We start from the raw sequence: 70,958 nt of genomic DNA, 5'->3' as shown, positions 1-70,958 counted from the left end.
GCAAAAAAAAAAAAAAAGTTTCACAAGGTAGTCTACAGACGAGATGCTACTTTAATTTCTCGTTACCTTTCCGCATCGCACATAAATATCCCTCAAGCTCCTAATTACCTAGCATGTTTTATTCAAAAGACAGGCATGAGCGCCAATGCAGACTAATCGGTCGCCGCGAGTGCCTAACCAGTTGACGACCATGGCTTGCATGACGTCATAGTGGCTATGTATTTGCGGACTAGAAAGACGGCGGAAGTCATCACGTCAGCATATAGCCCAGAACCTTATACGTTGACATCACGCTGGAGTTGGGGCTCACATGAGGCATTGGGAGAAGTGGAGCGGTGGTGGAGGAGAGCTCCACGCTGTTCTCTTTCCGCCCACAAGCAGGACGGCCAGCCTAACAACTCATCTATATATCACTGCGATGTTAGCCTCATCCCAAGGCTATGAAAGTCTGCCGCTCCACAGCAGACCCAACTGAGAAAGAGATTTCAAGCCGTACATATGCTATAAGGAAACGAGAAAGCCTTCTCTGCCTATTCAAAACAGAGATGTATACCTTAGCTGTCCGAACCTGCTTTTAAACTAATAATACAACACTGGCAGAAGTGCAACAGCGTGAAAAAAATTCAGTAGGCGAAAACGACAACATTGTTTGCAAAAGTATGCAATAAATTCACCGGGCCCGCACCTTGCCAGCAGCGCCACCCCAGTCGCTGGGAAGCGACGACTTGAGGCGCAGGTGGCTGGAACAGAGATGAAAGAAGACGTGGGACGGAAATAAGCAAATTCAATAATCTGCTTAGACGCAAAGCTTCATCCATGAGTGTGTGCCAGAGAGGCTAAGAAATCGCGTACACTTCCGAGGGTCGCGCATGGTTTTACCATCGAAAGTGAACTGGCCTCAAACTGAGCAATAAAACCAACCAGTTCCAAGAACTTGAAAGGTCTGTGAAAAGCTATTTACTAAGGCTAGAAAACGCTCACGAGCAATAAATATCCCATCAATCGGCTCCATAACGCAAAAATATTTAAGCTACCTTAATTAGCACCGAGCATATGAGCGGTCGAAAATGATGCTCCTCTCTCCCCTCAACTCAACCTTCGCCGGCGCGCAACAAAAAAAAATAAGAAAATAAAGTCGCGACGGCGCCCCACCACGCCCCTTCCCACCCGCGTAACTTGGGAGCATCCAATGGGCGGGTGCGCCGAGCAAGCCACAATGACGTCACAGGGGAGGTTTGCGCACAGTGCCCGTCCGCCTGGCGGCTGAGGCCGCGAATAACCAATGTATATTTGCCAGTCCTTAGTCGCGGAGGTTCCAGCCCCCGTTCCTCAGGCCTGCGTGCCAGGAGCGGGGAGTAGGGGGCCTCTTAAATCGGTGGAAATTAAAGTTTTAATCAATCAATCAATTGCGCACAGTGCGGGCGAAAATGTGCCACCCAAATCAGTTGCGAGCAGTACTTTTTAAAATTTATCTGTAAATTATAGGTTCCACGTAACACTTTCAAATTTGACTCGAACACTCACAAAGCACACCCTTTGTCAAAAGTTTAGAGCCCAGGTAGGTCTACTTCTGAACCATACTATGTGGCTCGTAATGTATTCCCAGGTTTCCATACTTGCTGAAGGCGAGAAGAGTTTTCGCCCTACCCTCTACAATGGTTAGGACTTCCACGATTGTTAAAGAAGTCATAATATACGGCTTATAAAAGCAAACCCTCTGGACTCTAAACTTTTGACAAAGGCTGTACATCTGTATAGATTTCTTGCATTATCATACAACCGCAAGTAGCATTTCAGGAGCCCTTTAAACCTACTCATCATGCCAAGAAAATTTAGGATTTGACACATCGTTATTCAAGCGGGGATTCAAAAAGAAAAACCGGTGTAAGAACATATCGCTTCACAGTTCAACCATTGTCACTCTTGACATATCGCAAATGCCTGGTTGTTACGTTGCAGACAGCCAGCATGAAATACATCGCACCCCGACCAATACTGCCCACAAATATTACCCCACTTCAAAAGACCGTTGGAGACGCTTTTTCCTCGGTGGTTTCGTAGTACTAAAAGACCAGGTGTTAGCGAGAAATTGTGTTATTTCGAAAGGCGTCGCCACTTGGCAGCGTGATCATTACAACAGATGTTTCTACTGGCCGGTCTCGCAACCTTGCCCTCACCTTGAAGGAAGGAGACGCTGGAAAATTTTCGCCGTCCTGCCACTGAGCTGTAGCGCCATGTCTGATCCGCAGGGCTCCTCCTCTCCTTCGTCCTCTCTTTTTTCGGTACATCGAAACAAGGCGCGCTTCGACGCGTGGTGATGGTGACATTTACGGAACACGCCACGCGGCACTGTTAACAAGAAAGACACGGGAGGCATTTAGTGGCTTACCTTTGTATATGTCTAAAATGCGACGACGTGAGCAGGAAATTTGTGTTTGGCGTTTTTTGGCCAGATGCCTTTGCGCCACAAAAGTATCATCATCACCAACCTCACATGAATCGTGGATGTATGTTTAGTGTGCCTTATAAATTATCGAACAGCAGTGAACCTGAGAGTTCATTACACTATATATCGCAAGATGGGAGTGCTACTCTCATGGTGCAACGGCATTTTTGCTTGTATACTGCTCAACGCATTTGGAGGACCATATTTTCATTCATTTTTGGTCGCTCCTTAAGAAAACAGGACCATCACAACGAAGAGTCGAAACATGAAAATAAGCCATTTCGCTGCAAAACTAATTGCTTGAAGAATCCCTTAAAAACTGAAACAGCGGAAGTGCACCATACTTTTAAAACGGGAACGGCGTAAAAAGAGAATAGCCAGCATTCATTTTTGGTCGCTCCTTAAGAAAACAGGACCATCACAACGAAGAGTCGAAACATGAAAATAAGCCATTTCGCTGCAAAACTAATTGCTTGAAGAATCCCTTAAATACTGAAACAGCGGAAGTGCAGCATACTTTTCAAACGTGAACGGCGTAAAAAGAGAATAGCCAGACAGCACTCTCTTTTAGAGGCAAGGCACGCTGCCCAAGTACCATGGACGTTTTCGATAACTGAATACATCGTGGGGATAAACTAAGTTGGTGAAGTCAGCAATTCAGAGAGGGTTGAAACCTTGGTTAAAACATTATTAACTCAAGAACTTCTAATGTGTTGACGAGGAAATATGTTGCCAACCATCAATATTCAGCATTTTTAGTGAGTGAAACCTGCCCAGAGCTTGGACAGCATACCCTGCCCCTAAAATACAGTGCGCGATAGAACAGTTCTCTTTTTGCTCCCTTCTAGGGTGTTTTGTGTTTTCGTAAATCTTCCTTTTTCCCGCGCCACTAACATTCAAAGGGGTGTCACATGACATGATTCTTTTTCTTGAAATATTGAGGCAAGTACTGTCGACGACACAGTGATAGAATCATATATTTTCTGAGAGGAAACAGGAAGGGTCGGGCGCAAATTCTGGTGCGTGCATCGAATGAGCCTTCTCCAAAGAACAATTTGTATGTATTTCGGTATTTTCGATATTCTGGATGAAACGGTGATTGTGTATTTATCACTGGTGATTTTAATTAAATTATTACATATCAAATGAAGGTTTTGGCTACTAAACCAATTCTAAACCAAGACAATCTCATTTTTACACATGCTGTTTGTTATTTTATACCTCCTCTCCCAGCAAACATTCCTAAAAAAATCCTCAAAATCGAGTACTGAAAATTAAAATATATATTTCAGGAACACATTCTCAGCCACAGAGGGCGTCAGGTATTAGCGAGATTTAAAATAGAGGGAGCCTATCGGTTAAGGGGAAAGGGAACAGAGGTGCGTAAGTGCGCATGCCCAAAGTGAAAGCCGCACCCCACGACCTTTCAGCGCTATATTTCGCGCATGCGCATTAGTACGATAGGGTTCTTCTGTTTTAAAATTCGGTAATTGTGCAAGTCCGAGGTATACATATCCTTACTAACCGGATTAACTAATCATTTCATTAACAAAATCTTGTGGCTGCTGCAAATGGCCAGTTCGTAGCCAACGACAAGACGAAGCCATATCAGCCATATCAGCCATATAGACATGCGTCAACGCCATCTTTTCACACAGGTCCAGAAGCAAAGCTATATATTCTAGAGCACTATAGCAAAGCTGCCCTGCCGTTCACAGCAGGGTCTCCCATCCTTTTCGGCGAAGACGGCAGTTCAAAATGACTGTCGGAATGTCGGGGAGATTTTGAGATTTCTCGATTGCAAAAGCGTCTTTTGCAGATGGTAGAAAGAGCCACATAATCAATACTAACACAGTAATGCTTGGATGGAGTTGTGTAATGTCTTTTTAAGTGTGCACGAAGCTTCGCCCGTACGGAAATACAGCCCTTTGTTAACGAGTTTCTTGTTGTCCGAATATGGCTAACCGCAATACGAAATTACAAGCTGAAGAATTTGTATTCCTCCGGTTTGTTTAATGCAGTATTAAGCAACGAAAGGAATATTTCATTTACTGCTTCAACCGGTTGGTAGATTACTGTTAGCAGCCACTGTACTCAAATTGTGTCCTGTTTGGCCCAGCTACAGCACTCCTGTCCAGTTTTCCTTCTCCGCCTCATTCCTCAAACGTTATCATCCTCCGAGCGTGCGAGCCTCCAATGGGTTACCAGCGTACCTCCACTGCTTTACGATTCCTCCGAGTGGCATGTGGAGCATCCCGCCTCGTCATATCGTGGTGGAAGTCGGGGGAAATCGGAAGCACGAACACAATGCTGATAATAAAGTGTGGGGTGCGCCAGCCGTTTATCTAATGGAGAAAACATATGGGTATTTGTGCGTCGAAACTAGGCACGATAACTCTTCCTTGCAGGGCAGTTATACTCCAGGGGATTACCGTAGTAACTACCTTACGGCTACTACATATGATAAGAACGGTAACACTAGCGCGCTTAACACCTGGGGCCAAATCACAAAACCATGTCACAAACTGACCAATCAGTCTCGCACTTCTACTAGTTGACATTACCGAAAAGCCTTGTAATCCCGATTTGTTACTTCTGGAAGCAGTTGGAGTGCAGCCTTATCACTTTGCCTGTGCAGCAAGGAACGATACCATGGTCTTTGTTTATTTACGCTCGGTTTCGCTGAGACTCTGCTTTATCATTTTCTTTGTCGCACAATCTCGAAAGATTCTAACCACTCGCGTCTGTTTCTACAATGCTCTAGGTTGTACTATATTCAGATACAGGTTAAGAAAAAAGTGGCATTCAGGTATAAAAGGACCCCCCTCCAACGAATAGCTGCCGAGCTATACCATGACGTCACGGCCGACCGCCTTGCACCTACGAGTAGAGCTTGAAACATGGTTTCTTCGAGTGAGTCCGTGCTGGCAAATAGTTCCTAAATGCTTCGTGAATTCCAGCAAAAGTACATACCTTTACTCAATTCGATCGATAGTCGTTCGCTCATCGGAGTACAACAGGTGAAACGACGAATTCTGATGGTGAATTTCAGCACTGTCGAGTTTTCACAAAACCGCTTCGTTGTCCTGCGGTTCACTGCATCTCTTTTCCGCAATGGAGCCCTACGAGGTGACATGGCCACCATAGACATGGCGACACCTATCAGCGCATGCACCGACGGACGGATGCGACAACCAGAAGCGGCCATTTGGTAAAAGTCCGCGGGCCCGTGAGCGCGAAAGAACACGTGTTTCTGTTGTTTTTTTTTTTTTTTCTTTTGCCGTGTGTGCCACGACGCCACACATTTGGAGCGATGCCACGATGCCATTGGCTGGAGGGGGATACTGTGAGGACTGCTTCACGCCATTTTCTTGCCCTGTTTCCAACTACAGTTACATTTTCTGGCTTGTCTGGATCTGGATGTCTCTTCGCAGACTTTAAATTGAACACTGGCGAGTGCAACGGGCATTCATACTTCGAAGACCGACGAATTATTTAGTTCTTTTGCGGACGAAGTCTGCCAAACAAAGAGTTTATTTCGGTGAAATCCCAAATTCTTCGATTGCTGCCCACGGCCTCTTCAATACCCCATGACACCTGGTGGAGATGTTGCCATTTGTGTCCCGTACGTCTCCTAAAAGCCTGTTCCCGTCATCCTGGGAGACTAGCCTACAGGCCGCCGGACAAGTCGCAGACTTCAAGGACTGCCGCCTGAACACGGGTTACTACCAGACCCCACTCAACCCAGGGAAGACTCCTCAAAAACAATGGCCCAGACAGAACCAAGTATCTGTCCCGCTTATCTTCCAGCAGCCCCGACAGCCGCCAATTTTCAATGGAGAATATCCCTAGTACTGGCTGGATGAATACGAACGGGTTGCTGCATTCCTCCCTAACGATCACAGAAACAGACCTCCTCGAACCTCTGTTGCTGCAAGAAACAGCGGTGCCCGCGCAATTCATGCACGCTATGACAGGCACGATCGACGACGATCAGAATTTCCCTCCCGGCTAATTCGAGCAACCTCCCTTTACCTGGAGGTCGAGGTGTGGGCGCGAGGAGGAAAGTGTTCGGTTCTTATATATCTTTCTTTCTTAGCTTCCTTTTTTTTTTTTTTTTTTTTTTTGTACATCGCCTTTGAATTCTCTACCGCAGCACCGTCGCCGCCCCGCGACCGTTGCATCCCCGCGCGTGTTGACGGGGTTTGAATGGTTTGTTTTTTCGTAAGCTCCGCCGGCAGCGTTGCCGGTGTTGCTTTCTCGTATCGCTCCTTCATGCGCTCGTAAAATCATCACGTCAGTGCGACCACAGATATATGACAGTGTTTGGTTTCGTAATCGTGAAGTTCGAACTCCGTCCCTTCGGGGCGCCGCCCGCTTAGTTTCGCTTACGCGGATTGCGCCCAGTCTAGCGTCGTGAATCCTTTGTTTGTAAAGGTCGCGTTGGTGATTACCGTTTTTTTTTTTTTTGCGACCTTCGTGTGCGGTAAGGCTCGTTCATCACCTCTACCCTAAAGAGCTCGTGAAAGCTCTCGCGCATAAGCGCACACTGCTTGCGACCTCGTGGACAATGTTCACCGCAGCGGCAAGAAGGTGCGCAAACACACGACTGAAGACTGCATCTCTTTTATTGAAAATTTGCGCTTCTGAAACATCCGTCCCAGATCGGACAACTCTCATTTTCTGTTGAGCGTGCCATCACGCCAGCTCGGTCCTAAGACTGCATTTAAATGTGGCTTACAGGCGTAAATGCTTGCGTTTAATAGAACAGGCCGACTCTCCGGGATGTTCAACTTGTTGCATTACGAATACCGTGGAGCATATATTAGTGGTGTGTCCAGTGTATGCGCGCAAAATGATAAAGCTATCTAGTACTTCCTTGAAGCATTTGAACACCAGGCCTCTCTCAGAGGATTTACTACAGGGCGATTGACCAGACAAGTGGAAATCTTTTTGCCGTTTCTTATATAGGACTGGACTCAAGCTTGTATGACAAGTTACTCTGCCTGTATATTTATGTCATATTTTAATCACACCGTCACTCACCACGACCCTCTTTTCTCCTTATCCCCTTACCTGTTATGCAGTAGCAGGCAGATGCTAAACTTTCTGGCCAACCTCGACTGCCTTTCTATTTATTACATGCATATATCTATCTTGAACTTAAACTGAATCTTTGTTCCAAAAAAAGGAATTACATTGGTGAAAACGGAACGTACAGAATTAAAGTATACCCATACATCACGGGCATAAAGTCACCGAGTGCACACGCCTCGCTGTGCTCAGTCCATTTCTCCCACGTCCATTTCTCTGCATGTCGAATTAAAAGGCGCGGGCCAGAGTTCATTTTTGTTATCCACACACACACACACACACACACGTGTATATGTGTGCGCGTGTGTGTTTAAGCATTTCGGCCGAACGCTCAACTCACCAACGAGTATGTTGTTGTTGTTGTTGTGGCTGTAGGAAGAAGGAAAGGAAAATGCACTGGCCTGCTACTGGCTCTGTAACTGAGCCACCTCCGCTGCCTCGTGCGGACAGAAGAGAAAATATAGAAGAAAGAAAAAGAAGAGGGAGAGAGAGACGCGCGCCGCAACAGCGGTCGCCCACCACCGAAGCGGAGTCAGCACTCCGTCTTGCGCTATTCTAACTCTTGACCAAGCGGTCATGGAGGCGAAAAATTTACAGATGAGTCAGGAGTCAGTTTAGTGCAAACAAGACTCCGTCTTGTACTAACTCCTGACCGGTCACGGAGGCGAATAATTTACAGATTCGGTATTACACTCTGTTTGCCCCAGTGTTTCCGAACTGTGGGAAATGCAATCTACTAAGTGAAAGGGGAAAATGAAAATGTGGGAGATTTCTGCTGTTGCTGGAATCTACTGTTACATATACGCTTCTTCGGAAAAATGTGTAGAGAGACAGTGAAAGCGCCTAGCTGACCTTTTTTGGCAAGCAGAATTTGGGCCTGTCTTCACTTTCCTGCCTGGCTTTGGTTGAAAAGCTAATCGATTGCCCAGAGGGTGGAATTCCGGGTTCACATTTAGGAAGGTCAGAACGGGACAGTGAAGCGTGTGATATCCTTTCACACTGATTCGGAATGTATCTGAATGCGTGCATTCCCAACAACTCTCTGTGGCAGCCAGGGAGGAAACGGATTTTTGTCCTTGCGCCGTTTAGGCCTCGGGGTGCGGAGTTGAGAAAGAGGCAGTTGGAAAAAAGGTGTGCGGTCGCTAGGGTTAACGCTGGCCGCTAGCGTCATATATCTGAAAACTATGGCTTGTGTCAGCCTGCACAGATAGCTTTACGAAGGCGCCATTAAGAACTATCCCCTTGATCAACATTATGCGTGGGATTTCTATTTTATTTTATTGTGCTACTTTATCAATTAATTTGATTGCAGGTGTTCATGCCAAAATTATTATTTCATGAAAAAAATATTTTGTGAGAAAAAAGGGAAATTTGCGCTGACACCTGGTAAAATGCAGCCGACCTATGTGGCAACACTGCCGTTGCACCGCGCGTCGTTTGAATAGTTTTTGTTTTGCGAGCTCAGTCAGCCGCGATGCCAAGGGTGTTAGTAGAGAGAACCCAAATACCTGTGGACACCTGAGAATAGAAGTAGCTGGCCTATGCAAACATACACATAGCTATAATTTGTTAATAAAGTCATGAACTTCCTGAAGGTCAGACAAAATAGCAGGCTAAGTAGCGTGGTTGACATTAGCACTTATTCCCAATTTCGTACAATGTACACAGCTGATTTACAAAAGAGAAGATTGCAGCCACATCATGGACCTCGGCAAAGTATTTCTGGGGACAATATGACTGTTGCTCATGAAATGGGCTGTATTAACCTGACACTAGAAAGAATAGTACCAAACTGAGCAGGCTTGCCTAAAGTGCTTGAAGTGGGTTCGACGGAGCATATTATGAGAAATTTTAAAGCGGGTTGTTGTTTCATAGTAATCTTTACTCTCATACTCTGCCGCATACACAGACAATAAAAGCCCAAGTGTAATTACAGGAACAAAGCAACTGCTGAAATATTGCACATTCAAAGCTGCTCACATCTGTATTTGCACATAATTTCTTTCGAGGAAGGTTCTTTACATCTGATAGAAGCTTTCAACTTTTGTATACCTCCCATGATTTTGAAATGAAATGAAAAAAATAGAAGGCTCAGATCTTCGGTGAACTGGCTGCATTGTACTTTTTCAGGGACTACTACAGTAGACTCATATTTTTACTTCTTGCCCACTACAAGAATCTTTACAGCAAATACATACGAACAAGCTGAAATACAATGTGAACAGCGCTGCATCCATTTAGTGCACCAAAAGTGTAAGACATTAATAATCGGATTGAAACCATATCCCCAATTTCAAAAATTATATGTGATAAGTTAACACAGCTGTTAGGTGGTTTTGTGTTTAAAACGCCAGTAACGGAATGGCCCATCACTCAATGAAGCAAGCTATGACATGTACTGCAGCACGAGTTCTCTTCGGCGGAGAGGTAAGAGCCTTTGTCTGTCGGAACAGTGCCACGATGGACGAACTGCAATCGATCTCAAACCTCCCCGTGGTATCACCATTCATAATTTGTGAAGGCAGGTCTTAAATCCCGAAATTATGTGTCCATCATGTCGACCCTATGATGAAAGTGCAACTCTCCGCCCATAAAGTTTTTCCATTGAGTAGGCATGGAAGCAGTAACATCCAATATACGACTGCCAAGCACACACAGGCGTCATTGGCCTGCATTACATGCCAATCTTTTGGCTGCCATCAACACCTTTGTCCACACTGCCACAGAAAAATACATACGCAATACTGTAATAGGTTTTTAGGTTCAATACTGCTTCCTTTGGCAAAAATTGCCAGTAGTGGCACGAGTTAGAGCATAGCCAAGGCAAGTTAACTATACCAGGCTAACATTCATTTTTAATATTTATTGGTTCTATTGTGTGTCATTCCTTAAGAAGCTTGTAGCTCACCGCAAGTTGTACCATCATCAGTTTCTAGGTCTTTCAGATAGAATTCTGCCATCCGCTGCAGCACAAGGAAATTTGAACCCGTAAACAGATGAAACCGACACCGCGTAACCAGTGCGGGTGCCATGCGCTCCTATAGCAGTGTCCCATTGCTAAAGACAGAAGGCTGGACTTTTCTCAAACTTAACGTAGAGAGATAATTAAAGCTTCTAAACTAAAGTGGTACATATTTCCTTTCATTTCATTTCATTTCATTTCATTTATTAATACTGTCAGCCACCATAAGGGGCTTTTTTTAGGAGTTCCATTTAATAGAAACAGCAGAAGGGTTAATGGTAATGGATAAAAAAAGAAAAAAAATATTCCTCACAGAGCAATAGTTCCGATTAGTTCAAAGAGGGCAAAATGAAGAATAAAATAAAAGCCAAATCACCTATTTACAGTGCCTAGAAAGAAAATGAGTCTTAAATATGCCTTAAAATACACAAGAAGCAAGGGGCTCACTCTCTTTGTCCTAAAGTGCTCAATAATTTTTTTGACGACCAACGACAGGCAGTGTCCAAGATTCACTGCACTGAATCATACTAGCAGCCGGTCTGCTAACCACTCCCTTTTACGTGCTTTCGAGCTTGTGTCTAGGTCCTGCCCCCCTAAAGTTTTTATAGCATCTGTATTTCACAGATAGGTAACTCTGTTACTTCTCTAAGCAGACACGTTTCAGGTCCCGTAACAAAAAGTGAACATGAACCGTGAACTAGTATTCATTTCCTATTTTCTCCTGCCTTCTATGCTTGCTTTGCTTAGGACAGTTTTGTGCACTGGACCCACAATACCATGCATCCTCACTCTCCAGATTAACTCGGAGTGAGACACCAGAGTATGTATGCACTATACAATATTTATAGAATTTCCTTAAACTGCCCCCATATAGTCAGCACAGCCAGAAATGCATAGACATGGCTTAACCCCTTAGCAGACTAGCACGAGCTGGGCTCATCACAAGCTGGCTGCTATTTCTGACTCCTGACTAGCCCAGCTCGTTCTTTATTTTGCAGCTCTCCATCCGGTTTACGAGTAAGGCCCATCCAATACAAATTTTAGTTTAGCTAACCAATGCCAATATGAGCACTAAAACACAATTTTGGTTGAGATTCCATAAAAAGAAAATGTTCATCAGAGGCTTAATATCAATAACACCCCTCTCATTTATGCTTTCGCTCCCTTTGATTTTAATTTTATAACGAATAAATGATATCACCACCACCCACTTTGAAACAAAGATCACCACGCTTGCTACCCTTGTCTGTGCTGAATTTACTTAAAGGCCCACTGTCCACCCTCCGGTCGAAAATATTTTCTTCCCCGGTGACTGTGAGACTTCGCCCCTAGAACGCAAGGCCGCAAAATGTTTTTGAAAAGAGTAACTAATAACGCAGTTACAGCCACCGCAATCACCGCAATCACCCGATTCTGTCATGCTTCTCTCCTTCCGTTCCCTCGCAAAGGCTTTTCACTCTCCTGCCCGAGGTCGTCTAGCCTCCGCAAAACAAATTCCCCTTCCTCCTCAGCGTTTGGCGGGAGGTGGGGCGTGGCACTCCGCGAGCGCGGAAAAAAAAAAAAAAAAAAAAACGGCCGAGGGAGCGCGCGCCGCTGCATTCAGTCTGGCCGTGGCGAGGGAAAAGCGCGCAGCGAGCGGTAGACACCCATCCTTCTCCCGTCAGTCAGCGAGACGAACCAATGGACGTCGTTCGCGGTACGTACGTCATTACTGTGGCCCGTCGGGCCAGCGCAGGAAACGGGGAAGCTGGCTTCCCAAAGGAGAGCATGAAAGAGCTTTGAATTGTATTTTCGATGCTTTGCGGCGCGCGTCACTGCAGCATTTTGCACAGACTATCTCCGGTACCTGATCGAAACACTGGGCTCCTTTGCTTAAAAGGGCCTTCCCTGAACAGTGGCCCTTTAATGCCCAATGTGTGCAGAGGTTAAAAACAGACAACTGGTTTTTGACAATTTCTTGACTTCCTTACCGGAAGGACATTGCATATACACACATATGATGACCCAAAAATATTACCTCACACTGCAACAGCCCTGGATTTTAAATTAAAAACTAGATTTATCAGCACAAGTACTCTGTGCTTGTCCCTGTCAACTTGGCTCATTCCGGCAAATCACAGACAGCCTCCTCGTCTTGTGCACGGGAGAAGAGCCAAAGATAGAGTGCTGGTTGGACAATATCTCGTGTGTGTAGTCGTACCTTGCTGCTCCTCTGCAAATGGCAATAGAGACAAAGGAAAAAAAAAAAGATTTACAGGCAGCCTAGGAATGAAAAGGGCACAGAACGCAGGTGCAAAGACATTTAAATTCAGTGAAATCGGAAGGGTCTTAATTGTAAATATACATGCATCGACAATGTTTTTCCCAAATCAACTAACAATTCTACAAACTGGCAGCTCTGATGCAGAAATATTAGTGTTTTCACTTAAGAAGCCCTGTACGCAATGACCAGCCTACTGAAGTATTAAAGTAAAGTATTACACTAATACAGCTATTCACAGATTACCAAACTGCTAGAAATAGGTGCACTGAAAGCTCCAGGTATTTGTTTCATAGCTTTGTGGGTAAACACTGGACTTCTCAGGCCCAGTTATACTCTCTGTCAATAACATATAGCATTTAATTTTTACCATAAACACAGTAAGACATGGCAATGGTTAGGCAACTGACATTCTCTGCATAATACAAGTGAACTAGAAAAAGTTTAGGTGAAGAATTTCACGTATCTTTCTGCTATATAATAAACAAATCGTCATCATCATTAGCCAGACTATACCAACTGCAGGCAAAAGCCTCTTCCATATTTCTCAAATTAACCCAGTTATGTGCTAGCTGCATCCATTTTACCCCTGTGAACTTCTTAACCTCATCTGCCCACCTAACTTTCTACCGCCCCAGCTACTATTTCCTTCCCTTGGAATCCAATGATGCCCTAAGTGACCATAGGTTATTCTCTATTCGCACTACATGCCCTCCCCATGCCCATTCCTTCTCGATTTCCACTGGAATGTTATTAACTCGAGTTATCTCTCTGACCCCCCTACGTGCTACTTATCTCTTAACGTTACATCCACCATTTTTTTGTTCCAGAGCCATCTGCATTGTCCACAGCTTAAGTATAGAACCCTTTTCATTAGCCTCCACGTTTCAGCCCCATAGGCCAGTACAGGTAAGATGCAACTGTTATACACTCTCCTCTTGATACTGATAAGCTGGTAGTCATAATCTGCAAGTACCTGCCAAATGCACTCCATCCCGATCTTATTCTCCTAGTTATTTCCTTTTCAAGGTCCGGATCTGTGGTTAGTAAGTAGACATATTTGCCTACCATTTCCAGTGCTTTGCTCATTTCATTATTACTCGCTCATTAGCATCCAATCAGGCACAGCCCTATGACAAAGGAAAACTATACAGCTTTTATAGAAACTTCACAGCAGAAAAAGAAAATATTTGTCCTGGTCTGAGGACATTTTTTCTTCAACCATGAAATTTACATGGAAGCTGTGTAGCTTTCCTCTGTAGCTATATGAATTTGCTTGAGTGGATTCTAATGAGTATTTACTTCGTTAGTACACATCTACCTTACCTAGGGGGATTCCCCTACTCATTTGACTAATATTTTTGCCAGAAACAATTATTGTAAGGCCACCTAGACATAGTTATTGGCTGTCTTTTTGACGAAGCTCACTGAAGAACAGGAACTCAATATATACAGCAACACATTACAAGAAGTGTACAAATGCAGTATCAAACAAAAAGCAGCACTAGCAAATGTATTCTTTCTTTTCACTGCTTTAGCAAAGTGCAGAAGCTATGTGACCAAATGTTAGTTGCCCAAAATGCCTAGCAGCATTGGAAAGAATTATGAAACAACTTTTGCCTGAAATATAGCCTAAATTAGGAAGAAGCGGCATTTAACACAATAACTCAACTATTTATCTTTTGAGCACCACAGGGAGGTAGTGGAACCGTGAAATACCTCATTATGTAAAGTGATCGTCTTCTCAAAAAAATCTTGACCCATTTCTCAGGTTTCTTCTCATGGACAAGTTTCATGACGCTGGACGATAGAAGTGACAACCCTGCAATTGTGTTGCCACAGAACTGAAAAGAAAAGACAAAGATTCCTCATTTAACACATTAAGTACAAAAACCCCATTAAAGCCTCTCACAGTTAAAGTTCACTCCACACGGTATGATAAATGAGCACCAGATATGTCTGCATGACTAAAAGAACACATTTACAGAACAAAACAATTTTGCAACCTACTCATCACTGGTGTCTTTTACTCGAAGGACTAAGGGCTGTAAAAAAAAAGGGGGGGGGGGGGGGGGGGGGCATGACATTTCTTTCTTTGGCATGACACTTTCAGAAGCAACTGTGACACCTGTGCTCATAACAAATTCTAATATAGTTTCCCTCCCCTTAATCAAGGCTTGCAATACAGTGCACAATTTCTGATTGCTAATAAGTTAAAAAAAACGTTATTTTATACTTGCATTGGCAAAAAGCCTTGATGCCAAAAGCCTCCTAGACTTCCTTCACTTTCCAGCCAGCTGTATTAGTCTAGAAACTCAATAGCCTTACACATCATGAATGGACAAGACAGCATCCCTCCAAAAGGACAGAAGGGTACTATGAGTTGAGTTACAAGTTAATCTAAAAATGTATGCGCAAGCTACAGAGTGCATTTTTTGCACATAATTACAAGAATTGCTTTCACATGCACCTGAGAAGCATTTCTATTTATTGCCCAGTCCTTGTTTAACAATAGTTTTATAAGTGGCGGCACTGTTTTCATTCATTTTGTTTTTGTCCAATGCTACATCTCTCCGCATCTCTCACGCAGTTAGTGAGACCTAAAAGCTAAGACTCCATGTCGCTTACATTGTTCGGCTATCACACTCAGGGCTATGTGACATGTACAGAGTCAATCACACTTGTCTAGAGCGCCTGAGCGATGCGGTGCAGAGGAAGTAAACTTGAATTAAAAGGCAGGCACTAACTTTTAGTGATCATACTTGCACTCTAGTGCAACAGCGAAGCCATGTGAACCGCACAAACACAAACACACTGCCTGAAACAGAGCAGTTGCATGAAGATTTCACTTAATTTACTCCGCAGCACAGTGTGTAAAAACATTGTCATGCAGCCATTTATAAGTGATATCTCAAAGGCCCTATTAGCAGTGCATTACATGTGGAGTGAATTGCTCAGTAAATTATTTGTTCCATTCATGACCTGAAGGCTGAGGAATCACACAGATGTATGACATTGCTGGTCAAGCACTTTAACTATAATAGATGTGCAGATGTTGAGACCTGAGATATAACAGCTTGGGGAGGGGGAGGTGAGAGAGGGATATAACATTCAGCACTGCTGCCATTTCTTCACTTGCAAACTGTGTTTTGCTTGCATTTTTACTGCCATTATGTGAGTTTAAATGTCCAGCCAGTAACAAATAAATCAAAAGACTATAGTTCAACCAGAACTGATCACAACCCTGTGGTCATTGTTTTTTGCATGCCTAAAACTATCACAATGATTAAGGTGTGATTCAGTGAAAGTCATGGCAACGACCATATTAATTTTATCCTGTCTTTACTATGATGGAGAACAAATTTGCAATACTGTGTGACTGTAACAGGTTTGCGTGCTACTAGTAATGACTAAAGAGGTTAGAGCGCTATGTTTTTGAGCTGTGGCTTTTACATGGTAATGATAGTAAAACACTGACTACCGTCGGATACAATCACCACACAGTAACCACACGCACCACCACAGTCTGCAGCAACTATAACATGCATGTCCTCTGTGACAGAAAGCAGTCCATTATTAAAGCTTTTCTTGTTCTTGCTAAAAGGCTAACCATCCCACCAAATTATAAGCTCAAGAATTTCAACACCCTGGCTTCATTAATATAGCCAAATATAAAGACTGCTTTTGTTTAGCGTTCAGCAAAGCTAAACACAGCATATGCCACTGCTGTTATTTAAAGTTGTATCCTACTATGGAAAACATGTCCTTGCTTACACATTAGTTGAGACTACCTAAAGTCACAAAGTGTGAATACGGATAGGAAATGATACCTGATCCTCTTGGCTTTACTTATTTTTCATTCAGAAACAGCATCAACAGCAAGGGTGTAAATTGATAAAAAATCTCTCACCCGAACACTGTCCACGTGTGGCTTTATGTGGCCGTCTTCGAGCAAATCGAGACAGTGAACATGTTGTATCTGGTTCACCTCAGGTGGGAACGCAAGCGCACGGACTCGCCCCAATATCGCTTCACAAGCAGGAGACCACGTTTTCCGCTCTATCTCTCGATATCCATGAATCGCCTGAAAAAAAAAAAAAAAAAAATGCGGCGAGGAATGACACACTAAATGCAATAACAATCACTTGGCACCGACTGAGTTTTAAGCAGCATTCAGATCACAAACACGTTTTTCTTAATTAGCACATAAAGCGACTGAATTGCGAACACGATATTTGGTCTGAAATATCCTGCAAGCTTCTCTTTAGGAAGCGACGAAGCGAAAACCACGTGCATTTGGACTTCGAAACAGCTTTCAACTCTTACATTCCTAAGTTAGGTTTGGTTTAATGGTTTGTGGGGTTAAATGTCCCAAAGCGACTCAGGCTATGCGAAACGCCTTATTGGAGCACTCCGGAAATTTCGACCAAGTGGGGTCTTTATCATGCACTGACATCGCACACCACACGGGCGCCTTGCTTTTCGCCTCAATCGAAAAGCGGCCGCCGAGGCCGGGATTCGATCCCGCATACTAAGTTACTTTTGCCATCGCAAGTTATTGGTTACTGTCGTTACGGACAGCAGCTAGCACTGAAAAAGTATGCTTTACTTGTCAAGATAGGTGCGGCGTGCACGCGAAACTATTATGGACAGCTCCAACTATAAATGTTGGATAGGTGGGGTTTAGCGTCCCGACACTGCAGATGAGTTGTGAGAGCCGCCGTAGTGGAGGGCTACAGATGAATTGAGATCACTTGGATTCACTAACGCGTGCTGGCACAGCACAGCACAAGGGCGTTTTAGCACTCGAATAAATGGGTGAATAAAACGGCGGGGAAAAACACAACGGGGAAAAGCACACTGAAAGCGATGTCATCACGCCTACTAACATCGTCCCAGTGGCTACTTTCGTACCGCAGCCTCTTAAACTGAGGCTCGATTTCGGCCAGCAGCGTCGTCTCTTCTTCGGCCGTCACAAATTCGTCGTACACCGACATCGTTTGGGTCACCTCAGCTAAAGTGTCCGAGTCGGAACCTTCGAAGTGAGTCTTTATGTACTCTTCTGCTGGCGCTGTCTGCTGCTTCGACGCATCACTGATGTCGACCTGAACCGAGCACAACCTTCGTGTAGATTCAAAGAGCGCTGATAAATAACTAGAGCGAATTTTCGATGCCGACAGCGCAACACGAGCCCGTACGACGGCGGCCATCTTCAAATTTTCACACACCTTGATTTCGGTTTCGCTTTTGAGCAGTGTGTTTGGTCATGTAAATAATGCGCGTCTTTAAATTATAAGTATTATATGACAACCCAGAAGGGATTTATAACTAGATATATATGAGTAGAACTGATAGAAGTTTTGTCTTTCGATCCGTTAACATGCTTACAAACTGTCCGTCAACCATGTCCGTCAAGCAAACGCGGCATGTGTAAACGGTGTTAAAACCGACGTAATTTGTAAACGCTTTACTCTCGCCGCTATCTCTATGGTAAGGACGAGAGCAACTTCTTTATTACACTGACACTTACTGCGCACTCATTGCCCAGGCTTCATTTCTTTGCTCTTCTTTTAAGTATAAATTCGTTGAATTTCGGGTGCACGTGATCCAACGTCAGCATGGCGCCATGCGACCATGTTCTTGATTGGGCATTTCGTGCCAAGATGTACTGATCTTTGTGCCTTTGTTTCCTCCAGCAGCCTGGACCGACAATGAGCCCTACCGATAAAGCAGTCCCGAAGCTGTCCCTTCTTGCACAATTCGACGACTTCTGCCGGCAAACTGTTGTCGACGATGACGAAGAGATATTACGCAGTAAGTGTTTCACTTTTGTAATTATAATTGTTCCCGCCGTGGTGGCTCAGTGGTTGGAGCTCGACAGTTGAACCCAACAACGCCGGTTCAATCCCGGCCGCTGCGCGCCCACCTTTTTATGGAGCTAGGCGAAAAGAAACAAGTCGCTTGTGCATATTATATGCGATGTCACGTAGAATCTCAGGTGGTCGAAAGTTACGGAGCCCTCCACTACGGCGGCCCTCAAAGCCTGGATCGCTTAACTTGTCTGTTTTTATGTGAAAGCTTTGATTTCGCTGCGGTGTATCGTATGTTAATAAGGTACAATATAGTTGGAAGAAAATTAAAATTACCTCATCTTTGCGTTCTGCTGTCCTCTTGGCTGTATGCTAGGACGGCTTGGTCGAAGTTTCGTGTTCGCGTACAGGCCCTTTTCAAGCTCTATCCTCAGTGCCTAGATTCGGAAACCTTGCAAACATTTTAGTGAAGATACATTGGGGGAACAACCACACCGACTTCGCTTTCGTTTGATTACGCTCTTGCTTTCGAAATTTCTAACTTCGTTTTCTTTACTGGGCACTACTTTGAGAGCAGATCATCTCCGATCTTGCATAAGGCCAGGAATATATAGTATATGCTTGCAAACATGCCAGTTAAAAAGAAGTAGTTAGAAAACCATATGGAAGGAAAGCTGTGCTTATGTATAATGTATAGCTAATCATGCCAGAACCTTCTCGTGATTGAGATCTGGGATTTGTACATGCTTAGCTGTGTGTTGCGGAGTCTCGTTCTGGAAGTTTTGAAAGCAGACTCGTTTGATCAGTACATGAATTGCAGATACTTGTTATGTCCCCAGCAAATTTTTGCAAACACTATGTATGTGAGCCTTAATTTTGGTGTGCTGTGGCGAATAGGTGAGCCAGGGAATTTATGGGGATGGTACCCATGCTGATATTATTAAACTCCGCGCAAAAGGTTGTTAAGACATGATGAAAAGTGTCAAGGGATTTACACAATGAATGGACCACTAGTCTAGTACTGTTTAAAGTGCATTTCACCATGGAAATTGCTAGCTACTAATGCCAGAGTCGCTTGATCTATAGGTGCTACCTTTCTTACCGTAGCTGTTGCATATTATGATGATGCAATGCTCGTAGAAAATTATGCAAGCTGTTACTGTTCCTGAGGTTCTCTACTGATGTTGTAATGTGCAATATTTTAATGTACTATAAATTATACTCAATACAAGTTTTGGCATGTCCAAAGCGGTTCAGTTGATGTTTTTACTTTACATCAAATAATTGCATGTTCATGGAAGGGATCCAACAAGTAAAAACGTTGAACAGGCATTGCTCTCTTTTTTTTAACAGCTAAATGGATTAATTTTGAGCACCATTATGGTCACTGTGCTCTAGAGCTGAGCTCCTACCGCATCTCATGTGTTGCAGCTCGTATTGAGCACAATAGTAGTGAATAGCTTGCATGTGATGTCACATAAGTGAGTTCACTGCGGCAGTGGCTATGTTTATGAACCTCTTGGCTAGTGTGTATAGTCCAAGATGGATAAACAGACGTGTTGTATACCGAGCTCAGGTAATTATTATTTTTTCTTGAAATAACTCCTTCTTCAAGTGCGAGGCCCTTTCTCGAGGGCCACAAATCGCGGCTGATTGTATTGGTACGTGTTCAGCGCAAGGAAAAAGTATGGTAATGTCCCTCATGTCTACCCTCACAGTGTGGCAGAAACGAGAGAGGATCAGTAGCATCAATCTTTTTCTTAATATTACACGCTCATGTTGTCAACTGCTTTCTCACCCTTGAAGGAAAGCGTATTAATCGCTATATCTGCGCACTTACTTCACAATGAGTGCATGAAGAGCCTGTCAAAATTCAAGGATGACAAAGTGTTCCTACTTGGAAAGGTCAGTGCTCCTCTAGCTTTTCTTTTTATTTACTTCTATGCTCTTTGAGCTGGTTAAACTTACCTCATTGCATTAGTGTAAACATCTTATAACTTTTTGTTCCTTCTTAGTCTTTTGCATGCTTGGACACGCTTCACAGGAACTGCCTCCAGTGAGCTTGTTCTCCGGCTGAATCGTTGTCTCCACCGTGTCAGCTTGGGATTACCTTTTCTCAGTCTCAGTTTGCCACTTTCTGCTATATCATTTTTCACTGTGCACTGACAGCAAATGGAATTTCCATCCTTTATTGAAAAATAACTGAGGCATCTGACACGGTCAGGATTCGTCATCTTGAGGTATATTTAAGGGGGTGGACTCTATTACGATGCAAGTAATTGCAGCAAAGATTTTACCACTTGGCAATTATCACATCTACAGCAGTATGAATCACAGATTTGACCATTATGAAGTGCGCGCCAGAGACTTGAAAGTTGGTGCGGTTCTTGGAGCTGTAGTTCATATGTTTCATACATGCTGCATGCAAGCTTCGTGTTTGGTACACCTTCATTTGCTTGCGCCGGCTCTGTGGAACCTTCCATGACTATAATGCTGCATTTGGCGCTACCAGATATGGCACACGCCGCAGAACACTTCTGCATAGGGAGTTGGTTGAGCTGGTGGTTCATAAGAGTGGTGGGCACATATCCTAGGAATCTCTCAGTGACGCTGCTGTAAGCTGTGTAATGTTACATAGCAAGGCACATTGACACATCCACCGGATATGTGACAGTTCTTCAATGAATAAGACTGATGGCAAATGGCAATGATATTATGTATTGGCTGCTCCCTGCCGGTTTCTACGTGCTTTTTCAATCTACTTGTTTTGACAACATATCTCATGTGGGCTATTGATTAGCTGCGAATTTTCGTTCCTGTAGGCCTTCAGAGGTGTAAAGAAACACATTTGGCATAGTCGATGGCTTGAAAATGAATAATTCGCCTCAAAGGCAGAACTGAAAACGAAACCGCAACTGAGGCCCGATATTCCTAAACTATTTGGTTAAGTAACACTAGTAAGGAACGCCCTGCCCCTGTAGCATTGGCTGCATAGTCACAGAAAGCTGCCCCTGAGTATAGTGACATCACTAATCCTTGGCACTGAATTGCACTTGTGATTTGGTTGGTCCGATTTGACACATGCAAGAGGCCATTCCTGTTTTTAAGTAGACAGGTAGGTCAAGCACATCTGAAGTGAGGCTGACATTATCTGTGCTTTTACAAATGGACTGTCAGCATTGTAGACAGGGGTTATTGACTCTATATTTGTGTCAAAAGGCATTCGTTAGCAGCCGCTTAGATGAATGTCTTAGACATTTTATAATTTTAAGGTGATCAAATAAAGAGCTTGGCTGCAGTATTTAGGCCTATATTGTTTCACCTTTCCCACTGTTGATGCTGTATTTTGAGAAGCTGCAGAGCGTGTGAAATGTAGCGACATAGCATGTTTATTTTTGCACCTAAAGTTAAGTTGCATGCATTTGTTGTGCACGTGTTTCTTGTGACCATCCCGCTTTGAGGTTAATGACATTCAAATAAGATGCCAAGTGTACTTCAGTAATTTTTTACCTCAGTGTTATCAAATTCGCACCCTTTTTGAGAATAGCAGACTCTGTGTGCCAATATTTTACATTTTCGCACAGATATATTTTTTCACACTCCTGCATCTGGTTCAAGACTTGTTTATGACGTCTGTGCTTGTGTTTCCTTTCTTGTTTTGCGCAGCTTTTCTGGAGTTTGTCAGGAACCAGGAAGTATGCAGGCAGCGATGGGAGGCGGCAGAGAAGTGTGTCACCAGGCTTGCAGAAGAAAGCAGGTCCTTGACTCTGGCCAACTCAGAATTGCAGGAAAAGTTGCAGCACATGAGGTACTCTACAATGGCATGTTTCCTCCAAATACGACATTTATTTGAAATATGTAGCAAAAAATGGCTGAGATTTTAACCCTGCTAAATCTAGTTAGGTGAAGTGAAAGCATCGTTTTGCTTGGTTTTGCTTTGGTTAGGCCAAGGTTTTGACATGGGCAGACATAGTTCTTTTCAGCGATTAAATTGCCTCGACTACGTAGCCGAGGGCGCCACCAACTACTAGAGGGAGCACGCAATGCTGTAACCTGCTATCAGAAGTCAAAGGTCAAGTCACACGTGGTACACCACAGACACTACCATGGTTGAGCTATATAGCCTCACTGTGACCTCTGGCTCATTGAAGTGGCCTGCCAGATTGACCTTTGGCTGATACATGGCGTAGTGAAGCTTTTGCTTTAAAATTTATCATCTTTAACTTTAAAACGTTTTTGTTTCTGGAAGCAAGTAGTAGTAGACAAAAATTGAATAGGACATGAAAAAAACAAGTAAAGAAATGCAATTTCTTAAAAAAAAAAAAAAAAAGTGGTTGCTTAGTGATGTTCATCTGCTTAGCCTCAAGTTCGATGGAGTTCGATCCACGTTTCAATGGAGTGCGCCTCATGATGTTGGTGCAGTTTAAACAAGCCTAAATGGACAAAGTTATGCTGGAGCACTCTGCTACAGTACCCTTCATTGGCCATGTGAAAATCTTGGATATTAAACTCCCACATACACACCTCTTGGCATTTAACCTCTTGGCATCTGCAGAAAAGTGTTACTGAATGCAAATACAGTGCTGCCTTGTTAATATGGACACTTTGGCTTCCGGCCAGAACTTTCCATAAAGGGAGTCATCCACAATAACGAGTCATAAATAAAAATGAAAAGTATTCTATTGAGAAAACATTTGCAATTATTGACTGCTTTTGTGATTATATTTCTAATTAAAATCAGCAGAGATGTCGATGCTACCCCCTTCTCCATTAATCTGTCGACCCGAAATGCCATGTCTGTTCTTAAACCTTGTCAGCCATCCTTGCTGAAGTCAGTAATGTCTAGACAGAGTGTAGAATAATTTTTCTCAGTAAACATCACCCTGCTTTACTGAACAAAACATTCCGTAAGTCATCACAGCTAAAACCTATCAAGACGGAGGAGAAAGAATAGTACATAACCATAATGTTGCCGAGGTAGCGAGCCTTCTCTTGAAGCATTTCGTCACTCACGACAGCACCATTCGCGCGCACATTCCCGAACCACATTAACAAGGCTGACTCCATTTCTTCGAACTGTGCTGGGCGCTGTCGGACTGTGGCTGACGCTGCGATGCCGACTTTTGAGCCATTTATCGGAGTTCTGTAGTATCGACGCTACCGTCAACCTGGCTTGGGTCTAGTTCCTCGTGGCTTGGATTGATTGTGAGATAGTTTTTGCTGCTTGTATTCACAGATTCTCCACTTTGCGCCTATGTTCAGCTCCGTTCTTTTGCTTTAACTCCTGCCATGCCAACAGTCAGACTAAAGTTGAGGGTTACAGGCTCCCGATTCTTCGCACTTTTTTTTTCCTAGTTTCCCTACCTTTCCCTACCTTTCCATTCTTCTCATTCTCTCTTTTTTACCTTGTACTGTTTCTATAAAAAAACGAGGGAGTCAAGTTGGCAGGCTTCTTTGCAGAGGGCTATCGAACAGTCCTTTGCTGCGCCATTAGTATGTGTTCCTATGAAACAAACACTGCAAGCTGAAGTACAGTTTAGAACGACAGCTAGCCGACTACGAAGGGCTCAGAATTTGTCACGGCCGCATCATTGACTTAAAGTGAAGCCGACATGCGGACCGCCTGAGGTGCAAAATGTAGCAGTTCGGCAGCGCAACAGTAGTGACGAAAACCAAGAGCATGACGAGGAAGGGCGTCCAGGACGGAACGCCCGGTCCCGGTTGCGTGCTCGTCGCCTTTCTTTTGTTGCTCTACTTCGTGAGTGTGTTTTAACTCTGACCGAAAAGCATTAACGGCTTCATTGAACACACTTTGTGATCTGGAAAAGAAAAACTTCAGTTCCCGCCCCCACTTTTGGTGCTTGTCTTTCTTTCTATGTATTATTTTTTCTTACGGTTTTATCGACCTCTTTGTTCATGTTCAGCAGAATTTATTGCGATCACATGTTGCTGTTTTCCCGACTGCGGCCTCTGGTTGCGGCGCCGCCGCTGCACCCAGAAGTCTCCCGGTTCCCCTCGGTTTGCTGGGTACATTCTTTCCCGCTCTTGCGCTCCGCTCTCACCCCCCTTCCTTTTCAAAAGCGATGACACGTCCGCTTTGGTTCTTTCCAACCCCACAGGACTTGTTCAAGCTTCCGGCCGTATCGGCTGTCACGTGGGTTCGCTGCCTGCGCGCCCTTCTTTAGCGTGCGTTCAAACTCCCCTGCTTTTTTCAAACGATGTCCATATTAACGAGACAAGAATGAATGGGCCCAAGTGGGCTGTGTGCATTCTTTCCCTGTCCATTGTCCAGACAGCGAGTTTCCATATTAACGAGGCATAAATACATTGAAAAAGTTTCGCCCCCAGAAAAACTGTCTATAATTCGGGTCGTCCATATTAACAGGGGTCATATTAACAGGGCACGATTGTAATAAGATAGAATGGAACCATTTTTTTTCAGATTTCTTCAGTCGCTTCTGAGCAATGGAGCTTTCTCCAGTGGCACACCCCTCTTGCGGCCACCAGGTGAAGTGCGTTTGACTGGACGGGTTACTGAGGCTCCCTTGCATATTTTTTGCAGAAATTGTTCCACAGTACTACTGGGGTGGGCTTTTTTTCAAGCTGTAGTTTAATGCAGCGCTGATCTCGCCTAGCCTGTGCAGCGACATGCGAATCATCAGTGAACATACAGTGACGCACCTTCCCCCTGCACTTGCCCTTCTTAATTCATGACAACAGGATGCTGTTGAACCTGGCTGTGTCTTCTCGCTTAGGGCAAGGGCAGGCGGGGACAATACAGTGCGTGCATTTCTGAAGGCCTAGAAGATAGTAGCACTGCACACAATTATTGTGCAGCAGTTCGAAGTATCAATGCAGCGAAGGATGGCGTCGTGTGGAAAACCACGTGCATTGAACCCTTGCCCCTATTTTGCCTCACATCCTGGCAAAAATGGTGGCTGGGGAAGCTTCATGCACGCACGGGACGTTACTGGCAAAAAGTTCATTGGTGTAACGTCGCTTCATTGTTGTTAGGACTTACGTGCAATATAGTAAGTTTGACAGTCACGTTTATTTTTATTTATTTTTTCCTTTTCTCCAGGGTCATGCTTAAAAAGGAAGCTGAAGCAAGGCTCAGAAGTGAGGCTAGAGTGGAAGCGCTGGTGAGTTCCAGGTTTTTGTAATTAAGTTTGAGAGCTTCTGAAGCAAATGCAAGATCATTGCAAACCATGCCTAGTAATAAGTACTATATTTTACAGTGTGAGCTGCATATCTCAAACTTTTCTTGGTCATTTGTATGAAATTTGCAATTCTTGCTGGCTTTACCTGTTCAAGTTTTGCCAGATGTGATGTCATTCATTAATTGGGCGCAAACTAGAGTGAAACAATTGCGAGGGCAAACAGATTCTTTTTTTTTTTCTGAAAAGCTACATTTTCCTTTTCATGCAGTGCTACCACTAGCACATTGCGTATTTACATAGCACATTTATGCTTTCAAAACACTCCATTTTTCACCATGGTGAGGCACCACTGAACACCCTGCATTCAGGTAAGGCCAGCGTAAATTAAGTGCACTCTAGCGTTAGTGAGGCATTGACGCATGAACAAAGCCGACAAATGATTTGGAGTGATGCCATGTGTTGGAGGTAAGTACGAAAAGAAAAGGAAAACTCAGCCATCTGTGCTGTCGTTATTTTTTATTTTTTTTTTTTTCAGACCTCTTCTGTGTTGTCATTATTTGGTTGGTTTTGCCCTCCACTACGGCATTTCTCATAGCCTGGGTCACCTCATAAACCATAAACCAGTTCCAAGCACTCTGGCTCTGCGCTTGAGACCTTGGATGTCACATTTGGTGGTTAAGAATGTCTTTGCACCTTCACTAGATTCATTAAAACGGACTGTCGTCGTTTTAATATTGACAGTCTGTTCTTGCAGCCAAAGGAGAGCTTGTCGCACTGTCTGCCACCATACTACGTAGGATTGCAACGCTTGCACTCATGCGATGAAGCAGCCTTGGAGCCTCCGGTCCTCGACTCTGTTGTTAGGCGATGAAGGTAGCGCAGGGCATATTAGGCCAGATTGTGCCGGCTGCATTGTCTGCTCTCCCTGTGCAGAAGCTAGAGAGTTTATGCTGGGAATCGAAGCATGCCTATCTATATACTGACTGTGCCAGCACATAGCTGGTATCCAAACCTCACAATTTTGTCTCTACCATTGGTTAATGAGCCCCACTCACTTCTTTTTCCACTTTCAACACTCACAGATGGCAAGCACGACACACATCGTTCGACCTATCATCCCATTGGTGCACGCTTACCCTGTTATTATCTACAGCAAGGATTCTCAAACTAAGTTCTATGAGCTCCCACAAGACAGCGCCCCCCATTCTAAGTCTTACTCCTTGCTACACAAGTGGGCCAAGTGTAGTGCTGGGTTTGTTCTGATCTATTTTAGAGCATTACATTTTCTTATTCTAGCTCGTTCCAGGACAGGTCCGTGCACGAGCAACAGAGCCTGATTCAGGCGGGGTGGTTCCGTGGCACACATTGATAGCTGTTGAGATTCCTTGAGGCAGAAAAGTTTTAAAAATCCCTGGTCTACAGTCCCAGTGCACCCTCTTTCTATAGGACAGGGAAGATATGATTCACACCACGAGACTCTCTCCGCACTCTTGCAAGAAGCGCCAATTTTTACACCGGAAAGGCAATGGTGCGGCCACAGCTGTTTGTTTTATCTGACAAGCAATCGCATTGCCCTGACACGTAACTTTGTAACTCTCCTTTATTACAGGCGGGCTCAATTATATTGGAAATGCAGATTTGTCGCACCATATTATATGATTGCCTCTCAGTATTTTTTAGCTGGTGGAGGCAAGCCTGGGAACTCCCTTGTTCACACTTTCAATATGACGTATAAGGGCAATATTGTTATTGTGTGCCTCCTCTTGACTTGGCCTTAGAGGCAGTCTAATTGGGTAGCTGTTGTAATATATATCTTTAGCTTTCATGATCTTCATTGACCTTATGAACTCATGTGCTGGACATGAAGTAAATTTCAGGGCACCTTGTACATCAAGTGCAAAGGTCATCCTCTTTTCTTTCTGCCTTGCTTTTGCATGTGCTTGTCTCCATACTGATCTCTTCTGTTCTCTTGTTTTGCAGCTACTGCAGCTGGACCAGGTTCGCAGCTGCGTTTTCAGCCGGAGCTTTCGAAACCGGGAGCATCAGATGATCAGGGTGTTGAGAAACATCCTCGGTCGGCGTGGTGGCGGCCCTGCAAAGTAAGCTCAGCATTACCGTCTCTTAAAGGGACACTAAAGAGAAAAGTGAAGTGGGCTTGCATCGATAGAATGCCAGTTCCCGATTACAAAAACAAAAACCACTCTTACTGAAAACAGAGCTGTTATAAGGTAGTAAAGAGGAAGAACAGGAATACAGGTATCGCCGCCACAGCCAAAACGGCCGAGGCTCGCAACTACAAATCACGTGACGCGCAAGGGATCCCGAAGGCTGACAAATGTGAATTACGTTGACTGTTTGAATGCGATACCGTGCATGATTGGCCTCTCTGGCTTCGCCTTCCTTGACTTTAGCCTGATCCGTTAGGGTGCCAAGCCAAGGAATTGCAACTACTATTTCAATTGCGCATTTCTAAGTGTGTTATTTTTAATGGCTGGGCAGAGCGATGTTGACGCACACGTCAATTTAAGGGCTCTGGAAACTACAACAACCACTCCTAAAGGTGGATTCACACGACGGACCGAATAGCAAAGTGATCGGTCACGTGACCTCTGATCCGGGGTCCGTCCGTCCGCGGCGAGCATTCACACGGTGGGAGAGAACAGCAGACGACAGAGCAGACTTACTCTTGCTCCCAGAGCACTGCACGAGAGGTGAGCCTTGTTCTGGCGCAATGTTATCGAGGGTAGCCTACTATGGACGATGCGTGGACGGCATGGGTATAGTGCTCTAGCATGGGTGGACGGTGGGTGAATGCGCGGGGTGTGACAGCCTGCAGCTACTGCTGCTTTGCCGTTTTGCATAGTTTTGCCAAAGTATTGTTGTGGTGACTGTTCCGCTCGAAGGTAGTTCTCTACACTACTACAGCAGTGCAAGCGATCGCGCTTACTCTATGAGAGCTGCATGACCATGCTGCTTTCAACCCTTAGAAGACGACAATTCGGACTGCTGCCCCTATGCTTCCGGTACATACGTGCCAAATGCAAAAGCTTATGCAGTGTAACTGTAAGCGCGCGAAAACGCTTGAGGAAAGCGATTAATACATTCAAGCGACTGCTCTGTGCAGCCACAAACCTCACGCATTTGGTATCGCGCAGTGCAAGAGCCTGCCATTGTAATTTCTGTGAAAACCATCTACTGCGAATGAAGGCAAAAACAGGCTAGTTCGACTCCGAAATAGGAACGACTGCCGTCAGTCGTTTGAAGCCGCTTCTCGCTTTCCTCCAGCGTTTTAGTGCAATGTATGTTACGTTGTCTATGCTTGGGCATCGGGAGAATAGCTGGAAAGCGTTCCGCGAGAGAAATAAATAAATAAATAATGTCTTGTCCGTGAAGGATCCGAATTGTGAAAAGGACTCGCGACCTTATCTCGAATTGCTGCTTGCGGACTGAAGCGAAGCAGCGGAAATCACTGACGTAGGGCCACCTCACAGCGAATCGTGAGTGTGATTCGCGATTTGGTCCGCCGTGTGAATCCACCTTAAGGAGCCAAGTGTTAAGTAGTCCAGGGGAAAAGAAATAGATGGAAGCTGACCACTCTCTGTGGATTTATTCCAGCACCACTGCTGACAAGTCGGTCCAGTCTACTCAGTCATCGCCAAAGCCTGGCCAGAGCATGTTGAGTGGCGATGGAGGTGCCGCATCGAGAGAAGCCAGCAGAGGAGAGGAAAGGGCGGGAATTTTGTGGGATCGGAAGGCACAGTCATTGCCAGGTACACCGAAATCTTGTGCAGGAACTAGACGCCCGTTTCGCGAAAGACCCGTTCCCGCTGAGCGTACCTCTGTTGGATCTGTGTCTGCTGGAGCTGACCCTGCTAGAGCTGTCTCTGACGGACTTGGCTCGGATGGATCTGCCTTGGCTGGAGCTGGCTCTGTTGGTTTTTGCTTTACTAGGCACTCCCCTGCTGGGGACGCATCTGGGGGGATTGGCTTAACTGGACGTGTCCTTGCTGGAGCTGCCTCTAGCAAACCTGGCTTTGCTGGAGCTTTTTCTGAATCTGCCGCTATTGGAACTGGCTTTGCTGGGCCGCTCCCCACTGAAGCTGGCTTTGCTGGGTCTGACCCTGTTGGAGCTGACTTTGCTGCATCCGTCCCTATTGGAGCTGGCTTTGCTGGACCTGCACCTGTTAGAACTGGCTCTGCTGGGCACGGAGCAGGTGGGCCTTGGGCTGCCAGACCTACCTTCACTAAGCAGAGTTCAAGAGGGCCTGGATCAGCTCCTGCCAAGGTCTTTTTTGAGGTCTGCATTTCTTTGGTGCATTGCGTCTGTCTCTACGGACGCCTGAACAGGCTGGGGATAAAAGCTGAGGTTGACCCATCGCGACACATGCAAGGAAATGCTTTCAAAGCAATTTTGTGTTTTTGCAGTGCGTCTTCGATTTATCTTATCGTAAATATCGGGAGAATACGTCTCACTTAGAATGAGATGTGGATGTGTGAAATACTTTTCCATATTTATGTAAGTATGAATTGTGAAACAGTTTGAAAGGACATTTTAGTCATTCTTTCGCACTCTGTTCTAGGATGCACTCGGCTTTTGTTCACGAAAGGACAGCTTTGTAGGTTCTTTGTAAACAGTGGTGCAAATCCGTGCAAATTTCGGGGGTGTACACATAGCTTGCAGAGGCGTCCATTTTGAATTTATGCCTGAAAAGCAGAGGCTTGAATGTATATGCAATCACACCTATGCTCATATCATGTGCTGTGATTGTTGACAAATTCCAATTATGAGGGTACTGTTCTTTGAATATCTTGATTCTGCTGAGCCATTCTGTAGAATAGAAGGTAAGAGGCCTCCTTGCTGCCGCGGCAGCTTCTGTCATTTGATGCTGACCGACCGGGACAAATCTCGAGGTAGGGAGGTGGGGAAGAGATGAAAAGCATTCTTTACCCCCCCCCCCCCCCCCCCTTCCCCACTCTAATTGAACCCCAACGTCCCTTTGCGATTTGCTCCACTGTCTGTAAAGACGGATTAAAATCTTTTTCATAGTGTAAGCTGGCTGACCGAGCTTTATTGGCACTGCCAACAGTGGCGTCGAAGATCGATCACACTGAGTGAGCAAACGTTGATAATGACTATTCACAAATGAAGATCAAGTTCACGGAAAATGCTCACAAGAGATGTATTCCTGTGTAATATAGTCTCAGCTTCTACCCACAGCAAGCTATGTTAGCAACAGCAGTATACCACTGCAACCTGCTTACGTCACAGTTCGGTGTTAGTGAGCTGTAGCAAAAGAGTGATCTGTAGCTTATCAGATAGGTATGCACTATAACAGCAATGAGATGCACTTTCAACCTCATGAGTTGGTTCATGATGGGGCTCAAGAAAAGCAGCAGGGAAACAGACGGGATACATACCTACAGACAACACCAAGTACAGTGGGTATCTGTGTGATCTTTGCTTGTATGCTTCGTCTTTGTTTTTAATACAAATGACAGCAGTGTTTCAAAGGCAGTGTGTATTCAACGTGTGTTGCTGCTTCTTTGGTTGCGAGAACGCTGCCCTACTTCACGTGAGGCAGCGGGCTTAGCCTGTTGCTACCAACTGCTGCATTTTATGTAAGCAAGAAAAATGGGAAGGAATGCAAAGATGTCATGGTGAGCTCGTCGAATCATGTCCTGAAAATGAAGGCAACTATAACTTTATGCTTATAAATGCACTCTTGCTTGCATTATCACAAAAATTTCTGCAAATTTTCACTTGACTATCGTGACAGCCCATACGCTGGCCGACGAGAATTTGACAGGAAAAACTAAAGTTGCTTATCAGGCTAACCTCCGCCCATGTTTATGCAAAGATGCGAACGCCACAGGAATACGGCATTTGGAGGGAACTCAGGCGGCAGTACAAGCTGAACTGCCTCCAGGCTTTCAATACCGCCCGAGTGAGTGCCGTCAACCCAAAGTCTTACTCACAGCGGCTTTGGTACATGCAAAGCTTTTCTCTCTCTCTCTCTCTTTTTTTTTTTTTTTTTTTTTTTTTTTCTTTTTTTTAGGATCGAGTGTCGTTAAAGCACCCGGATAGCATACGACACAGCCGGCTCCGCTCCCGGATTTACTTCCAACTCCGCCACCAGGGGCGTTGCAGTCACTTTGCACGAGGCGTATATCCTTCTCAGGCATCCAGTAAAAACTTTATACATGATTCTGCCTACTGTTTTTATGTACAGGAAGGACCTGCACGATGCCAGGTGGAGGTGTCAGATTGCTGCTGAATACAGTGAACTCTGGTTACTTCAGCCTTCAAGGGACCAGGAGCTTGAATAATCAAATGGGCCTGAAAATGTTGCTGAAAACTCTGCATCGCAGCAGTTTTATTTGATGAACATGTGCACAATAGTTGTCTGCATTTCAGATGGAACCGAAGTGAGAATGACATTTCTTCCTCATTTTGTGAAATACTTCACTTTGTGCACACTGTATGGAAGGCCCTGTTCACAAAAAGGCCCCCCATCACATTTTGAGGATGCTTTACTGCACAGTCCACACGCGGTCAAGCAGTCGAAGCATTGCAGTGAAATGTGCAGTGCAGCGAAACTACCGTGAATTGGAAAATTTTGGTGTATCTGCTAATTTTTGAACATTCCAAAAATTTGGAATATCGGTTCTTGAATACTCGCTCACCACTATAAAAATAATTTCTGAGAGTAAAACCATTCTAGCAATATACAGTCCCCTTACGTGTGACGTGCAAGGTATTAAGGCCAAATGCAAGGTGATAAACAATCCATCATTGGAAGTTTATTTACTAAAAGAGCTTGGGTGTCCACCCTGGGCACATAACCTCGGCACATAACTTGAAAGAAGCTCAGAGTACAATAGCATGACTGTAGCACACGATTGGTAAGAGAGTTGTGACCCCATCACAAGTCCCAACGTTTAAGACATTATAGTTGCATTATCGAAAACAAGATAAAATGAAAATACAGTTGCATAACCAACGGCTGAAAAAAAATAGTCTAGCCTAGCTTGATGGCGTAACATGTAATTAAGGATAAAGACAAAAGATGGGTCAAATGCTACTTTTGTGTGAAAGCTTATTTCATGTTGTTTGCCATTTTCTTTTGGCCTTTTTGCCTGCAGCTGTCCGATTCTCACAAGCCGGGCAGTAACAGTTTCTGTGCAACCAGCTCCCGTAAGACCAGTTCCCCTGTAACTGGTTCTTGTGCGACCAGCAGCCACGGTGGCAAAGTGTTTGCCACGACTATGACTATGGTGGCCGGCGAGCCTGGCTACGTGGCGACAGTCTCCTCCCAGATGGACAGCAATGCGAGCACGCTGTCGAGCCAACAAACACAGCAAAGCTTCAGCGAGTTGCCGGCCTTTTCAGTTCAGCGCCCACAGAAAACTGTCCCCAAGGAGTGTAAGGCTGCATGACTTACTCATCTTATCCGTGCACGGTGGCTTTCACCTTTGTACGCGCCTGTCATGAGCAGTTCACAATTTTCCTGACTGTCTACATGAAGCATGGGACAGGAGAAGCGAGTTTGGCATTAGCAAGCAGTGTCCTTCATTTCTGCAGCGAAACAGATCTGAAGAAGGGGTAGGTGGTGATAAGCTGTAGTTAATTAGTGACAGCTTTTCTTTTCAATGAATGGAAGGCTACCGGGGCGGAGTGTCTGTAACCATGTCACCCTGCTTAATAGCTTGGCCGGATGAACGCGCACTTGGTCATCTGGTGCGTTGCTCTCCATGGCCGCTTCATTTCGTTGCTACTGTGGCTGACGCCCTCTGTGGAAGCTTCTTGTAACAAGATGCTCCGGCATTTATGTTAGAATTGTGCCCTAAATAATGAAGCTTGACAACATATAATGTTTTAAATTTAAACTTATATAACTGCAACTGGGAATCCTAATTGGCTGTCATGGAAGAGAGGGCAAGTTTCGGCTCCGTAGCTTCTTCTCAATTGTCAGAAAAGACTGCGAAGTATTGTAGCTCCAGCCTTTTACTGTGGTATTGACAGACAGCCAAGTGATGTGGTTCATGCCTTTTTGGGCAATGTATCATTTGGAGTCACTGTAAGTTGGCAGTACCCAAATACTTGGTAATTATCATCCAATTCTACACTTCTGTAGCATAGGACAACAGGTCTAAAATAGGATTCGATGGCTTAATAAACAAAGCTTAATGCTTTTCCTGTAAAAATAAGCAGGTACTCAAACCTCTTTGCCAATTACAAGCGTGTCAGGTCTACGTCAGACAAAACCATACTTAAAGTGACACGGGGCATGTGCACCAAAGGTGTCAATCACTGGAAACCTTTTCAGGGGTGTTGGAAAGCTATGCAGGACCCATCATCAACATTTTGAAACTGAAACCCCAGCATTGCTCAAGCAAAAATGTGATAAGCTATTGACAGTAGGCAGTAAAGTAAAGAATGCTAAAGGATGAAAAGGCTGCATGGCTCAAGCAAAAATGTGATAAGCTATTGACAGTAGGCAGTAAAGTAAAGAATGCTAAAGGATGAAAAGGCTGCCCTTCAATGCCGTCTATTCTCCCTGAAGGCACTACCTACCAGTGCTCAGGAACTTACCACAGGCATGAAATCACAAAGGATATGCACAAGACAGAGAGTGGAAATGTCATGCCTATTGATGCGAACTGCAGACTAGTGGCGCTGCTTGAGCGCATCGAAATTACCAGACTATAACTTTATAATCTATCAAGTCAAAATAAGCAGATGCTTTATGCCAAACTTGGTGTTTGTTTATGAACTGCATAAGCAAGCATTTCGTCTGCTGCAAATCTGTTCCAAATTGTTACTTAGGTCAGCCTGTGTTTTAAACATCTTTTGTACGTGTTGCCCACGTGCGTGGTCTGAAAAGCATTGAATGTTGCATAGAAAGGAATAAAATGCCGGATTTTGTCTGTTGGGAATAGAAAACTGAAATTATCAATGGCGTTTGACCCTAGAAACGTGCCCCAAAACTTACATATTATTCCTCCAAAGCTGATCGAAAATGGAAATACTGTATTACTGCTGCTTGAGCTGCTTCAAAATGCTCCAGCCTGCTTTAACCCCTGTGTAGGTTACGGTACCTTATGGTATCTGGTAAAGCAGATAGGCTATAATATACTACGACCCCGTAGGTGTCCAAAATCTGATAGGCATTTGGCTTCCTACAGGTTTTAAAGGCCCTGTGGTATATATTGGTCTCATATTGAGTGTCTACATGTTTTAACTACTACAGGTACCTGAAGGGAGAGAGCAGCTATGTTCCATGTTCTGGGGATGAAGAGTTAGGCAGCAGCTGCAGGTATACGCAATTTGATCTACTATGACATATTCGACAATGCCACGACACCATCCAAATGTTGACTGCATCCAAGTAGCCCTCAATTCCAAGATTGCGGACTTTGGCCCAACGATGTAGTCTCTTCAATTGAAGGCACCTGAAAACAGAAATATCATGTGCAATTTGCGAAATAAGCAATTTCAAGAGCGTGACACTGTCAATACTTCAAAAAAGCGGCACATATATACAGCAACTGCAATAGGCACAGAGTCGCATTTGAAATAAAAACCAGAGCGAACAGGGCGTTCCCAATCCTCGTTAGCCAGTGTAATCGCCTCACATAGTCACGCTCCAAGCTCAGAAATGTAGAGCGAGAGTTTATATGAGTGCATATTACGTAGAGGCAGTTAGGGCAGACACAGCATTGTCATTACTGAAGGCCAAAAAAAAATTTGTTACACCAACCTCCCATCCTGCACCTCCCCACAGGACCTGCCACTTGAACGCATCGGGCACGGCATTTGAAAACAGATTAACGCTAAAAAAATTACATCAATACTTCCGAGAGACCGTGCTGACAATCCTGAAACTTTGCACCATATTCTGTCACGCTGCACGATTCAAATTCCTTTGTTGGGACAAGCAACGGCTCTTTGCAACGCAAAAGCCACAGCATACATTGAAAAAGTATAAACGTCAGCCCGAAGTTGTAACTGGTGCACACGCACCTGGAAAAACGGCAAAAACAAGTAAACTCAAGGCACCGAGCCACATGCACTGATCTGACGCGTGGTAACGTGACCACAAAAGTCAAAACAATTTCCCAGTGTTCCCTTGCTTTGATTACAAACTAATTACGAACTAACACTGTTTCGCTATATTGCAAGTAAAAATATAACAGACAACTAAAGATATGTTTGCAACAAACAAGAAAAAGTTCAGCATGCTTTTAATGTGTGTTTTATACATAAATGCCCACTAAAACCAACCTAGAAAAGAAAACGTTTCATTGACGGCAACAATGGCAGCCTATGGTTGTTGTACTTTGAAGGGTCCAGCATGCAGGCAACCATAGCTGCTCATTTTTTGTTTGTTTGTTTGCTTTAAAAGAGGAGTGAGGAAAAAGAAGAAAACCTGCTACTTTTCACTGCAAACCATCGCCGGCACTGTGAGATCTGCGACAGCCGTTCAAACCATTCTGGTCGAATCTGCGGGTGAAGTTGCTTGGGCGCACCCTTCTCCTATCCATTTCAACGCTCATTTCTGCACATGGCAGTGATTGGAACTCAGCGGTTGATAGAACTGAGCGCTTTCCTCTTTGGTTACTAATTCAGTCATAACAACAGCAGCGTTGCGCATTATCCGTGTTTTGAGGCATCAACCATAGTCTGTTGAGAGCGCGCTGGTTTGTCTCGCACCATGTAGCGGCAATATTTAATTTTTTTCTTGGAGTTAATTCTCAATTGCTTTTGTAGAAAACATTAGGATGAACAGCATAAATGGGTAAGACCCGTAAAAAAAGGTGTACCACTTCATCAACTCATTAACCAATATGTACTCGTCTATAGTATTGTAAATCCCACAGTATGAAACCAGTGTTACTGCGTATAGGACAGATATATACCAGTCTATAACATGTATCGGTCTCTCATTTGGTCCTATACAAACGCAGATCTACAACCCGTAGAAAACCTACTGACCATTACACGTTTTTATAGAACTAGTAATTTTCCCTATTGCTTTTTTGCTAAGGCACTGCAAATAGAGAGCGCTGCACATCTGAGACGTAGTGCTGAGTACAAAGGTTCTCTTCTGCAGACGCTTCTATATCTCTATTTAGTTCTATTTCAGAACTAGAAAATAGCCTCTTTGCTGCTGGTGCAAGTTGTGTTGAGACTGGTAGAGACTGACCACTTTGAGCGTCACGAGAATTTCAAGCTGCAGCTCTGTCACCACCAAGTTTGGTTTCATCTGACAACATCGTGCAGGGGATGAGAGCCAGTTGGAGCAGGAGTCGGGCTTTTTCTCGAGGCTGGCAGAGCGCTCGAGGCCGCGGCGGAGCACTAGCACGCCCGTGGACATGTCGCCGCCTCCGCCATCCCAGCAGTCTCACGTCTTCACCCGCCGCCCGGCCCCCTGCCCCGAGACGTGTGCAGCATGTGGCCGCCGGATCCGCTTCTACAAGGCGTCCCTCTGCTGCGAGGCTTGCAATCTCGTCTGCCACCCCGAATGCCAGAGTGCAGTGAGTTCCGTCATTACGGTCACAAACCCCCGCCTTTACGGTCAACAGAGGCGCGGGACCCCCTTACAGTTACCCGTCGTTTCTTTATGAAGTTTGAGAGCATAGTTAAAAGTTAGGTCGGTCAACCTGTGAAGTATGTGTGTCAGTGTGTGATTGAGGAATAAGTCCAAAAAAGTCGCCTTTTTCTTTTAAAAACAATGGGATTATTTATAGCTAGTCCCAATTGCACTGCATAATAATAGAACAAACAACTAAAGAAATTGCCATGACGCAATAGTGATAATAGAAGACTCATTAAATGACAAGAGGGACAAAAACGACAATGAACAAAAACTGGGATAAAAGAATACTATAAAGTAACAAAGCAAGTATTTCAGATATAGTAAGTAGGGGCAAGAGTGACACAAAAAGCACGGCATAAAATACTAAGCCAGATCGAGGTTTAAACAAAGGCGAAAATAGTATTCAGTTAACCAACAGTCTGTGACAAAAAGGAATTCTCCCAGCTTTCTTGTTCGATGAGGCGTCGTAGTCGCAGAGTTGATTGCTAGTGGTGGCCGTACAGGATGAGGAGAAATGATGAGTTGATCGTGGGCTCGGTGGGGGAGGGGGGAAGACGCTTTCCCAGAGCGAGCAGCCGTGAGAGTTGCTCGAGAGACTACATCTCCCCAAAGCGCACTGGCGCGGGCGTGATTGCGGTGTGCCTTTTTATACTCTCGTCTGGTTGTGCTGCGGCCCATCGTTAAGGACTCGCGCTGGCCAGTCGCTGCCCTGGAGAATCATGTCGAAGCATGCTAGAAGCGGAGAGATTCCGTAAGTTCCGCTCTATATCTAAGGCAGGAGATCCCGTAACTTCCACTCTATATGCGAGGCAGCTTGTGACAGTTACCGGTCACAAAGTCAAGCCAGTCTGTGTCTGCTGTTTTTTGCTTCAGCTGCCTAAACAAATGTGTAGGTCACTCTGCTTCCATAGCTGCTCTTTGTGGTTCTCATTCAGCCTTCCCTGTCATTTGTCTCGGCTAATCAATCCGAAGAACCTGCAGTTCTCATCTGTCTGCTCCGCATAAAACATTGAGAGGTTGTGGGTGATGTCGATTGGTACTGGCAGGATTAGCCTCGCAGAATCTGCCAACAATCTACCATAGTGACGAAAACTTTGTCTGGTGAATGTCAGTTACATTCATACTTTTAGCGCAGAAATGACAAGGATGACAGAAAGACTAACTTGGTACCACTTGCATCTGTCTAAGGAAAATCCTTTGTTAAATTGTGCACTGGGAAAGGGCATCCTTACCTTGTGCAGTAACAATATAGATACTATATAACCATACCTGCCAAGATGTCGTGCCGGCATTGACTTGTGGCAGTGTGATGTTCGTTCCTTGTCGACGGTGGCACCCAGATGTAGAAGCTTCACTGGCTTCCCCTTCGATCTTGGCTAAAAGGCGGCCTCTCAGCGTAGCTGGCGTTGAAGAGCCATTGCCTACGTCCTCCTCCTCCTCCCCCCTCCCAAATTGGTGCGGGTAAAACTGTTCAGACTTTTTATCTCACTAGGTTGGCAGGTATGTATAACTGCTCATTGGCAACTAGCCCAACATTTGCATCCAAAGGGGCAAATGTCGGTTGTAGCAGTGTCTACAAGTATTTCTGCAAAACAGTAGCACTACTGGTGGCAAGGGGTGCGCAGATATCAAATCTTAGGGTGCAAACCGAATGAGAAGATTAAAAGCTTGGGCCCGAATCAAATGAATTCTTTTTCTTTTCTTTCTTTTTTTTTTTCCCGAATTGTTTCACCTTACCCGACCCACCATGTAACAAGGCTTAGTAGCCCTTGTGTGTGGATCCCGGGCCCAAAGATTTTGGCATCGAATGCTGGCCATACAGGCCGCATTTCGATGATTACCAAATGATCAAGACGCCCGTGTGCTTCGAAGTGTCACTGTTCCGTGAAGAAGCTGGTGTAAATTCTTAACTTGCAAGAGTGCAGTAAAACAGACAAACGCAGAGAAGAGACACAGTGTGCGCTCACTTCAACTTCTTTACGCCAGGAAGGATCAAAAACATTACAAAAAGGAAACAAAATACGGAAATAAAAAAACAATAAATTATAAAATAAGCACACACATACACACACTAAACATAAAAAGGTTTCTGGTTTGTGGAATTAATGCCTCAAAGCAACTCAGGCTGTACAAAACACCTTAGTGAAGGGCTCCGGAAATTTCGACCATCTGAGTTTCTTTAACGTGCACTGACATTACGCAGAACACGGGCGCCTTGCTTTTTGCCTCCATCGAAAAGCGGCCATCATGGCCGGGATTCGATCCCACATCCTTAGGCATAGAAGTAGAGCACCACTGCAGCGAATAAAAAACACAAAACTAAGAACCCTAAAAACCCCAAAACAAAACTCTGCATGCACAGTGCAGACTAACTCGCTTGTCCAACACAACACCCTCTGCACAATGGACAAACATTTTTCTCTGTGTATGGACATTTTTCTCTCTGTTTGTTTGTGTAAGTTACTCTTGTAAGTTATAAATGTCTATGCGCATAATGCAAACCTAGGTGCCATAAATCCAGAGCTCTCTAAATCCGGAGCTCTCTGCTCTGACGGTATATCACTTTGGAATGCTAAACTCTGCATGGCATACAACAGCTTGTACCATGTACTGCGCTTGCTGCTGCCCAGGTTTGCCTGCCTTGCAAATCGGGGTCGCCACTTAAGCAGTCCCGGGCCGTCGGTAACGCCAACGTTGGGGGACGAAGTGGCAAGGGTACTGCCCTATCGGACTATACACCCAGCAAGCCACCACTGGTGCCACTCTTGATGCAGCACTGCATCCAAGAGGTGGAGCGGAGAGTCGCCTTAGAGCGAGGGCCACTCTACGGGTCAGCGGTCACCGTCGAGGAAGTGGACTTGCTCCTCGGGACGTTACTCAACCGGAGTAGCTTGCCTGCCTTGGTGAGTGCATGGGCATCTCCATTAGCTTTGTTGCCATTGCTGTGCTTCGTTTCTGCGTTTTCTCCACATTTATGAAGAACATTCGTCAATCCATTCATCTGTTTTGGTCACTGGCAACATTTGTCCGTTGATCACTTGCCATTCATGTTTGTTCTTTATCTGCTCTCGTTCTTTTATTCGGATACCCTATCGATGACGAAATATGTGCGCTCCTTCGGGAACCTGAAGGGACCCTAAAATTTGCTCACCTGAGAAGTTCAGCTTCACAGCAGTACGCCTAAAAAAAGTGTGATGCGACCATGCTGAATGTGATCAAATTGTGTGCTATGTGAAAACAGTCAAAAATAGCTTTCCAGATAGAGAGTAATTCAAGATAATGCATTTACTACAAAGTGCGTGAAGTGAGCTTAAGAATGATGAGAGCGTGAAACCAATTCACGTCGTATCCTACTCGAAAAATGTCATTGGTCATTCTCTTTTTTTTTTTTACTGTCTCATTTTCTCACTGTACCCTACATCAAGTGAAATTTTTGTTTTTATTTTTTCTCTCTGATCTTTGCTAGCTATTCTGCTCGTAACACTTTGAAGTCCCGACGGTGTAGACTCCGAAGCTCTTCTGTCTCTGTCCTTGCTCTTGTAGGACAATTAACTGATTGCTGATAGTGTACCTGTGCATTGTTTTTCTTTTGTTTTTGTTTTAGCTTTTTTTTTTTTCTTTTTTATTCTAAATAGATTTTTTAAGGAATCTTTTTCATCATTTCATATTCAGTAGTTTCAGCATTTCTCTCCCCTTTGTTTTTAGCGAATGAGCAGCAGTGATGGTTCATTTGCAGACTTTTCAGAATTTGAGGGATAAAATTTGGAAGGAAATGAAATTTACAGATATAGGGACTAAGCTTCTGCATTGAAGGAGCCTGAAATATGGGGAGTTTTCAAGCCTAACTGAGGGAATTTCAGTTACAGCATGGAACATCACTCTAAGGCAGGGTGTCACTGTCCCAGTTTCTCTTATTCTCTTCCGTCTCCTTCTCTGCTTTTGTAGGGCGGCTACAGCCTGCCAGTGGTGTGCGGAGCTCTTGTGACGTTCCTGGCTTCTCTTCGGGAAACAGTTATCACCAAGTCTGTATGGCTGTTGCTCGCTAAGGCCACCGGTAAGATATGCTCCCACCTCTCTGCACACTCTGTCACGTGAAACAGCTCACCGTACCTACACTCATGATGAGTGTATACAGTCTTCGGAATACTTTGAGGTGTACTTCGGCTTTTACGGCAAAAGGTTTTGGTTAGTTTGTCACTTAATACCACTTGTATTTGCTTGCCATGACTGAAAAACTTTGCAGTTAAGATTAGGATTATGGTGACCACTTCCTATTTTTTTAGATCTTGTTTTTACTGTCAAAACTTGCAGGACAGTATTGAAGGCCTCATGAGAAAAAAAAAGAAAGAGATATAAGTGGCATTCAAACTGAAGCATCACGACTAATTTAGTGAAGAAAAGACTGAAAGGCTTCATGCAGGGAATCTCTGTTCTTCGTGTGCTTCTTCAGTTCTTAAATTCGCCTCTGCAGTTAATTTCTGAACGAGCCGGGATTTTGGACTCCTGCAGTCCTCAACTGACGTAACATCACAGCCTGCTTTGTAGTAGAATGGCTAGGAAATGTCGGGCTAGGGTGTGACCAGCGGAAGAAAATAATTAGTATACGCCATTACGAAACTTTTCATTGACGGATGCAGAGGAAGTCGATGCTGAGAAACGCCTGCAGAGGATCTTGGACGCAGTGTGCCATTTGCCGGCTCCCAACCGTGCAACGCTGTCAGTGCTGTTGTTGCACCTGCACCTCGTGTCTACCACGTCGCTCGGTGGGGATGGCCGATCCCTCGATGACCTGGCGACTGTGTTTGCACCCTTGGTCGTGGGCTACTCCGAGAGTGACCCAAATGCTGTGGTGCAGAAACGGGAGAAATCGCTTCAGGAGTTGGTGAGCCTGTATACAGTGAAGGGATAAACTAGACGAAGCAGTGACATTGAAATCTCGTGAATTTGGTGTCTTTGAACTTGTATTTACCTAATTAAAACAGCCAATTTATTTGTACTGGTGCTTTCTAACAGTCAGTCTCTGATGAACTAGGAATGCGCCTTGCATAATTTGAACAAATGTTTAGTCTGTTTCCTGTTCAAATTGTTGAGTGTTCACCCTTTTGGGCCCACATATCTGCTCAAAACGCTGTGAGTTGATAAGTAAATCTATTTATTTTAAACTAGTTTTTAGCCAATGAACCAAAATTAATTACTCTTTAAGTCACACTGGCAGTTCATAAATTTTAGTAAGATGAAAGAATTTTGACTATTTCAGAGGCAATTGGAAAAGGGCAACTTTGCATTTCTCATTTTCTGGTGTGCTTGAGGTCTGTTTAAATCCCTAGCATGTAGTTAACAATGAACTCATCAGAGATGATAAGGTTGCTAGGAGTTCGACTCCTCTAGATGTTTATTTCAGGATGCAGCTTTCTTCTTTCTTTCTTTCTTTATTTATTTATTTTTTTTGCAAGTATCATTTGTTAAGTAAGAATTTTCTTCTTTTTTTTTTTTCTTTTTTTCTTCAGTGAAATATATGTTGTCCATGTCTTGTCTAAAGTTATCTGTAACTGATCGTGGCCTCTTTTCGTTTTTTAAATGAGCAGCTCACATTATAAACATGATTGTATTAATAGGAATCCTTGCACAAGTAATACAGTCATGACAAAATGCAAAAGCCTTGAAGAATAATTGGGCAATGAGACAAAAATGCGGGAGGAAGTTGTCACATTCTAGTAGTTGTACTTGTGCTGAACGCATCGTAACACAGTAGAACATATACGTCTCTGCTTGCATTTGGTGGTTTACTCTCAGAACATGCTATATCGTTAGTACATTCATTACTTACCGCATATTTATAATGCAAATTCAAAATTTCGGAGTAAAAATTTGATTAGAAACCTGTTCACTTTATTAAAATGTTCTATGCTGCTTAGTTACAAGAAGCCTCCATGGATGGCGCCAGCTGCCCAGGCAATCAAGTGTAATGTGCCAGTGTGCCAACCCTTCTCTTCATTGCCAAAAATAACTGTCCCCAAGTATGGTTGTAGTGTGCAAGCCGGAATTACTGGCCTTTTTCACTTGAAATTGAATATGAAAAGCTGATTTGGGCATACTTTGACCGGTGTTTCTTTGTCCGAACTGAAAAATTCAGCCCCAAAATGTAACGTAATGTAATGTAACATAATGGCACTCGCAGATCATGCACTGCCTTCTTGGTGTGCCAGAGGTGCACTGGAAATATAGCACTACAGCCGTAGCCGCTGAAGCAGGAGAGCTGAACGGCCAGCAGAGGGCAGGTAGGTGGCTACAAGAGTTTCACTATTGAAGCACACTGAGCTTTATTGACCTGCTTGTTTGTTCAAACTGATATACTTGTGCCGCCCTCAACGTCAAGCGTATTAGAAATGTTAATTCGAAACCTGCACAAGTGTGAAAAAGAAAATGATTGGGCCTGCTAAGCATTTTATGGGGTATTGCGATGGCATTAGAAGGTCGACTGCTTCCTGTTACCTGCCTCAGAGGTCCTTTATCTTTGTCCCAAAGGACCTTTACCCTAAAGGGCCTTTACCCCAACGGTTCTTTATCTCCAAGGGGGTGCAATCACTGTTTTTCAGCCAATTTTGGGCAGGCATTTTCGAGGGCCCGATGTATGTTTTGGGATGACCACTTTCTCAAATTTGGCAGCACTCCCTCCAACTTTCGGGGAGGCCACTTCCAGATTAGGTGTCGTTCTGTGATTGGTCTTGCATTGTCATCTGTCTCGGCCAGCCAGGGAACCTCGCTATGTCTGCCGGCGAGATCTTGGTGTAAAAATAACTAATGCCATCACATTAAAATTTAGATCTCCTTTCTGTTGACATTGTGAAGAGTTCACCACGTCACTCTCTACAGGCGATTACGCTGATTAGATGAAACATCGTTGGGAAATAAGATTTGCGTTCAGCAAACAAGTCTAGGTATTTAGAACCCATACTTCTCAACTCATAGCACTGTTGCGGTATGGAGCTGAATTCCTATTTCATTAGAGATGCCCTGAAGCCAATTCAATTTGCATGCTTTTGCTTTGCTTTTTTTTTTTTTTTTTTTTTTTTTTTTTTTTTTTTTTTCTGTTCTCTTGTAGGCGCAGTGGATGACCGTTTCGTGACCGCTCTGAAAGAGGGCGTCAAGAACAGGCTCAGGTGTGTGCACTGCTTACGACTGCTTGGGCACCTGTCAAAGAAGATGTTACATTCAGGCATGGAGCACACGATCGCGAAATAGAGCTCAGACAGTTAAAAAATGACCTAAAGTTTTCAGCTCATCCTTGTTGAGATACTTACAGGCAGTCAGCCATATGTAGATCTCAGGGTGCATTCAATTAATCAATCAATGTACTGCAGCTTTTGAACAGAAAAAGAAGTTAGAAAAAAAAATCTGCCTTGTATAGTGCCTTTAGTTAGAGTATGAGTAAACAAAACAGGCTTTCTCAAAATGTTTGCTACAACTGCTTGAATGTATATACAGCTGAACCCCGTTATGAGACATGGATGTAACAGACAATCGGGTTGGCGTTCCTATGAAAATCGGGTTGGCGTCCTTATGACAAATGGTTGGCATCCCTATGACTTTCATTAATTGGACCACTTTTTTAACAGACATTGAATTTAGAAGACAATTGGCTATAAAGGACAAATTAGCTCTAAAGTTTGGTACTCAGTCTTGCTTATAACAGACATTTTAACATTAGATGCGGCAACATCCATCGCCAGGTTCAATAGCATCTACACTGAAAGCAAAGAAGTGAGACACACCTGTGCCGTCATTAATAATTATAACTTTAGCAAACAAAGAGCAGGTCAATCAGCTATGAAATGACTAAACGAAGCCCTGCAGTGGGAATGCAACGTAGAGAAGCTCTTCAGGCTTACCACGAAAAGCACAAGTGCGACTGCATATGCGAGCTCTGAGTGAGCAAGCGCATGTTAGGTTCTCTAATTAGTGGGGCTTCCTATCACGAATTACCGTAGGTGTTGTGTCCACTAGTCTGAAGAATATAGCGAAAATTGTCTATTACATTGCATTTCAGTATGAGCGACAAATCTATCTGGTAAATGCAAAGAAAGTGCTCAGCTGGTGCCGCTGACATAAACAAGTCTTTGTGCCTAGAAAGTGACACATAGCCAAGCCAAGATTAAAACAATCAACATAAAAGCAGAAATGGTTCTGCTCTAGCAAGGACAAATAAACTGCTTTATATGCTATTCAACCAGTTTCAACTCCACTCAGAAATGCCTCATTTGCTTTTCATTTATCTTTTCATTTATATTTCGTCTGAGTAGTGACATTCACAGACTTGTTATTCACAGCCACTGTTACCCTTTGTCAAACAAGCATAAATTTCTGAGGGATGTTGCTGCTGGTGATGTTTTATAGTTTTGGCCGCTTCTAGCACCTCGGTGGTAAACTGGTTACCGTTATGATCTTGTGGCACTTTTTTTGCTTAAGTTCTTGTAGTTTTACCAGACACGTATCTTAGTTGCAAATCGCTAGTTGCAGTGCCGTGGTCGCACTTTGCAATCGCTGCAGACATAGTTTGCCAACATGTACAGCTTTGGCACATCGGCCATGAGGCTCTTGACCTGATTTTCAAGCTGGGAGAGGCTGTGTTGAACAGCATCAATGCAACCATGAAGCAGACCAAGATTTGCAACTATTTCAGCAGTAAATAAATGTAAGAAAGTTGCAAGGTGTGGTCAATGGTCTACCAAGCAAATTAAATATGTAAATGAACGCTATAATAACGCTTTTGCGACATGGTTTACCCTTCTGTTTTGCCTATTTTAGCCATAAGATACCTGTGCCGAAATAAGGTCTGGTTAGAAAATGTAAATGTGGTGCCTTGCTTATAAGGGGCCTCTCATATCAGAGACAAAAATTGCTCCCCAGTGCACGTCCCTTATAAAGGGGTTCAACTGTAATCCATTTCCCGAAAAAGCAAGGCACCCGTGTGCTGTGCGATGTCAGTGCACGTTAAAGAACCCCAGGTGGTCGAAATTTCCGGAGTCCTCTACTACGGTGTCTCTCAAGTCTGAGTCGCTTTGGGACGTTAAACCCCACAAACCAAACCATCTTTCTTCTTTCAGATCAGTTTGACTGAACCCCCTGGAGCCTGGACGCAATGAATTGAAGCACAAAGCTGACAGAGTGCAACAACTATTCGTCACTGCCATAATTTTAATATTATTTTACTTGTTGGCATTCAGTACTTATATTTGGTTTTAAATGCAGCTTGTACACTGTGTTCGGCATCTGAACCTGTACGGGCCGAAAGCTGTGATTGCTCTAGTCAATAAATTATTTCACGATTTCAGTGTCTTCTTGACTAATGCCAAAAGTTGGGCAAGTTGATTAACGTTCATGATGGAAAATATTAGAAAAAGTACACGAAGGACGGAAGGAAGACACGGACAGCGCTTGTCCGTGTCTTCCTTCCGTCCTTCGTGTACTTTCTTGCGCTATTTTCTTCTTGACTGTTGAAAATCAAGTTGTAGTGGCCTTGATTTTTGTAAGCAAAAGAAGCACTGCAAACAAACTTTGGCTTAATTTGTATTGATAATTTTCATCCTTGATGTATTGTCCCAGCTGAAGTTTCCACTCTGTTACTCTTTACAGCTGGTTATTAGCTAGTTTTTATGAATCCCACGTTGGAAGGGACAAGGTGATTCTAACCCTTTCTGGTCAAGTCTGGTTTTAGAGCGCAGCTCATTGGCGTCTATTCCTGTGTTTCGCTGTTGTTCCTCATAACAGCTCCACAGCGCACTCCTGGTGGCATTCAGGTGTCCACAGAAATAAGTGTCTGTGGACACCTGGACATATACTATGCCTTTCCTTCCCTGTGAATTTCTGTGGACACCTGCACCGCATAGCAATAGTCCTATGCTGACGCTGACTTTGTGTGTTGGTTTATAGGAAATGAAAGGCACAGTATCTGTCACATTTTAAGGCAAAAGCCTTTCTTGGCTTATGTTCAAATTCTCGCGTGGGCGAGATCTGTTCGTAAGATTCTGCGAGATGTGTTCTTGTGTAGTGTTGCTGCCATCTGCAATCCCACGCTTGAACGCGCGCCAAGCAACGCCACACAACAGGAGCGACGGTGTACCGTCCAAACACGCTTGCCGGAGCAAGTGTGACAGATACAGTGCTTTTCCTTTGCTGTAAACCAATTATAATTATGAATAAAACTGCAGTTGAGTTCAACTGCAACGAACGCGTACCGAGGAAAGGAAATTTCCACTGTGGCACGAGCCTCGGCCTTGCTAGCAAAACCGCCCATCGATCCACGCCAACGTTAGTAGTGGGGGCTTTAATGTAGATATATAAAGAGAAACAGGAATTTCTTACCACTTATGCGGGAAAACATCCTGTTCCTCTCGTTCGTAACGCCTCCCACGATTGTGACAACCTCTCAAAATACTTGCATAGACCTCTTCTTTGAGAACCAGGCATTGGTGCAGCAAGTCGAGCATATACCCATCTATTTCTCCAAAATTTTTGGCAGATTTCCACACAACAACGAAGTCTGTAAATAAAGTGCGGCGTACCATTGAGCCTATATTCTAGGTTGCAGTCGGATGTTCAGCCTTCTTTGACGCCTCAAGGCACTCTATGGTCAAGTTGCAACCTCGGTGGTACTGGAGATGGCTCGGATCGTTTTCTCCCAGTGCAGCTTGTTGCCGTTTCCAAATAAGAAAGCTGTTTACGATCGATGCCTTTGTCTCACAATTTCCTCACAAACCCATAACTGCCACAATATTCGTGAACTCTGTCAACAGCCCCCTTGTTTGTTATATAGTACAGTTTCAAAAGACGAATATCTTGTCTAGAGAACTAGTCCTCTCTCCCCCCTCTATCCTTATCACTCAAGCTACAACAGCTCCAACTAGATGGTACGCCACTTTACCTACAGATATGGCAGGCAAAATTTTGCATCGCGCCACACCTGGCAACTCGCCACATGCAGTCTTTTCTACAGTAGCACTGTCAAGCCATGCCTGACAATGTTCGGAAAGAGCCAGTGTTTACCACATATGAGGAAACACTATTGTGTGCGATAAAGCTAGCAGAAGTATCAGCTGTGGAATCCAAGTGCAAGTCATTCCCATGCAGTTTTGGGTTAGTAAAACAAACAAAAGAAAATGAACACTTGCAGAGCTGCAAAAGAGATTCTGCCTTGCGGAGATATCCACCATACAATGTTTTCTTTTTTTTTAACATTTGTTTTGACGCCGTATGCCCAGCTTTCAGTGATTCTATGGAAGACTATATTTAGCACATTTTTATAGCCTCCACACTGGTGGACACTGTACCATATAATGAGGATTAGACCCACATTTAGGCTCCACATAGAATTGGGCGCAGTGCTTAATTAAGGGCTCAAACATGGCTGGTTGAAATGCCAAATACACTTGTTCTGTTAAACACTTTCTCAGCACAATGTTGATAGTATCACATCACATCACTTTATTTACCTTAACGACCCCTTTTCGGGGTGTGAGATGAGCTTTGCCCACTCTGAAAGAAAACCGTTTGCAGAGCTTGGCATGCCCAGGTAGCACCGAAACATTGGAGAAATGTTACATTTTTGTTTCAGTGGAACATTATTTTGATGTTGTTATTGTCCTTTTTTTTTCTAATGTTTTAGCAACATTACATATAAATATTGCTATATGTTTCCATAAACATTTAAACAACATAAATCTAATATTTATGCAACATAAATGTAACATTCGTGAAAAAGTAGAGCAACGTTTAACGAGCATGTAAGCACACTGCTCGAGATGGTACACTGCTTCCATGCTTTACAAAGACCACAATACAGCACTATTCCTACACACCTCTGAACAAATAGCATATTGTTGTTGTTGTGGCTGTAGGAAGAAGGAAAAGAAAATGCACGGGCCTGCTACTGGCTCTGTAGCTGAGCCACCTCCGCTGCCTCGTGCAGACAGAAAAGAAAATAGAAAAGGAAGAAAAAGAAGAGGGACAGAAAGACGCGCGCAGCAACAACGGCCGTCGTCCACCACGGAAACGGTGGCGGGTGCAATGACGGCCTACAAGAGATAAAAATTCTGTGGCAGGCTAGCTCCCGCCGCAAGCGGCGGTGGCCTACCTGTCTCAGCCCCATCAGGGGAGTATGACAGAGTCAACCTTTTATATCCATCGCCGACGGGTGTTCCATTAACGATAGTGGCGAATGGATAATAAGCAATACTTCCTTGGAAAATATTAGGGCTATGCTTGCATTCTACGGTGGGCATCATCTCAAAGCTCTAGTTGCAAAGTGTTATTGAAAAAAACATGGTTATTGGAAGAAAAATGGCCGAAAGTTCTGGGAATCAGTGTTTGAAATATGTATGCTATATGTTGTTTTACAGTTATGATTCAAATATTTCTTGAACATTTAGGAGACAATATTAGAACAACATTTGTTTGTAACATTAAAATAATGTTTACAATGCAACATAAACATTGAATAATTCAAAAGTCAATATTAGTAAAATGTTTCTTTTGAATGTACTGCTAATGTTATTTTTATGTCATAGAATGTTAAGCAACATTCAGGCAACTTATGCAACAAATTTATACATTATTCTAATGTTCGGTGCTACCTGGGTGTATGTGCAAGCTGTTTCAGGACAGAGCCTTGGAAAAGCTTAACTGCTTCTGTAAGCAATCACCTTATGTGCTCAGTATGTGTCAGCACCTACCAACTTGACTATGTGATATGGTCTCGTGTCATCACAAAACCCACCGCCCAATGGCTGCCCAGCCATGTCACCTGCCAACTACCACCTGCTAGAGGCATGCTCAAGTTTCCGTTCACTATGCTGAAAAAGCGTTTTTTTTTTTTTTAGAAACGGACCTTTAACACTACTATTGCATTAATATACAGCCTTAACCAAGTATAATCCAAAGCAAGTTATCTTCACTGTGAATGCCGGTGTTTTTTCGGGCATCGAGCATACCTACCACGAAACCATACCTTGGTTTCGACAAAACAATGGCATCTATGCCAAGGACACCAATAGAAAACTTACATGTGCATCGATTGGTTAAGGTGGCCACTTTAGGCAGCATGCAGGGCCATTTGTCTAAAGTGACCAAAAACAAGCTTACAATGTCCTTTAGGTAAGGCAGAATGAACATCAATGAGCACGCATACTGCGATGCCATAGACTCAACGATGCTCATAAAGGCAAAGGCCTGCCCGGTGAAAGCTTCAGAACGGCACATTTGAGGCTTCATTTGTACTGCAGCAAAATGCTGATCAAGTGCAATATTTGGCACCAAATTAGCGGAAGACAAGGTGGAGGAAGTTTTGGTAAAATCCATTGAGGTAGCAGAAATGGTGGAGTTAACTGAATGCGTCATGCCACTTGAGACAAGCAGCGTGTGCGATGTCACTTGTGAGGAGCTATGATTACCTCAACAAAATGCTCGACGACATTCGCTGACAGAACAGGCAGAAGAGGAAGAGGACATGGCCAGCTGGATACAATAGCTTGTTGCTCCCTCCTTCCCTCTATTGTGTAGTAGCAAGGGAGCGAGCGGCTACAAAAATAAACAGCCTGGTCAATTCCAGTTGCCAATCTGTGTTGCTGAACAAATTCGTGTGGGAGGATGACCGATGATTTAATATCCTTTCTTTCCCTCGGTGCAAACCATTACAGAAGTCCTTTAAGATATCATGGTTGTGTATTCAGTAAACCTGATGAATTCCTTTTAAATCATGCTTCATATATACTGACGCATTCTTTTTTTCAGCCACCTAAAACAGCTTTTTTTATTTATTTATTTTAAGTTGCACAACAGAAATGAAGTGGAGAGAACACATAGGCACAGGTGGCAAAAAAAATATATATTTATTGACGCCCCTGGAAGAGAACAACACCAGAACAAAGAATGTACGACTGGGTCGAGTATTTCTTGGTCCTTAATACTTGGCCATTGGAATGCTGTCTGATACTGTGTGCCAAAGGACAAGACATCACGTGTGCACAACAAACAAGATGAGAAGTGTTCCAAATACAGAACCGCCACAAAGGAAGAGAAGGAACAGCTACGAAGAGCTGGAGTATGACGAAGGAAACCCATGATGTGTGTACAAAACACTGGTGGATGATGAATATGAGAGGCATATCTCGAGAGCTGCCCGACGCCGCTCAGATAAGGAAGGGAACGATAGCCTTGCGTTGACGGGGGTAGTTGGGGAATTCGGCCTTGTACTGACGGTGCTTGCCCAAAGCCCACACTGTCATCTGGTAGAAGCCAGCCAGCGTGAACAGTCCAGCTGTGAATGGGAGACAACAATCAACACTGCATTAAGGAATTCGCCCAGAGACAACCCTTTCTTTTGTCACTCACATTCTTTCACATCCCCCTCAGTAGTTCGGGTCATGGCAGTTAAGGACCATATTAAAACGTTCATAAAAACGAGGCATGTTTTTAGATTCTGTGGCACCCTCTGTGCGCAGTGGCAAAGACTAGTGTTGGCACTCTATGCCAGACTGAGCGGAGAGGGTGCCAGTGTTCTGCAGGAATATGATTTTACTACTACAGCTTGTGTCTTGCTACCCAGGAACAGTAACTGCCGGCAGTTATTTATTAAGGTGAAAGCCTTACCTGGCTATATTCAAGAAAACGTGTCTGCAAAATGTAACATGCAGTATGGCGTCACATTAAGATGAGATTAGCAGTCATGAATGCGCATGTAATAATTAGTGGTATATAAATGTCATGTAATGCCTAGTCATGTCATGTGAGTCATTATAGTTCAGTCATAGTCACTTGCCAGATAGGAGATCCAATGTGCATGACTTGTGTAAGTCATGACCATGACTAGTGTCTAATCACGACTCTCAAAAGTGCCGAGTCATGACACTCTAGGAGCTACTAAAGAGCAGCCAACGTACGTTCTTCCACATCTCTCAAATGCAGATTTTTGCAGTGCTCTCAGTTTTTATTTTGTTTATATAGTGAACTTCTGAGCAGCACCCAAAGGTGACTGACCTGGCAGGCATTGGGTCATGAAAGTGAAGGAAAGCCAGGCCATGACCTCGTACGTGTAGTTGGGGCAGGAGACGAAGTCGAAGAGCAGGGTAAACGGGTTGCTCGTGGGCACTGGGATGCGGCGCTCCTTGGTGCCTGCACAAAGCCACCATCATCTTGTACAAAGGCACATGTCTACTTGGTCTTTTACAAACAAGGAGCTTACAGCGAAATCAGACTCTGACAATCTGCCATTTTGCAGTGCTCGCGAGATGAAAAAACCTTTTCAGCATTCCAAACACACTTTGCTGCACTGACAGTAAGGCTGCCATGCTATACCATATATAAACATTCTTACGCTGAGTGCTGAAGATACATTTTGTCCAGAAAAAAAAAAAGCAATATGAAAGAAGCATGCCGAGAAAGCCTTATATGACAAACCAATCAACATTAGCACCACGCACACTTCAGGAAAACCCATTATGTCCCCCATACCTGCCTACGACTTCAACAGCTCATGCCCACAGTGGGTCACATTATGAGACATACAGTACAAAGTACACAATGCACAACTACACTGCAAGTTCAGCACTTGCTATGTACAGGTCTATGTAAACATGTATAGAGAGAGATCCATTCCACAGGGTCAAAGATGCATCAGAGAAACAGCCTGTCAATGTATGCAGCTGTCCCTGTATCAACTCTTTCTTTACTGCGCCCACTGAGCATCGTTGGCTCGCTAACGATAGCTTCACACAACAATTTTCGAGCCTTCCGCGTCATCAACGGACATGCTTACATAAGTTTTACAAACGAGTCGAGTGCCATAATATTTTATGGAATTTACAATGCGATTATTTGCCCTGTTCGATATAAGCAATAATTCTATATATCCAGCATCTACTGTGTTCTAAAACCACACTGCAAGTCCACCTTCATTCCGGCTCAAGCTGATGATTTTCTGCAGTGTTCGGTCAGCTTACAGCAGGATATCAGAATATGTTAAAAAACTTGCCTCTAAGAGAGAATGAGAAAGGGGAGAGCTACTCACCAGGAGGCCTGAGATTCCTCAGGGCAATGTGGATGCTCAGGTTGCCCAGCTCAGCAAACTACACAGCAAAACAGAAAGCTATAATAAATACTGCAGTGATGAATTGGCCTGAAATTATGTTAGCTTATACAGGTTGCAACTTAATTGGTCCCTCAAACTGCTACTCATCCTTCCAGCAGCATTAAGATTTTTTACCAACAACTGGTTAATTCCGAGATAACATCAAAGTTATCTCACTGCAATAGCTGCGCCTCAAGACAACAAAAGCTAAAAATTTCGACACAATGACGTTTCTGGCACAGAGACGGGAAAAAAAAAGCTAGGGTGATTGATACAACTGACTCAGCAGAAATTCGAGAGCATATACATTTTTGAACTCCACCTAAGCAGAAATTAGGAGCACATTAATGTCCCTTATTTTATCCAAGCATTTCACCTCCATTTTTCAATCAGCCAACCAAGCCAGGTGGCAGGCAGCTCTGGCCACCTGCCAGCGTCAGGCATGAAAGCAACAACTCTTCAGAGTTTTCGCTCTCGTGTCAGTCCTAACAAAGCTGAATAAGTGATTCGAACAAAGCAATGTATAGCGCTGAAATAATTGTAATTATCATCACATTTTTTTCTGTAAAGAATTATGTTACGAGGGGAGAACTCACCACAAATGCAGCCAAGCCACCATAGACCTGCACTGGTCCCAACGCTGCACGGAATAAATTGCAAAGAAAGATGCAAAACATTTTTTAACACACTACGCTTCCATCACACAGCAGCACAGAATTCGAAAATCCACACATCGGCCACACTCCCAACATATTATATCTAGCTGAGCTGAATGCTCAATTCATTAGAGAGTGAAGAAGCCAGAATATATTTTTCCAGAATAAATACTACGAGCGAATTCCAATATGCAGGCTTACTTATTCACTTGCGATGCCCTAAAACTAATGCATCACAGCGAGGAAAGGTTGCAATAAAAATCTTGTGAACGGGAAAAAAATGTGTTAAGTTTAGCATAGTAGGTAGTTTTCCCAAGAAGCAGTAGTTTATTTCAAGTTATTTTATTTATTCTTAGTTTCATTAACAGTTCAGAAATTAAACAAGTCTGGACACAACTACAGGACAGTTAAAAAGCCAGTAAAGGAAAGTGGTAAGCACAGTACAGCTTTCAAATGTACTGTTTAGCTTCGGTTGGATAAACAAAAAATACTCAAAAACACAGCAAATATTGTTAGTATAAATTTCTTGTTTTTTTTTTTTTTTTTTCAATGATGACTTACCAAATAAAAGCATCAAGTGTCACACTGTTGTATTACCGCTCCATTATACCCTCAGTGGCTTTGATTCACTAGTGAGAGACCGCCCAGCAACATTGTATAATATTCTGGGGGGAATTTAAGTTTCCTTACGTGCAAACCCGCAAAAAGTGCGCCTGCGTTTGGTTGTTCGGTGGCCTGTTGCTGCTTCTATTGATGCTTACCTTTGTGCATGGGGCTTTGCCCCAACTCTAGTTCAATTGTGTCACGCGTTTTTCGTTTAACTGTGCATTCACTACACATGCTTTTACTCAACTTAACGATTCCCCCACAAACCAAAGTTCTTTTTCTTCTTATTTTTATTCTATAGCCAGTTCGGCAGACATTTTCTGTTCAGAGATTCTGATCACGCCACCCATGAGGCAAAGAAGGCTTTCGCCTTAATACAAAACTATCTGCGCATCCCCTCTTCACTACATAACAACGTGCTTGTTGGAGAGCCCCAACTTCCTTTTGTCGGAGCCAAAAAGTGCAGCGTGCGCTGCAAGCGGTACCCTTCCATGCACATACCTGGTGGAGTGTACAGGGGGTGGTTGACGTAGTAGCCAATGTACAGGCCAAACAGCCAGTAGTAGGAGCAATTCTATCGACCAAAAGGGGAAGAAAAGAAGAAAAAAAAACATTTGAGAAACAAAAAAAATTGGCACAGGTATTGTGTTTCTGTGTTCTTCCTCTCAACTCATTCTGCAATCAGTGCTTTCAATTTCTTAAGAAAAAGAAAAAAACAAGGCATGGCAGCAACAAAGCCATAAGAAAAATGCGTGAACAGGGCACTTCTCCAATTCCAGCTGGCAAGCACACCACACAAGAAGCTTCAATCAAACTTCGTTCGTTCTTTTTTTCTTTCATAGGAATAGCCGCACACGGGGGTTTTTGTATAGGGTAAATGGAATCATTGCCAAACTTCCCCACTAGGCAATGATAAGTTCCTTTTCCCGACCTTGACAACAACTCAGTTGACTCCCTTTAAGATAAACTTGAAGGGACCTTGAAAATGTGTTCTTGTCAGAAGCTAATCTTAACAAATGTGATTCTACCCCACCCCACCCCCCGCTTATCCTTCAGTAAAAGACATGTGAGGCATGTTCAAATGTGCATTATGTGATAAAAATGAACACAACGGCCTTCAAGCAGGAGGTTAAGAGTAAACAGAGCAGTTGCTCCACAACGCACGAAGTGAAGCACTTAAACTGGGGGGAATAAAGCAGCTCGCATTACCATATTTGAATATGACATTGACCTAGATTTATTTTCTTTTTTCCAATCTTCTCAAGGCAATGTCAGAATATTAAGTGCAAGTCAGAGCAAGCGTACTCCACACCTACCTACCATATTTACTCAATTCTAAGCCATTAAGCCCCTCCCTTTTTTCATCAGTGTGACGACAGAAGTGAGGAGAAGGAGGGGGGTAGGGGGGGTGCTTATATTTGAGAAATCTAATATGAAGCCCACTCCCCCCCCATCCCTCCCTCCAATTTTTTTCATGGCTAATATCTAGATGAGATCGATCGAGACCAGAAATAATTTATTCGACATACAAAGCTGGCAAACATCTTCGGCAAATGTGATATAACAGTTTGCTTGAAGGTTGAGAGGACTGTAGGCAGCCCTCTACAAACTGATACTGACTTCCATTACGGCTCTCAAACAACTGACAACAACAACAAACCAAGCAATGCGTGCCCATAATGCCCGTGAAACCTGCGAAGCGCCGTCAATACCAGGCCCACGTGACCACACGCTGACAGAGCTATCAGGGTCGCTTTCAGCCGCTGTATGCCACCATTTGTCATGTAACATCTCAACACAGCAACATATGAAGCTGGAGATCATGCTCCGAACACCGTGCCACCTTGGCACTCTGACAGCTCCGATTCAACGGCAGTCAGCAAGCATGCTTGGCAGCCTTGAATACGCACGTCATTGAAAAAAATTATATATATAAAAGCTGCTTAGATTTGCCCTCAAACTTTTTTTTTTTTTTTTTTGCGAGAATAGGGGGTCCTTATATTCGCGGAAATAGGGTATTCATCTGCAAGAGGCAGTGCAAGCTACACGTGACATGCGCACAATATGACACCCATGTCAGATCTCTGCGCTGTGCAAGTGTTAGCTTTCAGCCGGCTACTACATTGGCAAGGACACAAGGTTTCTAGGGAGTCCTCTGTAGTAGCTACCTCGTTCCACCAATGACAGACGCAACCAAATGAAACACAGTCACATCAGCAACTCGTAGCACTTGCAAATAAAGATGATGCTTTTAAAAGGAAAGAGAATTCCTTTTTATAGTGTTGCCCTCAATTCAAGTTCAACCATCCTTGTTAGCTTCCACCTTTCTGCCCCGTACTTCAGTACGGGAAAGGTACACCTGTTAAATTTTTTTCCTCTTCAGGGATACCGTCTCGGTGACAGTGGGTAACAATTAGTGGGTGACAATTCTCGAACCCTGCATCTCGGCCATACAAGAAAGGAGTGCAGAAAACCAGTCCCCATTTTACGAGACTAGGCAAGCGACAGAAGTCAACCGTCACAGGTAGTGACCGCACAATGAAAGTATACAAAATATATATATTGTTACTTAGCTGTATTCGCTGTTCGTGATGAGGATGAAGAAGTGAAAGAGACTCCGAGAAGACGACGACGCTGAGTGTTGTTAAATCGATGCCCTCATCAACGTTAGTTGTGCGGACAGCTTTGGGACTGTAAATCTTCCACGTAACATCTCTTGGTGGAGGTGCGGGGGCCAGGCTCTCTGCATCCCAAGACTCTCAAAAGATCCGGTACGACAGCCGCCACCGTGATGTCCACTACACTCCTGGATCTCTCGTTTTGCTGTGGCTCCCGTGCCGTCGAGTGGGCTTGTGTGAAAAACTTTTGCCCCGTTACACTGGCCCTTACCGTGTTTTGCGCCCCGTGACCGACGTCACCTACGAAGTTGAATCTGTGGTTCCGAAGTCCACGTCCACAGCTCCAACCTCCCAAATAGTGCATGTGTCCCGTCTGAAGCCCTATCATCAACGTTCTATTTCGCTAACATAGACCGCACCGGGACTGTGCTTTTCCCGCGGGGGGGTAGTGTTACTTAGCTGTATTCGCTGTTCATGATGAGGATGAAGAAGTGAAAGAGACTCCGAGAAGACGACGACGCTGAGTGTTGTGAAATCGGTGCCCTCATCAACGTTAGTTGTGCGGACAGCTTTGGGACTGTAAATCTTCCACGTAACAATATATATATAGGTATATAAAAAACTTAAACGTAACACACCTTGAAGAGGTTCATGATGGGCATGGTGCCGTGCGAGAACCGGTGCACGAAAAGAGTCTCCAGTAGCCGCTTGACATAGTGCACTGCCCAACAGCCGGCCGCCACCCTGCACGGTTCATCAGCAGATAGAGCATATGCATATTTCCAAAGAGTAACCAAGGATCACTGGTTTGAGACTGCAACAAAGGCAAGTGGGGACCTTCAGCACAAATGCAAATTTTGTAATGGTATTGGTATCTATATATGGCAAGCCGTATAGCATACAAGGACAGAGTGCGGACAAGAAAGAATAAATGCGACAAAGCACAGAAAACTAATGGGAATAATAATAGAGTACAGTACTCGTTACAACAACCGGGACAAACTTATTCAATGAAAAACATGAGATCCTAAATACCCTATTTACTAGATTCTAAGTGTCTTCGGCAAATGCGATTCCACTGACTTGAACTTCAATCCGTGGAAGGCCCCTTCAAACTCATTCCAACTTCTGCTACGGGTGTCGAATAGCTGACACCGAACAAAGCAATGCGGACCAGCGAAACCTGCCCGGTTCCGCCTAATGGCCACCGATTCCAGGTCCATGTGACAACATGTTTTGAAAGAGTCATCGGGGTCGCTTTCGGCCGCCTTGTGATGGTCAGTGCCGCAGGCTATCATGTAGTGTCCGAACTCAGCGACATAACGAGTCGGAGATCACGCACTGGATTCCACGCCACAGCGGGAATCTGACGGCTCCAGCTCGACGACTGAGTGAACATATGCTCTGGCACGCTTGTCTATGTGCACTTCCTAGACTGGCATGCAACATGCCTCTAATCAAGGAACACTTTGAAAATTAAGAACTGCCTCTCAGCAAGTGCACAGCCATGGAGCAGACTTGTAAAGGATGCATCGCAAGGTGACAATTGAAGAGCAACCTCCAAAGCGTGGGATTTTTGTTAAAAACAATAAACACCACTAACTTGACGGCAATGTCCATCTGATGACGCGCTGCGTGCTGGCCATATAACCAGGATGGACGGGTGACTGTAAGGACGTACAGAGCCAGAGGTCCAAAGTACTCCACCAAGAACACCTGACAGGAGAGGGAAAGCACTGGCATCAGATGTCTAAACAAACACAAGCCATGTTGACTGGACTTCTAGTCAAGGTTGTGGACAGTGAACAATGCCTTCCACCTATTCAAAACGCAGAAACTTCACAATGTCCTTACAGGCACAAAGAAATGCAACCGCAAACAAAAGGTTGCCAAGCGTACACGACTTAGATTGTTTAAGTCAAACACTTCCCTACTGCATGCCAAACAAACACTAATCAGAAAATCATAAATCACTCAGACTTCCCCCAGCATCTGTCATTAGTATTTATCCACATTTTACCACTGTTAAAATGTGTCTTGACAACATGACCTAGTGCAGTGGCTCAAGTGCACCATTGCTGAGCCTGATTAATGCCTCTGGCATGTGGAGTCTTCTGTACAGTAAAAAGGTGCACTTGAAGTCTCCTTACATGTGGTTAAACGAACGCACACAAAGGCATTTGCATTGGCTTTGGTTGCTTTATGTGGATTCTGGATTGCATTGTTGGCTACGACTTGGATTTGGGATATGAATAATGTTGCATGACATAAGGCATTGTCACTGAGGCATTATAGCCAATGAATCATGACTGGTTTTGGTATTGGATAGCTATGTGGATTCTGGATTGTATTTTTGGCTATGACTAATGTGGCTAGTCATTATACAATAAGGCAATACAGCCAAGTAATCATGACTGTATTTGGTATTTTGTTTTTTTGGGCTTGTTATGTGGACTGGCTTTGGATCTGTCTTTTGGTCATCTTTTGTCTTTTGGCACAGACCATAGTGTTTCTTACTCTTACCAAGAGAGAAAGCTGTGCTGCCATCTATGGGAGTTTACATGGAGTTTCCTGACGACCGGTTCAGCCACCATGGGCACTCAAAGCATCATGGGCCGGAGAGCTATCGAGTGCAGAACTAGAACTTTTGGCCAAAACTAATGCAAAGATAAACGTTGTTCTACCGTAAACAATGTTCTAACATTCAATTTTGTGACTATAAATTGCAAAGAAAGAGAGAAACAGCATGTCAGTGTGAAATTTATCCAATATAAGCGATGGCTCTTTCTCCTATTGGCTTAGTTTTGAGCAGCACAAATACCAATATTTCGCACTTAACAGGCACACTTTGAAAGGAAAAAAACGTTTTGGAAATATTTACGGTTGCGCGATCACTTAAGAAAGTTTTTAGTGGCATTTCAGGAAACAAAAACCTTTTATTGCCAATGTCTGCTTTTGCGTCTTTGCTACTATGGCTTTTGAGGTCTATGTACGCACCTCGAGATGATGATGATGGCGATGATGAAAAAGAAACATCATAGTAACTCCACTCAGTGCACCCGAGAAAAACCGACTGTCCCGCTTCAAGTAGGGCACCGGCCCATGGTGGCTGAAGTGCAGCGCCCTCAGCTTTCCCTCTAGTTAGTGTAAGAAACTCTACGGCACAGACAGACAGTCACTTTCTGTGTACGCCACAAATGAGCCAAGAGAAGCTTTCACATTATTAATGGCATAACACAACAGCAACAACAAGACAAAAAAACAGCAGACAACTATAGCTGCCGCAGTTGCTCACTGGCTGCAACAACTATAGACACCTAATTTTTGGGGTCGTGTTGTATCCGTTGTAATGATGTGTAAGGTATTACTGTACACTGATCACCACGTTATATCCACCTAAGACCGCTGAATAATTTATAATCGAATTCCTTTTCTCATCTATTTTGATTTCAACAGTTGAGAGATGGCTGTGACGTCTAAGTTAAGTCTAGGTCAAGTGATGGGTGAAAAAAAAAAAAAAAAAAATACAGCAATAAAATAGTTTCTGTGTCGCTTGAATCCACTACAACGCTAAAGCAGGCCTGCCTCGAGGACAAGAATCACAATAAATGAAGAGTCAGTGATGATATTGCTGTTTTTTTTTTTTTTATTCCTTACATGATCTGGACTTAATTGCGACGTCACAGCCATCTCTCGGATGCTGAAACCAAAGCTGGCGAGAAAAGCAAATTTTATTACAAATTATTTAGCGGTCGTAGGTGGAAGCTGCGTGGCGATCCACATACAGGAATGTGTTAAGCATCATTACCAAGAAGAAAAACACCGCTAAAATTTGGTGTCCATACTCCTTTAAGGGCCAAAATGGGGTTTGAAATCAATTTAGGGTCTCCAAATATGTTTATGATAATATTGTTACGGACGACATCAAGGAAGAAAAAGCGGGCAGTGGCGCGGACAAGAGCGCTCGCGCTAGGCCCGGCAACATTTTTCATTAAGCGTCATCTCACTGTCATCGACCATCTCTCTGTCCTCTGTTCTCCTGTTTTCATCGGCTTGCCGTATCGTAACATTTGGTTGGAGGTGCGGAGTACTTCACCATCACCCCCTCATCTTGGCCCGGACGTCGGCGCCCTGCGACGTCTTGCGGTCGGCGAAAGGTCAGGAGGCACTGCATGGCTGTTCCCCAGCCTGCCGGACCCAGCAAGACCTTGCCGTTCCTCTGCCCCGACCACAAGACACGACGAAGGAGAGACTGACCCGAGACGCCACACATGACCACAAGACACAAGGAGAGACCCGAATGACCTAATGTGACCCCACTGACCTGATGTGCCGACCAAGGACCCTACGACCCAAGACACCGCTACACTTCAAGACATTCTCCCCTGCCTATGCCATGCGGTGCGTGCTTTGGCCTCCGCCATCGAGTCGGGGCAACGTGTGGCCCGAGAATGTCCTGCCAAGGTTCATCGCGAATCATCGTGTCGGCAAGCCATTCTATTCTTCCTCTTCTTTTTCAAGCATCTAGACACGCCAATTATCATGCCATGGAATCATCAACATCGTGCATTTCCTCGTCCACGATCGGGACGATCGCTCGGTGGCCCCGGGTCATGTTAAGGACGACATCAAGGAAGAAAAAGCGGGCAGTGGCGCGGACAGGAGCGCTCGCGCTAGGCCTGGCAACCTTTTTCATTAAGCGTCATCTCACTGTCATCGACCATCTCTCTGTCCTCTGTTCTCCTGTTTTCATCGGCTTGCCGTATCATAACAATATGTATCCCCGTGGCAATGAACGGGTCAGCACTGCCACAGTGTTGCTTCGGCATGTGAAAATCCAGTATCCAACCTTGGAGAATAATGGGAATCTCGTGCTCACCGTCTTCCAGCCAATCTGGGGCCCCAGGTCCTTGAGGTAGAGCTTATCACCAGACTGAACCCTGAGCTCTTTGAGGGTGCTCTCATCTTTCAGTGCTTTGGACTCTGCACAGGAGAGTACAATCAACATTTGGAAAAACACTCACGCCACCACACAGGTCATACTGTAGTAAATGCTCTTGTGCAAATTAGCCACTCTGATTGCTGTCTTATATGCCATGTCCAAGTCTACATGCCTAAATTTTTGCAGTGGTATCATTAATTCAGTTTCATGCTTTGGAAGAATTTCTTTACCTAAATGACTCCTAAAATGGGCTACAATTTCCAAAAGCATTCGTTGTGAATAGCATAAACTTATTCAGGAACTCAGAAAGAAAGCAACTGAAAGGATGGCTATAGCTGGCCACTAACTCTAAAGGAAAAGGAAGGAAAGACATTCCCCCCCAACCAAAAAAAAAAAAAAATTGCTGCACTCTGAAAGTGCATTCCGCTTCCTACCATAGGCAGAACAGCATTTCGGAGGGGGGAAAAAACTGCTTACTTGGGTCACTCTTCAGGGCCTGTCTGTCGGGGTACAGCTTAGGCTCTGCAACAAAAACAAGCAAATATGCGCAGGTTGAACATGCAAGCAGTCAGTCATCAGAGCCCAGTGTGCTCAATACTGAAGGCAACAAAACAAGCCCACTTCTGTCAATATCAGCGCTCTGGAAACAACTTACTGAGACGATGAAGCTGCTTTTTAACTTCCAAGACCGTCGTGCTCTCACTTAGCTGGAACGAAGAAAATAATTTGAGACAATAAGCATCACCAAACATTCCATGTATGCTTCAGGCACATTCCATGAAGGAATAAAATTAGCACTGGCCATGATAAAATGCCATGAAAATGCTTCTCTGCTCACCCCATGAAGCTTGGCGACTTGTTTGTTCGAACCGGATGACACAACCTCGATCTTCAGGGAACAGCGTGCAGAAAAAAGAAAGACCATGTAAAACCGTAGGCAAAAATCAAGAGCATCAAAATTGTCCTAAACCTAGTTAACCTATGCATAAGGCCCTTCGTTTTGCACTTTGCGAGCAGCACTTTCAGTTACGCGTTGAGATGTTTAAGCTTCTTTATCGCTTCCTATCCACAGCATGACTTTACTAGAGCAGGAGTTTGAAACACATTGTTTAGAAGCAGAGATCAGAACAGAGGCATTGAAGAAAGCATAAATGGCAGCATTCTTTGCAGTGCTGTTACTTAAGTAAACAATGGCCTGCTCTAATTTGTTAACATGGCTCCTGTGATGTTGTAAAAATATTTCTGCAATGCTTAAACAAAGACAGGGAAGTGTAATACAGACACAGAAGTGAAGCATAAGGGAACAGCAAAGTACATGACAAAGTGACTGTAATGAATTAGAAGAAAAATAAATGCCCGACTTGGTCTGTCTCTTTGCAAACCCTGCCAGTCAGTCGAAAAGTACCGTATTTACTCGCGTAATGCTCACACCCCCCACACTGCCTGTCAGTCGAAAAGTACCGTATTTACTCGCGTAATGCTCACACCCCCCACACTGCCTGTCAAAAACTAGCTTTTTTTTTTTCCCTCACATAATCATCACACCACCAAAATTACTGCGGCGAGAGTCGCCTGGATGGATGGGTGGAATATAGGAGCGTCCCCTTTGAAACGGGGTGGTAGCAGTAGCTATCATGCCTGCTAGTAATAGCAAACGCCATCTGTGGAGCACTACTGAAACTAGCTAGCCTAGTTGTGTGCATGCGATAACAGGCGGCGTGTCTTCTCATTTTTCCTTCATTTCCTCTGTGCTAGGAGCAAAAAACTGGCTATTTATGCTTGAAAATATGCCTTAAGTGATGGCCCCAGTGTTATGAAAGACACCATCACTGCGATTAAGTTATTCTCAGTTGTTTGAGTAACCAAGGACTCCTGATATAGCAGATATAGACAGCTTCGGAGATTTTTTTTCTCTTTTCAAAATATGCACATTGCTCCAATCTATGTTTGGCCCTTTGATAGCAGAGTGCTTGGCAAGTAAGTACTTTCTTATTCTTAATATCGCCATGTTACTGTTTCAGTTTCTGTGCAATATTTCCAATTTCACAAATGTATGCATGATTACAGCCGCTGAGCACTCTGATACAAAGAGAATAACACAGATTGGAGCAATGAGCACATTTTGAAAGCAGAAAAGAACCTTCAAAGCCACCTATATCTGCAATCCCTGATCATTCAAACAACAAAACGTTTACACCCTTATCAGGGTGGTGGTGCCCTTCCTAACGCGTAGGCCTAGTGCCTAGGGCATATTTTCAAACCTATATATAACCAGTTTTTTGCATCTACCAAATCTATCCTTAATGAGATAACTTACAAATATTTGGGTGGCTGCCCATTCAAAACCACCACAAGATTCTGCTGGACGTTTGGAAACACAAGACTGTGAAAGATGAAAACCATCACAGGAAGCAAGGGGACATATATTGTCTGATAGGCTTGTGGACCATGGTGTCCACTGTGCTAACCTCAGGGACCAAAAGCAAAATAGTCACCAGTAAAAGCTCCCATTTAAGTGCAGTTATGAAAAGAAGACTTGGATGTCGTCATCATCATCATCAGCGTGGCTACACCCAGTCTTATGCCAGCTACTGCCACATCTAATCCCCGCCCAAGTTCTCATCCCCCCACATAACTCCCTGCTGTCTCCTGCTGTGCCTGCCTTTCTTTCAGATCCAGCCTGTTGGCGACCATCGCCTATCTTGCCTTTGCATTACTTCTCCTGCCTATGCCTGTTTCCTCTTCTTGATATCAACTACAATTTCATTCACTCACATTTGTTCCCTGACCCACTCTACATGCTTCCTGTCTCTTAACACTACAACTGTCATTTTTCCTTCCACAGTTCTGTGCTGCCCTCAATTTAAGATGAACTCTTTTCATTAGCCTCTACATTTCTGCTCCATAGGTGTACCAGTAAGATGCAGCTGTTATATACTTTTCTCTCAAGGGATACTGGTATGCTGCCATTCATGACCTGAAAGCATTTCCCAAAAGCGCCCCATACCAATCATATTCTTCTAGTTATTTTACTTTCGTGGTCCGGATCTGTGGTCACTACCTGTTCAGAGCAGACGTACCTACTGTACCTCACTGCTTATCGTAAACTGCTGTTCCCTTCGGAGGCTACTGATCATTACTTCATTTTTCTGTGCATTAATTTTCATCCCTACTGAGAAGCTTAGCCTGTCTAGGTTATTAGTCATCCTTTGCGATTCGTCCCCTCACTTACAAGGAAAGGCAGTATCGTTTGCAAATCATAGATTGCTGAGGCACACTCAGTTAACCCTTATCCTTAACTGTTTCCAATTCAGGTCTCTGAATACTTCCTCCAAGCAAGCGGTTGATAGCACTGAAGATATTGATTCTCCTTGCCTAAAACCCTTTCTTACGGGGATTTTATTACTCTCTCTCTGCAGGGCAAAGACTCCTGTGCATTCACTATTGACATCTTCCAATACTTTCTACACCCTTACACCGCAATGACTGTGTGATCGCTAAGGTTTCGGCTGAGTGAAATGCTTTCTCATAATCTATGAAAGCCATGTATACAGATTGGTTATATTCAGAGCTGTATGATAGTATGAATGCAATCTGCTGCTACGTAGCCTAAGCGAAAGCCTGCCTGGTCCTTTGGTTGGTTAAATTCTAAAGTTTTCCTGATTCCGTTGTTCACTACCTTATTAAATATGCTGTAGGTAATGGAAAGTAAGTTGACCGGTCTAATTAAGCCGTGCAGAAACAGAACGACAATGGACATTTGTCAACCTGTAGCACAAATGTAGCCGTCAGTGCCGAATAAAGAAAGGATTTTTAGAGCTATACTAAATCTACACTGTATCGGGAACCCTGATATAGAATTCAACAGAGAAGGACAACCACATGAGGTTTCAACCTAACCTCAAGAAGTTGCCCACCTCTGTCTGCAACATCATGTTAATGGTATAGAACTGCTGTTGCCAGCTATGTGCCTAAAGACCAGGAATCCTACACCTAGTTGTTATCTCCCTGCTGAACCTCAACATTATAGTAGGTGCCCGACCCACGGCACAGCACATGCTTCATTCATCCTAACCGACGATAGTCACTAGTCACTGGGATCGGGTCACACCCCAGAACTGGTTATGCAATTTCACAATTCCGTTGACCCACCGGGATTTGAACCATGGTCCTCTTGCATGCAAGACAGATGTTCTACAAAACCATCGCTGCATCCTAGTTTGAGTGTAATGGAGTTCTTTTTACCATTGTCACTTTAGCACACAACAAAAACCAATTAAACTGAAAGACTGTCGAGGTGCTCCTTGTTCTGCTCAAATTGTATGATTTTTGCCTGCAGAATGCTTTTCTTTCTTTAATAATTGCCTTTTCATTTCGTTTATTAAATCATGGCTATCTCAGGTACTGCACTGTGTCCGCGGCTGAAAAATGTATGCATAATATTTTTATTCCTGTCGAGACGAAAACAAGCACAAGGCTTGTTGTTTTCTCTCATCTTAATCTTTCCCAGTGTACTTTAGGTGCCATGATACCAACCAGCCATAATCAGCGCTCTTGCCTAAAGCGATATTTTACAAAATTTTGATAGAGGTTTTTACATAGGCAGATATCTTTTACAGCCGCTATCAAATTAGTGCACGAAACAGAAGTGCTGCACACAACATACAACCATCACAGATTTTAATTAATCATGCATACTGAATCAACATACAATTATACGGCTCACACCACAGCTTAATAGAGACCAAGTACTCGGCTGCTGCATTTTTCCTGTACCACAGGAAATTAGCAGAGGCAAAGATGCAATAAACGAGTGCCTCTACGGAAGAAGGAAACAGGACAAGGTGGACATCTACCTCTATCATTTCTGACCTTGAAGAAACTTGCAAACTCTCACACTCGTCTGAAAAATGCGAACAGCCCTCTTCATGTATGTTTCCGCCGTGCCTCAGTTCCCTAGCACGCAAGACGGTTCTGGTACACCCCCGCTATTCCAACCCGACACCGCGCTTTCCGGTACACAGGTCAGGATCGTCGCTAGGTGCCTGCGGTGCCTGCAGTCACCTTCTTTTCCTCAGGCTACCGACCAACGAGGAAATCATGAGAGTAGGAAGGAAAGATTACCCCGGAGAAAAACGCAGGGGAAAGGGAGACCGGTGTAAACGTGCTGGGCAGCTCACACAAGTATTTTTATTTTTTTCAAGGCGACGCGCGGTGTGGGAAAGGCTCTCCTAAGAAAGGACGCTGCGTGCGTCACAAAAGCGCAAAGTAATAACATCGCCCAAGAGCCGGCTCTTTCGAGTAAAAACCCTTCCTGCCAAACGCATGTTCGCAAGATTCACAAATGCCTATCTGTTCAGACAAACACGGGTTCACTGACACGATTGCTGCGCGCCCAACCAGAGTTCGAGAAGGCCGGCAAGCAGCTTCAAGAGAAAAGCACGAATAATGTGTTTTGCCAGGAGCGCGCTTCGGCTACTTCGGCTGTAATTTCGCAGTACTAGGCAGTCAGCGGTACGAGTTCGCTAGAGACGCGATAACGGCATGTCCTTGATCACCGAACAGATACTGGCGTCTTTTATTTCTTTATGGTAGCGCTGCCTTCAAAACCTCGCGCCGACACCAATGTCAGCGCAGATTTTCTGGCTGATCGTGAACGTACTGCATTGTGTCGTGCCCGCGATCTTGAGAACATTTGCTCGAGAAAGAGCCCATAAAAATGTTTCACTGAATGTTAAAACACCCACGCAACCGAACGCGCCTTTTCTGCATGCAATTCAGTAAAAGTTGGCCGAGACTATTCTAGAAATATACGATCGCTAATTTTGATTGCAATTTAAAACTGTTTTAACTCTGTGTTCTTCAGAGCTCAGAAGCGTCACTCACCTCCATTACGATCGTCGTATGGCGATGGATGTTTTGTTCGATGCTCGGACGAGGAGGTGTGAGGTGATTACGAAAACGCTCTTGGAGGAAAGTGCCCGCTGCGTTAAGTAGGGATTGTGTTACAGGCCTCAGAGAAGATACACCGGCGAGCAGCCTGCCGAGAAGCGATGTGTGTGAAAGGATGGCGAAAGGTTTTGCGCTTCACGCCGTTTACGTCAAGCTTTTGCAGATGTCGCTAGTGCTTTCTCAATAGTCACCAGCGCCGCCGCTAGGGTAGGGGAAGCATATGTTCCAATATGTTCCATGGCACAGCGCGGAATCTTCGCAATCTCAATCGCCTTTTGAAGTTTGAAGTTTATTTTCATTTCAAGAAGAAATGAGGGACCCGAGACAAAAATTGAACGTTAATTCACTCGACGGCGCTCGGGCCCAAAGTCACCAAGCCACCACCACCAAAGTCACCAAGCTTAATATACGCTTTTTTGTTATTCATGGCTGAGTTTAGAATGGGAAATAGGTACCTTTAAATTGTTAACTGTTCAGTTGTCTCCAATTACGGTGGCTAGCACCGTACTCCAATTCTGACCACAAAGAATCGTGTTGTCTGCTCGAGCAGACGACGAGCTGCGCTTGTTACTTCAGAGCAACGTTTTAAAAACGTTGCTTCAGAGTGGGTACTGCAGGCATGTCCTCTCTGCGTCCCTTAACAGTCGTTTCAAGCGGGTTAATATAATTTAAGTATTATATATCTGCGCATATATGCATCGATATCAAATGCATGTGCCAGGAAAATAAACAAGAAAGAAACTGGTACTGGTGCTGCCTCTAGCGGTTGGAAAGTGCATCAAGTGGGTTGCCTAGTTTTGTTTATTTCCAGCCAGTTTTGCTGCTCAATGCTTTTATTACCTGAAAGCATAGAGTTTCTTACTCTTACCTAGAGGGAAAGCTGTGCTGCCGTCTATGGGCGTTTACATGGAGTTTCCAGACGGCCAGTTCAGCCACCATGGGCGCTCAAAGCATCATGGGCCGGTGAGCTACCGAGTGCAGAACTACAACTTTTGGCCAAAACTAATGCAAAGATAAACGTTGTTCTACCGTAAATAATGTCCTAAGATTGAATATTGTGACTATAAATTGTAAAGAGAGAGAGAAACAGCGTGTCAATGTGATATTTATCCAATATAAGCGATGGCTCTTTCTCCTATTGGCTTAGTTTTGAGCAGCACAAATACCAATGTTTCGCACTTAATATGCAAACTTTGAAATAAAAAAACGTTATAAAAATATTTATGGTTGCGCAATCACTTCAGGAAGTTTTTAGTGGCATTTCGGGAAACAGAAACCATTTATTGGCGACGTCTGCTTTTGAGCCTTCGCTACTATGGCTTTCGCGGTCTATGTACGCACCTTCAAATGATGATGATGACGAAAAAGAAACATCGCAGTAACGCCACTCCACGTACCCGAGAAAAACCGACTGTCCCGCAACAAGTAGCACACCGGCCCATGATTCTTAGCGCGCCCATGGTGGCTGAAGTGCAGCGCCCTCAGCTTTCCCTCTAGTTAGTGTAAGGAACTCTATGCCTGAAAGGTATAAAATAGTTATGAGAAGGCTATTCACTTCTAAAATTATTATGTGTACTAAAAGGTATCTTATATTTTGATTTGGAATGCAAGGTGATAATTTGCGCGTTTTGTGCCTTCTAGAAGGCACCAGAAGGTTCTAGACGCGTAAGTAGAGCGTCGTATGCAGCGCCGCGCTGGACTCCAGCGGTCGTTTCTGAACTACCGGAACTACCAGTGATCGCGCCTCAAAGCCGAGCCTGTGGCTACAAACTGGTGCAAAGTTTCAGCAGCTTGATCGCGACATCGAGGTGCATCTACAAAGTAAGGATCGCTCATAAATGCGCAACATTGTTCGTGGACCCACCTATCAAGGCTCGCTGAGCTCGCAACGGCAAAAGCTTCCATCAGTGAACGCTACTGCGCGCTGCCAGCTGATTGCTTCTTTGTGGTTGGCGCACTATCCGCTAGAAGACGGCACTTGCCTGTGTGACGTCACTTGCCTGGCAAGACGTCAGCGATAGAGTTTTCGAGACGTTTCTGGAAGGCCTTTTCTAACGTATATACCCGTTCACCCGGGGTGTCTCTAGCATACAAGAAAGCATACTGTGTGTGGTGTACTGCCTTGATACGATTTTGGATTACCGGACTCGCAAGAGTATCGACCTTCATTGACCTTCAAATCTTAGGAACCCAAAGGTAAGCGGCCGCTGTGTTTAAATTTTTCTGATTACTTGGTTGTAGTACTTCACCCACGATGCACCCAGTCGTTCATGTGATTGCGTGACATGATATCTTATGATGCGTTGATATGTTATCTAATCCGTTGGTTTCAGGCTGCTTTTAACGACAAATGAAATTAACGTAAAGCTAGTCCAACGTCGCGCTCTCAGCGCACTTGGCGCTAAATCGAGTCTTGTCCCGCCATTAGCATAGTTGCTAAACCCCATTGTGCAGTGATGGGAAAACATTGCATTACAGTGCCTTTCCTTCCCCCCTTTGCTGCAAAAAATTAGTCCAAAAAATCTCGGAATAGCCCTCGTCAAGCTGCGAACCGTAATTGGTTATTCAATCTTCGTTACATGCGTGTTTCAACTTTGTAGAGAATTGCTCCTGCCGAAAGAAAAGTTCGTTACCCGCTTTAATCTAATCACAGCATGTGGTTAGGGTTGTGGTTGCACCGGCAACGATCACGCCTTGCAAGTCGGTGTTACTAGCCGGGTTTTGCGCTAATC

At 44.2% G+C, this 70,958-nt stretch overlaps 5 protein-coding genes across 8 annotated transcripts in view; 2 read left to right on the top strand and 3 right to left on the bottom strand.

The window, feature by feature from the left end:
• The window catches only part of LOC146182461 (uncharacterized), a 13,152-nt gene extending 10,822 nt beyond the window's left edge, over positions 1-2,330 (bottom strand). Inside the window, exons 1-2 of the mRNA XM_084577586.1 lie at positions 2,178-2,330; positions 686-740 (exon numbers count right to left, since the gene is read on the bottom strand). Coding sequence (XP_084433712.1) covers positions 686-740; positions 2,178-2,236 — 114 coding nt within the window. The 5' untranslated portion in view covers positions 2,237-2,330. The remainder of the gene's footprint in view (positions 1-685; positions 741-2,177) is intronic.
• A 9,942-nt stretch (positions 2,331-12,272) lies between these two features.
• Positions 12,273-17,972, bottom strand: LOC146182460 (RNA demethylase ALKBH7, mitochondrial). The gene is made up of 4 exons (XM_084577585.1): positions 17,652-17,972; positions 16,673-16,846; positions 14,482-14,606; positions 12,273-12,714 (listed from the first exon to the last, which is right to left on the bottom strand). The coding sequence occupies exons 1-4, from the start codon at positions 17,970-17,972 to the stop codon at positions 12,594-12,596; spliced, it is 741 nt and encodes a 246-aa protein (XP_084433711.1). The 3' UTR covers positions 12,273-12,593.
• A 159-nt stretch (positions 17,973-18,131) lies between these two features.
• Positions 18,132-46,681, top strand: LOC146182459 (uncharacterized). 4 transcript variants are annotated; one of them, XM_084577584.1, is made up of 15 exons: positions 18,459-18,576; positions 20,379-20,477; positions 22,239-22,380; positions 25,015-25,079; positions 25,654-25,714; positions 27,713-27,831; positions 29,348-30,029; positions 32,876-33,155; positions 37,017-37,270; positions 39,963-40,235; positions 41,278-41,386; positions 41,970-42,214; positions 43,511-43,610; positions 44,435-44,492; positions 46,437-46,681. In XM_084577584.1, exons 2-15 carry the CDS (start codon positions 20,452-20,454, stop codon positions 46,444-46,446), a joined length of 2,424 nt encoding a protein of 807 aa, XP_084433710.1. In that variant the 5' UTR covers positions 18,459-18,576; positions 20,379-20,451; the 3' UTR covers positions 46,447-46,681. The 4 variants fall into 4 exon arrangements, with proteins under 4 accessions (XP_084433707.1, XP_084433708.1, XP_084433709.1 ...); XM_084577581.1 differs by lacking the exons at positions 20,379-20,477; positions 25,015-25,079 and adding an exon at positions 18,132-18,252; XM_084577582.1 differs by lacking the exons at positions 20,379-20,477; positions 25,015-25,079 and adding an exon at positions 18,137-18,252 and having other exon boundaries at positions 18,462-18,576.
• Positions 46,682-51,190: 4,509 nt separating this feature from the next.
• Positions 51,191-68,382, bottom strand: Sc2 (trans-2,3-enoyl-CoA reductase Sc2). Its single transcript, XM_084577580.1, has 12 exons — positions 68,161-68,382; positions 63,113-63,163; positions 62,930-62,981; positions 62,752-62,796; positions 62,212-62,315; positions 58,936-59,048; positions 57,971-58,076; positions 55,216-55,288; positions 54,049-54,092; positions 53,393-53,450; positions 52,363-52,497; positions 51,191-51,643 (listed from the first exon to the last, which is right to left on the bottom strand). The coding sequence occupies exons 1-12, from the start codon at positions 68,164-68,166 to the stop codon at positions 51,516-51,518; spliced, it is 915 nt and encodes a 304-aa protein (XP_084433706.1). The 5' UTR covers positions 68,167-68,382; the 3' UTR covers positions 51,191-51,515.
• A 1,612-nt stretch (positions 68,383-69,994) lies between these two features.
• The window catches only part of LOC146182457 (dnaJ homolog subfamily B member 4), a 5,852-nt gene continuing 4,888 nt past the window's right edge, over positions 69,995-70,958 (top strand). The window contains exon 1 of the mRNA XM_084577579.1: positions 69,995-70,422. The gene's annotated coding sequence lies outside the window, so the exon portion shown is untranslated. The remainder of the gene's footprint in view (positions 70,423-70,958) is intronic.

The sequence above is a fragment of the Amblyomma maculatum genome, chromosome 8 (genome assembly GCF_055883805.1).
Source record: "Amblyomma maculatum isolate TAMU_Amacu chromosome 8, ASM5588380v1, whole genome shotgun sequence".
Taxonomy (NCBI): domain Eukaryota; kingdom Metazoa; phylum Arthropoda; class Arachnida; order Ixodida; family Ixodidae; genus Amblyomma; species Amblyomma maculatum.
The sequence above is the reverse complement of the archived record's forward strand: the minus strand, read 5'-3'. Positions and strand labels throughout refer to the sequence as shown.

Coding starts and splice junctions, on each gene's coding strand:
- LOC146182460 (XM_084577585.1), bottom strand. CDS start 17,972: ATGGCCGCCGTCGTACGGGCTCGTGTTGCGCTGTCGGCATCGAAAATT. Junction 16,847..17,651: donor AAAGTAGCCACTGGGACGAT/GTTAGTAGGCGT, acceptor TTTTTTTTTCAG/GCGATTCATGGATATCGAGA. Junction 14,607..16,672: donor CACACGTGGACAGTGTTCGG/GTGAGAGATTTT, acceptor TTTTCTTTTCAG/TTCTGTGGCAACACAATTGC.
- LOC146182459 (XM_084577581.1), top strand. Junction 27,832..29,347: donor CGTGGTGGCGGCCCTGCAAA/GTAAGCTCAGCA, acceptor GATTTATTCCAG/CACCACTGCTGACAAGTCGG. Junction 42,215..43,510: donor AGAAATCGCTTCAGGAGTTG/GTGAGCCTGTAT, acceptor TGGCACTCGCAG/ATCATGCACTGCCTTCTTGG.
- Sc2 (XM_084577580.1), bottom strand. Junction 62,797..62,929: donor AAAGCAGCTTCATCGTCTCA/GTAAGTTGTTTC, acceptor TTTTTGTTGCAG/AGCCTAAGCTGTACCCCGAC. Junction 55,289..57,970: donor CCATCATGAACCTCTTCAAG/GTGTGTTACGTT, acceptor TTTGGTCGATAG/AATTGCTCCTACTACTGGCT.